Source organism: Suncus etruscus, chromosome 14, assembly GCF_024139225.1.
Source record: "Suncus etruscus isolate mSunEtr1 chromosome 14, mSunEtr1.pri.cur, whole genome shotgun sequence".
Lineage (NCBI taxonomy): Eukaryota > Metazoa > Chordata > Mammalia > Eulipotyphla > Soricidae > Suncus > Suncus etruscus.
In genome coordinates, this window is record NC_064861.1 from 8,931,111 (window position 1) to 9,003,199 (window position 72,089).

A 72,089-nucleotide genomic window follows, 5' to 3' on the forward strand; every position below is an offset into this window, starting at 1 on the left:
TGGCTGAAATCGGCAACTCTGTCACATACTGCAGACTTCCCTACGCTCCCTGGCCCAGGTGGTGTTGCAAAATCGACAAGGCCTGGACAGACTGTTCCTGAAAGAGGGTGGCCTTTTTGCCGCCCTTTGTGAAGAGTGCTGCATCTATACTGACCACACTGGCTGAGGACTGCATTAATAAATTGCAAGCAGGAACTGAACAAAGAAAACTAGAGTGGGAAGCAGGATCGTCTTGGTATCAAAATGGGTTTAATTGGTCCCACTGTCTTACTACCCTTTTATCTGCATTGGCAGGACCATTAATTATTTTTTGATTATCATTACTTTTGGACCTTGCATTTTAAATTATCTGGTGGCCATGATTAAGAGCCGTTTTCACATGGTTGCAATACTTGCTAATGTAGTAAATGAGTTAACAGTACAAACTGGAAACATAGAGGTTGCAGCGTATGTTATGTTAGCAGAAACCCATGACCTATAGGCTGGTTTGGTAGTCAATGACGGGTAAGATTCCGTGATATCTTTTAGGCGTCACGAGGATAACCTAAGATAGACACAAACCCCATAGGCCCCCAACCCCTCCTGCATAACTTACTCAGTTCTTAAAAATTAAAAAGATGGAGATGTGGGGAGAGAAGCCAGGAAATAAGGAGATTTCTGCAAGCCGGCCTTGAATATGAAAGAAAGTCTCTGTTCAGAGATTTGTATCCCTGCTGTTTTGAGTGCAGGAGAAAGTCTCCAGGTCAAACAACCTGTCTAGGCTGATAGGGCCACAAGCATTGCAATCGCTATCTTTACATGTTTCCTAATTTAATGATGCCATGGGCATTACTATGCTATCTTTTTTTTTTTTGGGGGGGCCACACCCGGTAATGCTCAGGGGTTACTCCTGGCTATGCGCTCAGAAGTTGCTCCTGGCTTGGGGGACCATATGGGACGCCGGGGGATCAAACCGCGGTCCGTCCAAGGCTAACGCAGGCAAGGCAGGCACCTTACCTCTAGCGCCACCGCCCGGCCCCTACTATGCTATCTTTACATGCTTTCTGATTTAATGAAGCCATAGGCATTATAACTGCTATCTTTGCATACCATCCAAATCTATGATGCCATATACCTTGTGACTGTTGTCTCTGCATACCATCTTGTTGCTGTAATGTCTAAACTGTGTTGGCCACATTCTGTTTCCCACCTGAAGTTTGCCCTTAAAAGCTTTGTCCCTACCTTCAATAAACGAAGTCCATTGCAATGACAATGCTTCCCTCTCTTTCCCAAGTCTGGCCTAGAGGCCACGGGCTGAAAAAGCCCATGCATCCTTGCATCGGCCTCGTCGGGGGACCTGGCATCAGAGCCCTACACTCCACCAGTGTCAAAATCTCTCTTCTATTGCCTGAGGTTTTCTCCATCTTCTCAACACACCAAGAATGGGCTTTTTAAGAAATGGAGAGTCCCATGCTAAAAGTTGTTGAAAGCAGAACAGATCTCAGTGTTAGCACCCTAAACAGAGTAGCCAGTTTGAAAGCTCAAGACCTGCCTGGGTTCAATTTCCAGCACTCCATATGGTCCCTCAAGATGGGAAAAAGAAAGAAAGGAAGGGAGAAAGGAAGCCCAAGCAGCCAAGAGTCTTCTGGGATCACAGTGGACCAGAGAGGAGAGCTGTGCACATCTGCCCGGCTATGCCCATTCAGGAACAATCTGAGCCAGATGTGGGGCAGACTTGAAAGCATTCCCCTAAACAACAGGCCTCTCACAGCAGCCAGGCTCTAACCTAGCGGCAACTTCTTGGAAGCAAGACTCAATCATCCCAGGCAGTCTTAAGAATTATGCCTGAGACTTCTTCCTTTTTGGAACAGTCAGGGTAGAAAATCCCCCAAGGTACAAAGCCCTGACTGAATGTAGGTCAAAAAGTAAAAACATCAACCCCCAACAACCTCTATATCTGCAACTTACAGATAAAGAATATGGCAATGAGTCAAAATAGAACTGTCTACTGGGACTAAAGCACTTTAAGCAATAAAAAGCCAATGATATACCCATAGAATAGAAGATGAAAACTAGGAACAAACTCTTGAGTAGGAGCATGAAAGTCTGCATTGCCAGGGAAAACATTTTGAACAATTAGTGCAGCCAAGTCTCTAAACAAAGCAAGCAAATAGTAGCAAAAACCTCCCCTGTGAGAGGGGGTTCAGCAGACTATATAAACTGCAAAACTATATAAATCTGGGGCCGGAGAGATAACATGGAGGTAAGGCGTTTGCCTTTCATGCAGAAGGTCATTAGTTCGAATCCTGGCATCCCATATGGTCCCCTGTGCCTGCCAGGAGCAATTTCTGAGCATGGAGCCAGGAGTAACCCCTGAGCACTACCGGGTGTGACCCAAAAACCACACACACGCACACACACACACACACACACACACACACAACTATATAAATCTAATACCTCAAAGGTCTCTCAGCAAGGGAGAGGGAGTTTTTAAAAATTAAGAAACCCAGTTTTTTTTGATAGGTACTATTTTTTTTATTATAAGAATTTATTCAAGAGACAAAATTGTTTAACATATTGAGGTGAACTAGCATAACATAGTAACATAACATATAATATAATTAATATATAATAATACATGTAAATCAAAGAACATTTCTGATTAAAACACAATTTTTTATCATAATGGCTTACATATCTTTTATAGTAGTATTTTAGGTACATATTAACATTGAATCAGGGGAATACCCATCACCAAATATGTCCTCCCCCCATCCCAGTTCCCTTTCTGCAGCCCATATCCCCCACCATCACCCCCGGGCTGCTAGAGTAGGTGGTCCCCTCTTTGTCTAGCTTACTATTAGTGATCATATATCTGTTTGGTCCTGTTACCCTCCCTTGTTTTCCCCTCTATTTTAGAGGCAGAGCTAGATAAGTCAAGTTATGTGGTTTTGTTTGAAGGAAAGAAAAGCAATAGATTAGGGTACAAAATAAGAAGAAAAAAAAAGAAGTCAAATATGCTGAAAATGGGCGGAGTCCTTCTAGAGGCTTTCAACCTCAGTTTGAGAGAGGATGTGAAAAAAGTAATTGAAACACCACAACAATACAGAAAGAAATATCAAATTAAATATCCTGTGAGCACTACAGCAATAAAGACAAGCACCACTCAATAGTCTCAGTTCTGAAATCGAATCATTCTGGAGTACAAGAAGAAAGAGAAAGATAAGATAAAATAAAAATAAAATAATATTGGAGACATCAACTTCAATCTCTAGACCAAAATAAAGACATCAGAAAAAAAATCTATTAATCGATAAATAAATATGTGGAAAAATTATTGTTTTGTGCTTTTTTTTCCTTTTCTTTTTTTCCCCTGTATAGGCACAGTATTGGGGATATTGTAGAGGGAATTCCCTTGGCCTAGGAGATACAGGGTTTCTCCACCCCTGAAGTATACTATTATGGGATTAACTATAGACTCCTTGCATGATCATTTACTCTTCCCTTGGTGCTTTCGTGGAAGACTTCTGCTTCGTCTTGGATGGTAACATCAGACCTCTATCTAGAGATCTTGGTGACTGTGCAGCTCAAGTAATGGAGTTTATGATGAAGTCTTTCTTTGTGGTTCTAGCAGTTATGCTTCTTCAGTGTCATTTTAATCCATCTTCTGTAGTTGGTGGTCTTGGTCATTATGTTGCACCTAGGATAGAGCTGGGATAAGGTCTTTCGTTCTGTTTCCAGAAGACCTGTTCAGTTGTGGTTGTCTCAGACCTCTGGAATTGGAGATCTTGTTTGTTGAACAAATCGTAGACCAAAAGCTAGACTAGAGCTTTTTGTTGCTTTTGTTGTTGTTGGTCCCTGGATGCGTACTGTCCAGTCCTGGTTGTAACAACCAGTCGTCTGTATATAGCAATCTTGGCTTTTACACAGATCAAAGGGTGACATGTTTTCTGATTTTGTCTTATCGTTAGCTGATGAGGAAGGACACCTTGCTCTTAGATCAATTTGTTCCCATTTCCTCATTGTCAGGTTATCAATTTAGAACTGGTGCATGGTGGCATCAGAGCAGCATTGTGAATGCCCTGGAGGGGGTTTGGCTCCTGGAGCTGTTGTGGAGAACTCTGTCATTTCTATGTCTGGGATCCAGGAGTCAAAGCTGGACGGTCGGTGTCTAGTTCCCTGGAGCCTAAGTTGTTTCCCCATGACATACATTCAGGGTGGGAGATTTCCCTGTGTTGTAAACAAGTATGAGTTCTTATCCCTAGTAGATAAGAGCTTATTTTACACATACAATTTCCCTTTGTTTAATATGTCTTTGCAGGAGGAAGTGGTGCTACATTATATTGCTGGTGGATTTGGGGGTGGAGAGAAAAGAAAACAGACACCTGACAAAAACTAAGAATATATATGCTCATGCATATCTAAAGGAATAAAAGTTTCTTTTAAAATAAAAAAGAGAAAAAAGATGATATAAAAGACGTAATTATAAAAAAAAGACATAATTAAAGGAATAAAGTGAGGCTGGGAAAGATAGCATGGAGACAAGGCGTCTGTCCTTCCTGTAAAAGGACGGTGGCTCACATCCCGGCATCCCCCATGGTCTCTTGTGCCCACCCAGGGCGTTCTCCAAGCATAGAGCCAGGAGCACCCTCTGAATGCCGCCAGGAGTGACCCAAAAGAAGCAAAAACAAATCAAATCAAATAACAAAAACTACAACAAAACAATACAAAACAAACAAAAGAAACTAACCAGAATGAAAAAGAAAAGAAAAAAGAAAACAAAACAAAGAAAAAGGGAGAGAGTGACACCGGAGATCACTTTACATTTGGGGAGAAAAAGAATAAGCAGTTGTGTTATATAGGTCTATACTTATGATAAAAGTGGGCCCGGAGAGATAGCACAGCGGTGTTTGCCTTGCAAGCAGCCGATCCAGAACCAAAGGTGGTTGGTTCGAATCCCGGTGTCCCATATGGTCCCCTGTGCCTGCCAGGAGCTATTTCTGAGCAGACAGCCAGGAGTAACCCCTGAGCACCGCCGGGTATGGCCCAAAAACCAAAATAAATAAATAAATAAATAAATAAAGTATAGGCCTCCCCCATTGTCTTTTGAGATTTCCTTGTGAGGTGTGGGGTCCAGGCAGGGAGGTCTTGGGTAGAGTTCTTGCAGTGGGGTCCTTTGGAGCTAGTTCCGATATCAAGCCACAGTCCACATTAGGGAGAGGAGATTAGGAGGGCCACACTGCATGGGTCAGTCGGGGCGTTGGTTGTATTTTCTTGCTGGGAGCGAGGTGAGAATTTGAGTGGGTGTCTCTTCACTTGGGGTAGTGGGTACTGGCTCGTTGGGGTAGGAAGTCGGTCTTGATGCCTACTGGATTAAGAACTGAGGGTGAAGAGTTATAGTGTGGTGGGGATATCGGGGGTGAGATTGAGGGGTGAAGGAATAGTCAGATTTCTGGAGGAGGGAGAGGGAATAGTATATGGAAGGGATTATATAGGGTATAGGTATTGGTTGTTTGTGGTTTAGGTTTGTCCCTATCTCTGTGTGCTCCTGCGCACATATAAACCTATAGAAGTTAGCTTAGGTGTATATTAATGTAGAGAGGTAAAGGGTAAGAGGTGCGCTGAGTACTAAGTATAGTATATGTAAGGAAAGGAAACTAATAGGTCAACTTTTGGGTATGTATAGGTTTCGTGTCTTGAGTACTGACTATTGTGTTAGTGAGGTCTATCTATATAGGTGTTTACCCTTTTCAGTTTTGTTCACAGCACTCTATATGTAGCTTTCCTTTCCTATAGAGGAGGTAACCATGTGGATTTTATTTGACATAGATTGAATTGATGATAGTGAGGAGGAGAAGGTGGAAGAAGAGGGAGACAAGAAGACAGAATAGGAAAAACAAAACAAAACAACAATCAAACACCAACAATAACAACAAAAATACGAAGTAATGAGAAGAGAGAGTATAAGAGCAAGGGCATGTTAGTTTGGTTGAACATGTTCGTTGCTTAGGCCCTGTGGTAAAAATTTGTAGGTCTCGGTTATTGCTTCAGTGATCTAGCTGGTCATGTGCTTCAGGTCCTAAAAGAAGGCATAATCTAGAGATAAAGGGTATGTTAAAGAGTTTTATCCAGCCATTTTCATGATTCAAGCAGAGTATGGTGCCTCGTGTGACTGAGCACCGAGGTACCACCATAGGATGTTCACACTTTTATGGACAGAAAACATAAGGTTATTTTAAATGTGGTAAGGTTAAGGCATTCAAATATAATGTTTTGAAGTGTTTCCTTTGGACTCAGTGATTTCCCGTCATAATCTTTACCTGTACTCCTGTATAAGATCCCTAGAAAATTATTATAGGCCTTTGTAGTAAAAACGATAATTCCATACCTGTTCTCTCTACGCTGTTGTTTCTGTTGTTGCTGGTTTCTTTATGATATAATGTGTAGTCAGGCTTTGTTTTGTTTCTCTCCCCTTTGTTTTGGGCTCTACTCCCCAGTATATGGTGATTATTACAGTGTTTGAGGTTTCTGCCCTGTGTCACCCTGTTATTTAATCGTGGGGTATTGGTTGTATATCTGGTGCATATTCTAGGTACTTCAGAATAGTGCTATCATTCTGTGTTTATCTTTTGTCTTCTGGCTTGCTTCGTTTAACATAATATGTTCTAGGTCCATCCACATTGCTGCAAAGTCTGTGATTGTATCATTTCTGACTGCCATGTAGTATTCCATTGTGTATAGATACCATATCTTAATGATCCACTCATCTGTTGTTGGATATCGAGGTTGGTTCCAAGACTTGCTTATTATACTGAGTGCTGTGATAAATAGTGGGGTGCACATATTCTTTGGGATGAATGTCCTTCCGACTTGGGGGTAGGTACCTAGGAGAGCAATTGATGGGTCAAATGGGAGCTCAATTCTGAGTTCCTTGAGCACTCTCCAGACTGTTTTCCATAGGTGTTGGACTAGGGGGCATTCCCACCAGCAGTGGATGAGAGTGCCTTTCATACCACATCCCTGCCAACACAGATTGTTCCCATCATTTTTAATGTGAGCCATCCTCACTGGTGTAAGATGGTACCTCATTGTTGTCTTGATTTGGATTTCCCTAATGATGAGTGAAGGTGAGCATGTTTTCATGTGTTTGTTGGCCATCTTTCAGTCTTCCTCAGAGAAGTGTCTATTCATTTCATCTCCCCATTTTTCTATGGCTTTATTTGGTTTTGGGGGACTCAGCTTTCTGAGTGCTTTGTATATTCTGGTTAGCAGCCCTTTATCTGATGTGTTGAGTGTGAAAATATTTTCCCTTTCAGTTAGCTGTCTTCTTGTTTTAAGTTGGGTTTTCTTCGCCATGCAGAAGCTTCTTAGTTTGATGTAATCCCATTTGTTTATTTTTGATGCTAAAATCCTTGCCATTGGTGTTCCATCCTCGAAGACTTTTTTAATATATAGGTCTTCGAGTGTTCTGCCTATTTTTTCCTCAATAAACTTTATAGATTCTGATCTAATTTCAAGGTCTTTAATCCATTTTGAGTTGACTTTTGTATAAGGAGTGAGGTATGGGTCAATTTTCAGTTTCTTACAGACGGTTTTCCAGTTGTACCAACATCATTTGTTGAAGAGACTTTTTTTGTTCCATTTCAAGTTCTTGGCTCTATTGTCAAATATTAGTTAACTGTATATCTGGGGATTTATGTCTGGAAATTCTGTTCTAACCCACTGGTCTAAGGCTCTATTTTTGTTCCAATACCATGCTGTTTTGATCACTATGGCTTTATAGTATAGAAGCCCAGTTTTTAACAACAAAATCAATTTTAGGGTGCGTAGATGGAAACATATGGCCATAAATTGGGATGGGGTGATGATGTTCTTAGCAGACAAAAGACAAAGTTCAAAACAGCTATTATCAAGATATTTAAATAACTGAAGGAAGACATGTTTGATGAATAAAAGTAAACTATCAGTAGTTAGATATTACAAGAAAAAGTTTAAGAAACTAAATGTAACTTCTGGAGCTGAATAATACAGTGAAACCCTAGTGAAAGTTCTTTTAGCTGGAAGAAAAAAAAGGTGAACTTAAAGATAGAGTAATAGAGTCTATGCAAGAAAAAGAGAAAGAAAAGAGAAGAAAAAGGAATGGAGAAAAATAAAGAGAGCCCCAGAAATTATGGGAACACAAGGAAACACACAAATATAATGGGAAGGGGAGAGAAAGAATATTCTGATAGCTGAAAAGTTTTCAAATATAATAAAAAACAGTCAAAGCTGTGCATTTAAAAATTTTAATGAAATCAAAGTGAGATAACTACAAAGCAGTTAAAATATAGAAAGAGAACATCATGAAAGCAGCAAGAAGGAAAAAAGTCCCAGATAACACCAGTAAGGGTAATACTTAACTTCTCATCAGAAATATTGGAACTCAGAAGACAGTGAAGCTACACAAAGTGCTGCAAGTAAAAACCTCACATTGGCCATATACCAATCAAAAATATATTTTAAAAATGAATGTGACATACATTACTAGATGGATAGCAATGAATATTGAGAACTATAAAAGGATGAGAAAGTTATAAGGATGAAAGCATGTGATGCAAACAGTATACTGAATTCAAGCCATGTGGGGTAGGAGTGGGAAGCAAGAGTAAAGGCGATCATTAGACATTTACAAAAGAAAATCTAATTATATGTCTTTTGTTTGATTTTAAAAGTGACTGCAGGGCACTTAACCTTGCACATAGGCATTGCCAGCTCAATTCCCTGTACCACACAATACTGATGAGTGTGGTTTGGGAAGAACTAACAGGAGTTACATAGAACAATATGTCCATAACTGTAATTCTGTGACTATATTTGAAATACATATTTGACAATATTGGCACTAAAAAGATCAGTGGAAAACAGTTCTATTAGAAATGACATAAAATAGGGGCCGGAGAGATAGCATGGAGGTAAGGCATTTGCCTTTCATGCAGGAGGTCATCGGTTCGAATCCCGGCGTCCCATATGGTCCCCTGTGCCTGCCAGGAGCAATTTCTGAACATGGAGCCAGGAATAACCCCTGAGCACTGCCGGGTGTGACCCAAAAACCACCAAAAAAAAAAAAAATGACATAAAATAGCACTAAAAACCATAGGAAGGAATGATAAAAAAGAATCTAAAAAGGAGGTGTAGTTGAAAGTAACTAGTCAAGATTGATCTTTGATCTTCTTTGGATATACTTCCTCATAACTGACTAGAAATCAGTTTTTTACACACAAAAGTCTACTTTTAAGGACAAAGTACATGATTTAGGAAGAAAGACCGTGTGTGTGTGTGTGTGTGTGTGTGTGTGTGTGTGTGTCTGTGTCTGTGTGTGTCTGTGTCTGTGTGTCTGTGTGTGTAGTTAGGGAGAATGGAAGATACAAGCTAAAATAAGCCCCTGATTAGTGATAGTTAATGATTTTTGAGGTACTATGATTAATGCAATAATGAAAATATTATTTAGGGATTTTACATTTTAATTGTTTTGTAAAGTATTCATTGTTAGTGTTCTTCACAAGTGATTTCCCTGGAATGCAGTAATTGGGAATTTGCACTACTTTGGGTTTGGTTATATCTTGTCTCATTTCGATTCTAAAACATTAATTACCCATAAATAACTTTTTCTTCTGTTGAAGAGGTCTGTTTACTTGGTCCCAAGTGTTCTATCTTAGCTAAAAATTGAAGTCTTGGCCTTGTTAATATTAAATTCATGACCAAGCTTTATTATCACAGGAGGTTATAAGTGGGTCGGAAGGCTTAACGATGGAAGGGTTAAGGAACATAGCTTGAATCCAATTCATTCTCAGGTGCTGCCTAATCCCACATGTAGACATGGACATCATTCTGGAAGTCCCCCAAGCACTGCCAGGTAGTCCTGGGCACCACAGAGCCCCAATAACAACAAATGTCAGGTTCTTTTTTTTTTTTTCACATTTTCTTTTTTTTTATCTTTATTTAAACACCGTGATTACAAATATGATTATAGTTGTATGATTACAGTCATGTAAAGAACACCCCCCTTCACCAGTGCAACATTCCCACCACCAATTTCCCAGATCTCCCTCCTCCCCACCCCCTACACCTGTACTCGAGACAGGCTTTCTACTTCCCTCATTCATTCACATTGTTATGATAGTTTTCAGTGTAGTCATCTCTCCAACTGCACTCATCACTCTATGTGATGAGCTTCATGTCATGAGCTGCCCCTACCAGCCCTCATCTCCCTTGTCTCTGAGATACTGTTAAAAATGTCTTTCATTGGGGCCGGGTAGGTGGCGCTGGAGGTAAGGTGTCTGCCTTGCAAGCGCTAGCCAAGGAAGGACCGCAGTTCGATCCCCGGCGTCCCATATGGTCCCTCCAAGCCAGGGGCGATTTCTGAGCACATAGCCAGGAGTAACCCCTGAGCGTCAAACGGGTGTGGCCCAAAAACCAAAAAAAAAAAAAATGTCTTTCATTTTTCTTAAAACCCATAGATGAGTGAAACCATTCGGCATCTTTCTCTCCCTCTGACTTACTTCACTCAGCATAATAGATTCCATTTACATCCATATATAGGAAAATTTCATGACTTCATCTCTCCTGACGGCTGCATAGTATTCCATTCTGTATATGTGCCACAGTTTCTTTAGCCACTCATATGTTGAAGGGCATCTTGGTTGTTTCCAGAGTCTGACTATTGTAAATAGCGCTGCAATGAATATAGGTATTAGGAAGGGATTTTTTTAAACAACTTTATTACATACATGATTGTGTTTGGGTTTCAGTCATGTAAAGAACACCACCCATCACCAGTGCAACATTCCCATCACCAATCTCCCAAATCTCCCTCCTCCCCACCCAATCCAGCCTGTACTCTAGACAGGCTTTCTATTTCCCTCGTACATTCTCTTTATTAGGATAGTTCAAAATGTAGTTATTTCTCTAACTAAACTCATCCCTGTTTGTGGTGAGCTTCATGAGGTGAGCTGTAACTTCCAGCTCTTTTCTTTTTTGTGTCTGGAAGTTATTATTGCAAGAACGTCTTTCATTTTTCTTAAAACCCATAGATGAGGGAGACTATTCTGTGTGTCTCTTTTTCCCTCTGACTTATTTCACTCAGCATAATAGATTCCATGTACATCCATGTATAGGAAAATTTCATGACTTCATCTCTCCTGACTGCTGCATAATATTCCATTGTGTATATGTACCACAGTTTCTTTTTTTTCTATTCTTTTTTTCTTTTCTTTTTTTTATTTTTGTGGTTTTTGGGTCATACCCGGCAGTGCTCAGAGGTTATTCCTGGCTCCAAGCTCAGAAATTGCTCCTGGCAGTCAGGGGGACCATATGGGATGCTGGGATTCGAACTGATGACCTCCTGCATGAAAGGCAAACGCCTTACCTCCATGCTATCTCTCCGGCCCCGTACCACAGTTTCTTTAGCCATTCATCTGTTGAAGGGTATCTTGGCTGTTTCCAGAGTCTTGATATGGTAAATAGTGCTGCAATGAATATAGGTGTATGGAAGGGAGTTTTGTATTGTATTTTTGTGTTCCTAGGGTATATTCCTAGGAGTGGTATTGCTAAATCCTATGGAAGCTCAGTTTCCAGTTTGTGAAGGAATCTCCATATTGCTTTCCATAAAGGTTGTACTAGACTGCATTCCTCACCAGCAGTGAAAAAGAGTTCCTTTCTCTCCACATCCCCGCCAGCACTGTTTGTTTTCCTTTTTTGTGATGTGTGCCAATCTCAGTGGCGTGAGGTGGTACCTCATAGTAGTTTTGATTTGCATCTCCCTGATGATTAGTGATGTTGAGCATCTTTTCATGTGCCTTTTGGCCATTTGCCTTTCTTCTTTTTCAAAGTGTGTGTTCATTTCTTCTCCCCATTTTTTGATGGGGTTAGTTGTTTTTTCTTGTATAGTTCTGTCAGTACCTTGTAAATTTTGGATATTAGTCCTTTATCTGATGAGTATTGGGTGAATACTTTCTCCCACTCAGTGGGTGGCCTTTGTATTCTGGGCACTATCTCCTTTGAGATGCAGAAGCTTCTCAGCTTAATATAGTCCCATCTGTTTACCTTCTTCCACTTGTTTGGAAAGTGCTGTCTCCTCCTTAAAGATGCCTTTAGTCTCAATGTCCTGGAGTGTTTCACCTACATGTTGTTCTATATACCTTATAGTTTCAGATCTGATATCAAGGTCTTTAATCCATTTGGATTTTACCTTTGTACATGGTGTTAGCTGGGGGTCTGAGTTTGCTTTTTTGCAAGTGGCTAACCAGTTGTGCAACACCACTTGTTGAATACGCTTTCCTTGCTCCATTTAGGATTTCTTGCTCCTTTATCAAAAACTAGGTGGTTATATGTCTGAGGAACCTTCTCTGAGTACTCAAGCCTATTCCACTGATCTGAAGGTCTGCCTTTATTCCAATACCATGCTGTTTTTGTAACTATTGCTTTGTAATACAGCTTAAAATTGGGGAAAATAATGCCTCCCATATTCCTTTTCCCAAGGAGTGCTTTAGCTATTCGAGGTTGTTTATTGTTCCAAAGAATTTCAGAAGTGTTTGATCCACTTCTTTGCAGAATATCATGGGTATCTTTAGAGGAATCGCGTTAAATCTGTACAATGCTTTTGGAAGTATTGCCATTTTAATGATGTTGATCATGCCAATCCATGAGCAGGGTATGTGTTTCCATTTCCGCGTGTCCTCTCTTATTTGTTGGAGCAGTATTTTATTGTTTTCTTTGTATAGATCCTTCACATCTTTAGTCAGGTTGACTAAAGACTGACTCCAAGATATTTGAGTTTGTGCGGCACTAATGTGAATGGGATTGTTCTCTTAATGTCCATTTCTTCCCTATCATTATTAGTGTATAAAAAGGCCATTGATTTTTGTGTGTTAATTTTGTAGCCTGCCACTTTGCTATATGAATCTATTATTTCTAGAAGCTTTTTGGTAGTCTTTAGGGTTTTCTAAGTAGAATATTATGTCATTTGCAAACAGTGAGAGCTTGACTTCTTCCTTTTTTATCTGGATTCCCTTGATAACTTTTTCTTGCCTAATTGCTATAGCAAGTACTTCCAGTACTATGTTGAATAGGAGTGGTTAGAGAGGACAGCCTTGTCTTGTACCAGATTTAGAGGGAAGGCTTTTAGTTTATCTCCATTGAGGATATTTGTCACTGGCTTGTGGTAGATGGCTTTAACTATATTGAGAAGGGTTCCTTTTATTCCTATCTTGCTGAGAGTTTTCAGCAAGAATGGGTTTTGAACCTTATCAAATGCTTTTTCTGCGTCTATTGATATGACCATGTAATTTTTATTTTTCTTGTTGTTTATGTTGTGTATTATGTTTATAGATTTGTGGATGTTAAACCAGCCTTGCATTCCTGGGATGAAATCTACTTGATCAAAGTGATGAAAATCTTCTTGATGAGGCACTGGATCCTGTTCGCCAGGATCTTGTTGAAGATCTTTGCATCTATGTTCATCAGGGATATTGGTCTGTAATTTTCTTTTTTGGTAGCATCTCTATCTGGTTTTGGTATTAAGGTGATGTTGGCTTCATAAAAGCTATTTGGAAGTGTTTGTTTTTTTGATTTCATAAAAGACCCTGGCCAGGATTGGTAGTAGTTCCTCTTGAAAGGTTTGAAAGAATTCATTCGTGAATCCATCAAGGCCTGGGCTTTTGTTTTTGGGCAAATTTTTGATTACAGTTTTAATTTCCTTAATAGTGATGGTGGTGTTTAGATATGCTACATCTTCTTTATTCCACCGTGGAAGGTTATATGAATTCAAAAATTTATCAATTTCATCCAGGTTCTCATATTCAGTGGCGTAGAGTTTCTCAAAGTATTCTCTGAGTACCCTTTGAATCTCTGCAGTATCTGTAGTGATCTCCCCCTTTATCTCCCCCTTTTCATTTCTAATACGCATTATCAAGTTTCTCTTTTGCTTTGTGAGTTTTGCCAATGGTCTATCAATCTTGTTTATTTTTTCAAAGAACCAACTTCTGCTTTCGTTGATCTTTCGGATTTGGGGGGGGGGGGTTTCCATTTCATTGATTTCTGCTCTCAGCTTTGTTATTTCCTTCTGTCTCCCTATTTTTAGTTTCTTTTGTTGATCATTTTCTAATTCTATAAGCTGCGTCATTAAGCTATTCATGTATGCTCCTTCTTCCTTCCTGATGTGTGCTTGCAAAGCTATAAATTTTCCTCTCAGTACCGCTTTTGCTGTATCCCATAGGTTCTGGTAGTTTGTATTTTCATTGTCATTTGTTTCCAGGAAATTTTTTATTTCTTCTTTGATTTCATCTCGGACCCACTGGTTGTTCAGTAGTAGACTGTTTAATTTCCAGGTGTTAAATTTTTTCTTCTGTGTCCCTTGGTAGTTCACATCTAACTTCAGAACCTTGTGGTTAGCAAAGGTAGCCTGCAAATTTTCTATCTTCTTGATTTTATGGAGATATGTTTTATGTGCCAGCATGTGGTCTATTCTGGAGAATGACCCATGTACGTTGGAAAAGAATGTGTATCCAGGTTTCTGAGGATGGAGTGTCATATATATTTACTAGGCCTCTTTCTTCCATTTCTCTTTCCAGGTCTAGTATATTTTTGTTGGGTTTCCATTTGGTTGACCTATCAAGTGTTGACAAGCCTGTGTTGAGGTTTCCCACAATTATTGTGTTATTGTTGATATCCTTTTTCAGATTTGTCAACAATTGTATTAAATACTTTGCTGGTCCCTCATTGCATGCATATATGTTTAGGAGAGTGATTTCTTCCTGCTGTACATATCCCTTGATTAGTACATAATATCTATCTTTGTCCCTTACAATTTTTCTGAGTATAAAGTTTGTGTCATCTGATATTAATATGGCCACCTCCACTTTTTTAAGGGTGTTGTATGCTTGAATGATTTTCCTCCATCCTATGATTTTGAGTCTATGTTTATTCTGACTATTCAGGTGTGTTTCTTGTAGGCAGAAGAAGGTTGGCTTCAGTTTTTTGATCCATTTCACCACTCTGTGCCTCTTAACGAGTGCATTTAGTTCATTGACATTGAGAGAAATAATTGTCATGGGATTTATTGCCATCTTTGTGTAGAAGTTTGGTGTGTTTTTTGTTCTGTCTTTATAATAGATCTTTCATCTATTTTTCTTTTAAGCCTGGTTTTGAGTCTGTAAAGTTTTTGAGCTGTTGTTTATCTGTGAAGCCATGTATACTTCCTTCAAACCTGAAAGTGAGTTTTGCTGGGTGCAGTATTCTTGGCGAAACATTTATTTCATTGAGTTTTGTCACTATATCCCACCACTGCCTTCTGGCCTTGAGTGTTTCTGGTGACAGGTCTGCTGTAAATTTCAAGGATGCTCCCTGGAATATAATTTCCCTTTTCGATCTTGCTGCTTGCAGTATTCTATCTCTATCTGTGGGATTCATCATTGTGACTAGGATGTGTCTTGGGGTGTTTCTCCTGGGGTCTTTTTTAGCTGGTACTCTTTGGGCATGTAGGATTTGGTCACATGTTTTCTTTAGCTCTGGTAGTTTCTCTGTGATGATGTTCTTGACTGTTAATTCTTCCTGGAGATTTTCTTCTTGGGTCTCTGGGACTCCAATGATTCTAAAGTTGTTTCTGTTGAGCTTATCAAAGACTTCTATTTTTATCTGCTCATATTCTTTGAGTAATTTTTACATTGTCTGATCATTTGATTTTTTTTTTTTTTGGTTTTTGGTTTTTGGGCCACACCCAGCAGTGCTCAGGGGTTACTCCTGGCTGTCTGCTCAGAAATAGCTCCTGGCAGGCACGGGGGACCATATGGGACACCGGGACTTGAACCAACCACCTTTGGTCCTGGATGGGCTGCTTGCAAGGCATACACCGCTGTGCTATCTCTCCGGGCCCCTGATCATTTGATTTAAGGCTTTTTTCCAATCTCTTCTGCTGTGTAAAGTTGTTATGCATCTCATCTTCCATTGCACTAATTCTATCCTCAGCTGCTTTTAACCTGTTGGAAAGCTCATCCATTATGTTCTTCAATTTGTCTACTGAGTTTTTCAGACCTGTTATTTGACCTGATATTTCAGTTTGGAGTTTTCTGATTTCTATTCTCTTGATTTTTATTAGTGTTGTGATCTATACTTTCTTTGAGTTCTGTGAGCATCCTCCATATTTCTTCTCTAAACTCCATTTCTGAAAGACTGCTTAGGTGGTTGGCCATTGTTGGGTCATCAGAGTTTCCATCTTTATTCTCTATGGCTGAAGTTGGTCTGCATAGTTTCCCCATTGTCACGCTTATACTGTGGGTTTTTGTACGTGTTGTGGTGGTATTCATTGGCTAGGTGGAGTGCGTGGCCACGAAGCGCAGCGGAGCGGCCAAGCTCCTCTGCTTCGACCCCTTATAGGTGGGCTTAAGGGGGCCAGCAGAGTCAGATTTATCCGCAACTCCGGCCTGGAAACACTCACCTCAGCTGAGGCAAGCCATCAGGGAATGAATGCCAGAGAAGATCAAAGTTCCCAGGTTGAAGCAAGCCGGGGGAAGCCGAGCTTAAGGGGCCCAGCAAAGTCTGTCTTATCCACAACTCCGGCCCGGAAAGACACCAAATGTCAGGTTCTTGCATTGAACCACCAATAGAATTGACCAAGACTTTCCAGGAATGGGTGTCAGACCCCCTGAGTACCACTTGGTAGGCAAAAAATTATGACAAAAATTAAAACAAAAATAATTAAAAATTGAAATAGTATTACTCAACTCTTGTACAGTGCCAAAGTTGTGGAATTAGTCGTAATGATTCTATCATCAAAAACCAAAATTTCTTCCATAAACTGTTTTGCTTTCTATAAATCCATTTACACAAGCTGTCTCAGATTCACCAAATGCTTTTTTCATAGAGTTATTCTTATTTTGAAATCAGATAATATTGAAAACAACCATTACAGAGTTTTGTTTTCTTTAAAACCTGCCTGTGAATGGAGGATGCAGAATAGGAGACCTAATTAGAATAGAGCTTATTTAGGAGCAGAAACTTGCTTGAATCAGTGAGAGGGTTTCATTGAAACTTCTAGATATGGGCCCGGAGAGATAGCACAGCGGTTTTTGCCTTGCAAGCAGCCGATCCAGGACCTAAGGTGGTTGGTTCAAATCCCGGTGTCCCATGTGGTCCCCCGTGCCTGCCAGGAGCTATTTCTGAGCAGACAGCCAGAAGTAACTCCTGAACACCGCTGGGTGTGACCCCAAAAAAGAAACTTCTAGATAGAAGTGCCTAAAATGGAGCCAGAGTGATAGCATAGAGGTAGGGTGTTTGCCTTGCATGCAGAAGGACGGTGGTTCGAATCCAGGCATCCCATATCTCATCAAATCCTCGATTCCTGGCATCCCTGAGCCTGACGGGCAATTTCTGAGAACAGAGCAAGGAGTAACCCCTGAGCGCTGCCAGGTGGGACCCCAAAACCAAAAAAAAAAAAGTGCCTAAAATGTGGTAAGCAAAGAAAATAAATGTTATGGGGAAAACACACTTTTTTAAACTTACAGGTCAGTAGCAAAGAGAAACATGAATCAAATAATCACATAAGAAAAGCCCAAAATGCAGCTATGTGGTATATTAAGCTCATTTAATATGGAAATTTTCTAGGAGAGATGACAGGATAGGCTTTCTTAAATCTGAAGAACAAATAGAAATTAGATTAAAGATATCTCAAAGGGCTGAAATACATGTATGCAAAAGTCCCAAGCTGGATGCCCTCACATAGTTGGATCTTCAGCACCACATAGACCCCACTCCAAGCACTGCCAGGTCAGGCCAAGTGACTCCTAACTACCACTTGATGTGGTCCTGGTCACCAGTAAGTACCACTGGTCCAAGCTGCAAATCCTCACCCCAGCTCTGGACCATCAAGCCCAGGTTATAATGCCAGAATGACCGGGCCAAGTATGGCTGGGTCCCAGATATTACATTGGGTCAAAGAGAGCAGGTAAATTGAAAGTCAAATTAGGATAAGGACGCTAAAATAGAGAAAGTGAAGGAGTGGACAAAAAGCAAGATGAGGCTAAAAAGGAGGATGAGTGAGATAAAAAGGATTAGATACCAAGCAATATATAGAATGTAGTGTTAAAATCAAAAGAAACATAATCCGTGTGTGCGCGCGCGCGTGTGTGTGTGTGTGTGTGTGTGTGTGTGTGTAGGAAATGGGGGTAAAAGTATTGTCGATTGTTCTTCAGTTTCTGACTTGGAGAAATAAAGATGGATGGATTCTGTTACTGACAATCTGTTTATTGAATGACTACCAGTTTTAAGCAAGAAAATCATTTTGGCTTAGTTATATTGACTATTGAATAATTTCCATAATATGCCAGTATAAATGTAAAAGGGGCACTATGCTTCTAAAGCAGGGAAGAAAGGTCCAAGATGGATATAATGGTGAATAATTTATTGGTAGTAAATGAAGTGTAAAGTTGAGATGAGCTTATTTTGGAAAAGGTAAATATAGAGTGAAAAGAGACGAGGGCATATGCCCTGAGGTTAAGGAATAAATTGTTAATAGCTGTGTCAAAAATGATGAACCCGGGGCCGGAGAGATAGCATGAAGGTAAGGCGTTTGCCTTTCATGCAGAAGGTCATCAGTTCGAATCCGGCTTCCCATATGGTCCCCATGCCTGCCAGGAGCAATTTCTGCGCATGGAGCCAGGAGTTTCCCCTGAGCACTGCCAGGTGTGACCCAAAAAAACCACACACACACACACACACACACAAAAAATGATGAACCCACAGAGGAGATGGAGAAGGTATAGCCAGAAGAATTGAAAAATATAAACAGAAAAACAGAATAAAGTAATACTATAAAACTCAAAAGAGGGGCCCAAAAGATAGCACAGTGATAGGATGTTTGTCTTGCACACTGCCGACCTAGGTTCAATCCCTGCCATCCCATATGCTCTCTCCCCCCCCCCCCCCAGGCCTGAGTACAGAGCCAGGAATAACCCCTGAGCACCACTAGGTGTGGTTCAAAAACAAAACACTCTTTCAAGAGAAAGAGTTGTCATTGTATTTGGGTGTTCATATTTGATTTGACAGGGTAATTACTTATAACCTTTCCAAGAGCTGGTTTGTGGTGAAATTAGGACAAGGGCCAGACAGGAATTGAGTAGGTTGAAATGGGACCAGGAGATTTCTGGAAGCAATCTTAATAGGTCTCTTGTACCAATCTTCATCGGTCTCTCATATCACAACTTTTATAAAGGAGGTTTATTAAGTAAATAAACTTAGTGTCTCCTCTTGAGCAAAAGATAGATTTTTACCCCCTGCAGAGAACAATGAAGATAACATTTCCCTCTATAGTATAGGTCAGCCACCATTATTAAAGATTATTGCTTACTACCATTATTAAAGATTAAAGTTCCACAAGCTCAGAGTTTCTCAACTGTGACACAAACCCACTACAGGAAACACCTCCCCAGGCACTGTATTACTCTTGGGCCAAAAAGGAAAGGTGCAAACACTAGCATTAAACTCATGGACTACAAAGTTCTTTATATCTGATCCAAGCATCTTGTTCTTCTGCCAGCATCCATGAAGCCATAGCAGACTTGTTAAATCTGCTCACAGGACAAAATGCCACTCTGTGTACAGTTCTTTCAAAGGTGAAGAAAGGAAACAGCAGAGTGATTTGTCTCAAAAAGTTGGGTTAGGAAGGAGAAGAAGGAGCCGGAGAGATAGCACAGCGGTGTTTGCCTTGCAAGCAGCCGATCCAGGACCTAAGGTGGTTGGTTCGAATCCTGGAGTCCCATGTGGTTCCCCGTGCCTGCCGGGAGCTATTTCTGAGCAGACAGCCAGGAGTAACCCCTGAGCACCGCCGGGTGTGGCCCCCCAAAAAAATGTTAAAAAAAAAAAAGGAAGGAGAAGAAAGAGCAAGGCAGGCCCAATAAAGAGTGTGACATGTAGGAAGTGTTTTACAAAGGAAAAGGAAGAAAGATCTAAGCAGTTTAAGTATTGATGAGAGGGATAGTAAAGGCTAGGAGAGGGTGGAATTTTAAACATAAGAGAAAAAAGTAAGATCTTGAACTAGAATGCCTCATTTTTTTGTTTGTAATGAAGCAAATCAGAATGCAGGGAAGAAAATTGTAAACTTAAGTAGATGGATGATCTATTTACTAGAACTGTATTAAGCAAACTCTATTCTGACTGTGAAGCAGAGGCCCGGTCATCAACTAGAACAGATGGATAAAGAAAAGAGCAGTATTTTTCTTTTTCTTTCTTTCTTTCTTTCTTTCTTTCTTTCTTTCTTTCTTTCTTTCTTTCTTTCTTTCTTTCTTTCTTTCTTTCTTTCTTTCTTTCTTTCTTTCTTTCTTTTTTTCTTTCTTTCTTTCTTTCTTTCTTTCTTCTTTCTTTCTTTCTCTTTCTTTTTCTTTCTTTCTTCTTTCTTTCTCTCTCTTTCTTTCTTTCTTCTTTCTTCTTTCTTTCTTTCTTTCTTTCTTTCTTTCTTTCTTTCTTTCTTTCTTTCTTTCTTTCTTTCTTTCTTTCTTTCTTCTTCCTTCCTTCCTTCCTTCCTTCCTTCCTTCCTTCCTTCCTTCCTTCTTTCCTTTCTTTCTTTCCTTCTTTCTTTGTTTTAAAATATTTTTATTGTGACCAATGTGAATTACAAAACTTTCACAGTAATATTTAAGATACATCATGACATAGAATCAGGGGTATTCCCACCACCAGTGTTGTCCTCACTCCACCCAGCATCCCCCTCCTTTGTGCCCGGACTGCTATTATAACTGGTCCCCTCTGTTTATAGCTTGTTGAAGATTGGGTATTGATTCTGTTGTTGTTGACTTTGGATTTGGTGTTTAAGTCTGATCCTTTTTTATTTCTACTCAATGTTCATACGGATGTTTGGTTCTGGTACCATCCATTTTTATCCCCTCAATTTATGAGGCAGAACAAGATGATTCAAGTTATGTGGTTCTGTTTGAAGAAAAAAAAAGAAGAAAAAGAAAACAACAAACAAAAAACTGGGAGGAGTCCATTTAGCGGTTATAAGTATCAATTTAAAAAGAAGGGAAGGGCCAGAAGGCACAAGCGGTAGGGCATAGGCTGTTTGCCTTGCACACGCTGACCCAGGATGGACAGCAGCTCTATTCCCAGGGTCCCATATGGTCCCCCAAGCCAGGAGCACATTTCTGAGCACATAGCCAGGAGTAACCCCTGAGCATCACCGGGTATGGACCAAAAACCAAAAAAAGGGGTGTGTGTGTGTGTGTGACATAACAACAACAACAAAAAAAAAAAACCCACACAGAACAAAAACCAACAGCAAAAACAAAATAAAAGAAGCAAAAATCAAACAAAAGAGCAAAATCAGCAACTACAAAAAAGCACCACAGCAACAAATACAACAACCAAACAATGACCACGAGAATGAAAAAAAAGAAAAGAAAAATGGAAGGAGGAATAGTATGGCAAGGTTTTGTTTTTGTTTTTGTTTTTGTTTTTTTGCATACGCACAGTAAATGTTGGAGAAATTAGAAAGGGAATTCTCTTGGCCTAAAAGATACAGGGTTTCTCTGCTCTTGAAACATACTGTCATGGGAATAACTACAGGCTCCTTACACGCTACACGCTCCTTTTCACACCCCAAGGACTTATTATGGTGCGAGGAAACTTTCTGCTCAATTGTGGAAGATAGAATCAGGCCTCTAACTAGAGATCTTGGTATTTGCACAAATCATAGGTTGAAGCCTAGGATAGTGTATTTCTTTACAGCTCTAGTAGTTCTGTTCCATCACTGTTGTTGTAATCAGCCTTCTGTAATTGGTGGTCTTGGTTTTTGCACAGATCCTAGGAAGCCTAGGATAGTCAGAAAGAGGCAGTTTTTAAAAGACTGATCCAGTGGTCTATGCTGGGGGCAAAAGAATAAAGTAGGAAAGTAGGAGTATTTGAAGATGGGCTTGGTGTCATTCATGGGAGCAGGTGAATAAACAGGCAGAAATGAGCATGCTAAAGCAAGATTTAGGAGTTGCTAATGCACTCAGTGATTCATAATACACTTGAATTCATAGACAGGTGCCCTCCAAATAATCTTCCTTGAGATATAATATAAAAATTGTGCATACTGAAATATAAATATATCTTCCTATTTATTATTTCCATAAGCTTAAATTATTGACTCTGGATTTGCTTAATACCTTGGAAAATCAAACAAGTGGCAAAATTGCATCTTTTCATTTTGTGGTATATGAATATTGACATTATCCATCTATCATGGTTATCATGGTTATCACCATCATCAGGCTTGAGTAATTGGAGATCTTGGTGTTCACACATATCCTATGTCAAAGTCAGGGTATCTTGAGGCATCTCCTGATTTAATCTCACTGTTTGATGGCGAAGCAGGGAAATCTACCTTCATAGCAAGTTGTTGCTTATTTCCAAGTGGTGATCAGGGTGGCATGTGATCCTATCCTGAGGCAAGTTAGGTGCCAAGGCAGTTCCAGAGCTTGTCCTGGTAGAAGGTTGATTCTTGGTGTACGTGCAGAAAGTCGTGCCAGATCCAGAGATGAGCCCCAAGGTTCAGGGGTGATCAGCTGATATCCATGCGACTGAAGCCTAAGTCAAATCACTATGGCAAATGTTCAGGATGGAAGGCAAAGGCCCCTGTAACAAAAAAATGTCTGAGTTCTCATCCCTAGTGGATAATAAGTTCTCATTGTATCTAATATTTTTTGGTATATAGTATTTTCTGATTTTAATGTGCTCATGCAAAAAATGGTGCCACAGGATAATATTGAAGCCTAAGGAAAAAGTAATAACAAACCAAACATTACAATAACCTTGTCCTAGCAAAAGCACAAAACTCCATGGGTACTGCTGCAGGCATCTTGCGTCTCAGCAACTCTAGTGAGGAAAAAATCTTTCATGAGAAGAAAACAGGTAACATGAGTAGCCGGGCAGAATATGAAATATGAAATAATGAAACCACACACAAGTATGTGGGGTCAACACATCTTCTGGCAGGAGTGCAACAAGTTTAATCTTTAAGCAGGGGGTTTTATAAAGGGTAAAGCCAGTCATGGTATTGAGAAGAATGTTTACAATCACAAAGCAAAGTTTAACAGTAGACAATACTTAAGCTATGGGTGTGAGCCATAAGAATTCTGAGTTACAAAGGAGAAGGTCACAACCTAACTTCAAAAGCAAAATAAGGGAAATAAGTAGAAAAAATCTAGGAACGTGATCTTCACTGTTTTAGAGATCAAGTAAAGGAAAGAGCTAAATTCCCTAAGATGTAGTTTCCGTCTTCTGAGAAGAGTCAATAGCCCAGGATCTGTATTCTGGCTATGCCCTTGATTACCAGAAACTGAGGCTACAAGGACATATTTGAAAAAGAAAAACAATATTGTCTTTGCTTTTTCATGGTAAATATTATTCAGGAAAGGGGTTCTCAGTAATCTTTGGTGCTGGGGTTGCTGAAAAGAATTTGATTGATGCTATATTTTTGCCTGAGATTTTACAAACGAGAGATAGCCAAATAATGACAGAAAATGTAATTCCAAGCACGGATTTATCTCCTTAGGAATTCCTCAACTATCTACACAGGGTAAGAAGCATCCACAGTGGGCCTTTTGAGGAACCCTGTGGGGTTATTTCAGTTCTCCACACCAAGGAATTCCCTTGATACATCTGGTGTGCCTCCTGAGTTCCCCTAAAATGGAGATGTTTATGCATGTCGTGGCAGGGTACTATCTATACTATTTACTATGAATTCATTCTAGCAAATCTAAAGAGAAGGGGGAAGCTATAACTATAACTATAACTATTAAGAAATACAAAATATATATGGAATAAATACACTTAAGAAATATACAAAGGAGGAATACATATCCCCTATAAGTTTTTTGAAATAGTGTGAGGGTGGGGTAAATTCTGGATCACAACTTCAGCCATCAGTGTGGTATTGTAGAGTCTGAAAACAATGGCTCACAGCAGTCACAGAACAGGAAATGTCCTAGAGCCAGGGATCTCTCAGAAACCAAAACCAGTTGCAGGCAACATACTATGGTGAAGGGAAGTGGTTAAAAAGGTGACCAGACATCAGCAGTAGTGGTGGTGGCATTATTTAATGAAAATAACGTTAAGGATAAAATGTCCATAGTGGCATGCCCCTTTTCCTATTTTTAATAAATTTTTAGGGTATTGAGGGTTTTATGAGCTCTTTCAACTATGGCTTGTCCATGTGGACTGTAGGGGATTCCAATAATGTGTTTGATTTGCCATTCTTTGCAAAATTATTTAAAATTCTTACTGGTGTAGACAGGGCCATTGTCCATCTTTATGGATTGGAGGATGCCCATAACAGAAAAACATTATAGCATGTAGGTGCAAACAGCTTTAGCTCATTCAGAAGTCCTTGGTGTTACCCATATGAAATGCAGATAGGTATCCAACACAACATGGAGATAGACTTTCTTTGGAATTAAGTCAATATATCTAATATCCACTTGCCATGATTTATTTGTCTTTAAACCTCAAGGGTTGGTCCCAACTACGTGTATTCTTTTATTCAAAAGCATGCAAATAGTATATTTACCAATAATCTGTTTGGCTTGTCTTCATAGAATATGATAGTTCATATGCAGGAAGCAGGCATTTGTATGTAGTGCTATATGTTCTTCTGCAGGTGACTTAAATGTTGGCATAGCTAAACAGTCAGCAGATTCATTTCCTTGATCATAGGTCCTGGGAGACCAGGATAGGCTCTTATGTGAGTGATAAAGGTTGGCTCAGAACACTTTGTAGAAGAGATTGATTGATGAAGCAATTCCTGAACCACATGGTTATGGGCATTTATGGAAGCAGTGTCAATTCCAGGGAAAAGGCTGATTACAAAGGTTGAGTCACTTACTACATTGCATGGCTCTGAAACATGTGATAGTAAGTACTTCAAAGTAGCAATTCGTAGGCACTGTTGTGGTCAGTGATGGGCCAGTGATCCCACTTTTTCCTGATGATAACTATCAATGTAAAACACGATGAAGTCAGGTATAAGTGAGGAACGAATAATTGTAGAAATTGCAAAATGTGTCTTTCTAAAAAAAAAAAAAAAAAAAAATCCCAGGCCTTTCCAGCAGGATAATGGAAGGATACTTCTGAAAAATCTGATAGGCCAGTTGAAGAGGTTCACTGATAGGTAATACTTTCTTTTTTGGGATTGGCAAGACTATTATTTCAGGATCAAAATCTAACAAAGAAACCACTATGAGCCTTGTTTTGATGATAAGAACAGCAATTAATTATAAATAGGGAACAAATGTGGGAGGTTACTTGTGTAATTAAACCCATTATAAAGGCCCAGGCAGCTGAGCAATAGTACCCATAGGAAAATGAGGAGATGAAAAAATTAAAAGCCATACCTTTTCTCCAGAGGTTCATCAAAACTGGAGCTACATGTGGTAAAAAAAAAAAAAAAAAAGCCTAGTGCTCTTGTGAATAGAATCTGGAGGCAAAATGCTACTTATTCCTTCCAGGATATAAGGAATTTGCTGCAATGCCCAGTTATGTGACCACTATTTTATTGCAATTATGTCTACTTCTATGCCACAAACATTCCTTTAAACTTCCTGCCCTGAATTTCAAGGATCAACATGGATTTTTCTCTTTAAGCTTAGCAATTTTTCTTTTTTAGCTTAAAAACTATTACTGGGGGGCCGGAGAGATAGCACAGCGGCTATCTTGCCTTGCAAGCAGCCAACCCATGATCTAAGGTGGTTGGTTCGAATCCCGGTGTCCCATATGGTCCCCTGTGCCTGCCAGGAGCTATTTCTGAGCAGTTAGCCAGGAGTAACCCCTGAGCACAGGCGGGTGTGACCCAAAAACATAACAAAACAAAAAAACTATTAGTGGATTAGCAGAAGCCTCAAGATTTGTTCTTCCAAAACCCCCTTCCCTGGTGCATTCTGATTTGCTGGGCATAACATAAGGAAGTAACAAAATTTGAGCTATATTTTCACCATTTTTAAAAGTCAAAATTGTGGTCATGGAAACAAGAACTATTATTTCTACAAGGTGGTCAGAATCTAATTCCCAGGTGATTAAAGATTCCTTTGGACATCAAACTGCTTCTACTTAAAATCAATCCAAACATCCCTGGCAGAATTGGCCCTGTTATGCCAGATCTTATATTGTAAGGGCACTAAACTGGTATTATAGTTAAATCTTCAGGGCTGGGCACAATTTCCTTAACAGGCAGGCTTTAATGAGCATATGCTGCTGAGTTCTCTTTGGCTGGGTTGGGAGGCTGAATTATTGATGATGTGTTTTCCTGATTTTGTGGGACCTGGGCTTGGCCCTGACCCAGTTTCCTGAGACAGGTTGACTAAGTCTTGGCCTTGAGGGAGTGGGTCCGTAAGCTAGAGCAGAAAAAAGATTGCATCCTGCAGTTTCTACATACATGTCCTATTTTTGCCACAGTTAAAGCATGATTTGAACTCGCAGAGTGGGTTTTGGACCTCTCCACCAGTTGCTGGAGATATGATAAGGAGATGAAAGACAGTCTCTTGCCCAATGAAATACTTTGCGACACCTTGGGCAAAGTTCAGGTGGTCTCCTCAGGTGGAAGCCACCGACCTGATTCCCTGGTGTTTGCATCTGAATAGCATATGTTGTTAAAGGCATGGTGGTAGGAGGGATAATTGTAAAATCCAACATTTCTACAGGCATGTAAAATTCCCATGACATTTTCTTTCTCCCGGATTGGATGTGATATACCCTGACAATTTTTATTGGCATTTGTCAAAGACTAAGTTTTCGTCAGAAGTTGTTGAGCACTCCTATCTTTAATCTGCCTTCTAATAGCCTCTGTCAATTTCCCCAGAAAGTCTGCATATGGGTCCGTAGCTCCCTGAAAAATCTTTGTATAACTACCCTTAAATTCGGTTTCTGAGTCAATTTTTTCCCAAGCCTTCAACGTAAGTTCCCTGTTGAGTCCCAGAATAGCACAGGATAGTCTTGCCTGCTTGTTTCTATGAACTCCCCTTCTCCTATCAGCATGTCATAAAGACAACATTACTCCTGCAACCACCCTTCCAGAGTGATCAAGGGTATTAATTTTACTCTTAGCACCTTAAGTGAACACATTTTGTAGTATAAATACCAGGAAGCACTCAGATAGGTCTTAGCCACAGTATTAAAATTCTGATGGGTTCAACACCCACCATCATTTCCTGTACCAAAGAATTCTATACAAAATGGAGATATTGGACTCTGAGCATGCTTTCTTAATTCAATAGAGGTATTACATATATAAACCTTCATAGACTGAAATTTGATTTTTTTTTGATGGAAGGAATTTTTTTCTTATTCTGTGTTAATTTCCCTGTACTAATTCTGTACTAATTTCTCGAGGATTAGCACTTGTGGTTGATCTTTCCTGTTGAGAAGATTTATTTTTGATTCTGTATTAATGCTTATTTCCCTGATAATTAGTCATTGTGGTGGGGGTGGGTCTGTTCCACACTTCCTAAAAAGTTGCAGTGGGGGTGATAATCTTATAGATCCACTTTCTGATTCAGCATCTGATTGGGCTGTCATTATCACATTTTCAGAATTTGTTTTATTTAGCAAGCCAATATCAGTGGGTGAAGCAACTTGTGGCTTTTCTGACCTAGTGCCTCTGTGTGTGTGGGGTGTGTGTAAAGAAATACCAGCCTCAGAGCTTTTGACTTGACCATGTGTGATTACCAGAAATGCTTCTTTATTTTGCAGCATTATAGGCCTTTTAGGAGGCACTTCAGAAACAGTTAAAAGCGTTTCAGAAACAGTTGTACTGGTGTCAGAGTATTGAGCTCACATTTTTCACATTTCACAATACATGCAGAATCTATAACAAGGAGAACTACCAATGCAAAAATTACTACATCGGTATGTTTTATCTTGACTGTTGTAATAAAGAAGGTAGCAATATGCATGAAAAGCCAGGATCCCTCAACCAAAAACTAAGCCATTGTTACAACTTTGAACCAAATACAAACTAACTTAAAAATCCACGTCAAAGAGATCCACTTACACACCCACTGAATTATCATCTCATCAGTCATAGATGGAGTCCCTGTTCAGGGATTAGGTGATTAAATGTAGGGTGTTTGCCTTGCACGCTTCAGACCCAGGATGGACCCAGTTCAATCCTGGTATGCCATATGGTCCTCCAGCCTGCCAGGAGTGATTTCTGAGTGCAGTCAGGAGTAACCATTGAGTGCTGCTAGGTATAGTCCAAAACAAAACAAAGAGATGTGAATCTGCAAGCAAGTCCAACACAGTATATAATTTACACATGGTTAAGGGAATAAAACAGATTCAGGAACTCCCACATGCAAGCCTTCCACTCCTAAGAAGCAGATAGCTCAGTCGTGGAAAATCAGAACCACAAGGATTTTTTCCTTGAGACCCAGGGTCTTCTTTAGCAAGCAGTAGATCATATCTTGGGGTAGAGAACAGGTGGTCTAAGGCACCAATCCAAAGGATGCATCCATCCAAGGTACTTTTGATCAATGAATAAAAAGCATATCCTGAATAGGATGGAACCCAATTAATCCAACAGGTTGCAATTTAGGAAAGCAGTTGAAAGTAGATCTTAACTTTTCATCCACTCAGAAAAAATGTGATTTATAGAATGTTGTTTGCATTTTTCTGAAAGTGAATAAACAGATTCTGCCATAATACAGTTCACAGATTGTTCCATAGGTAAAAAATGTTCCATAAGAAACATCCCACCTCCACTTATTTAATTGTAGTGTCACAACACTAGAAGAAAAATATAACTGAATTTCATTCACATGAGAAAAGATGATCACTAAGGTATTAATTACCACAGGCAACATGTTACAGTAAATAGAAGCAAAATTACAAGATAAGTTCTACTAAAAATAAGTAATAAGATGCCATATATTGAGTGGTTATTTGCATACCCTAAAAATTGTTTTATTTTATTTTATTTTATTTTATTTTGGGAGGCCACTCCTGGCAGTGCTCAGGACTGACTCCTGGCTTTCTGCTCAGGGAGCACTCCTGTTGAGGCTCAGGGGACCATATGGGAATCAAACCCAGGTGAGCTGCATATAATAAGGTAAGCACCCTACCTGCTGTACTATCACTCCAGGCCCTATTCAACAAATATTTGTTATCTCCTTCCACATGCTGATAATTTCAGGACGTTACCCCTGCAATGAACTGATATTAGAGATTACAAGTAAATATATATGTGTGTGTATGAGAATTTATATGTACACACATATAAGCCTACTTTTACTTTTATTTGTTTGTTTGAATTTTGGGCCACACCTAGTGACGCTCAGGGGTTACTCCTGGCTATGTGCTCAGAAATCGCTCCTGGCTTGGGGGACTATATTGGACACTGGGGATTGAACAGCAGTTCATCCTGGGTCAGCCACATGCAAGGCAAACACCCTACTGCTGTGCCATCACTCCGGCCTCCATATATGCCTAGTTTTGAGAGCATCCATAGTAGAGAAATATTATAGCACATATGTGCCCTGCATTAGAAAACCTTGCAGAAGCATTATATGGTGCTTTGAGACTGTGCTCAGGCTTCACTAAGGTGAAGTTAGGAACAGGCATTAACTAGCAGCAAGAGGGGACAAAAGCCCCCCTCCCCCTTTTTGCTAAGCACAGCAAACATCATGCATTATTCTGTGGTAGGCAAGAAAGAGCCTGGCCTGTTCATGAAAAACAGAGGCACATGTGGCTGAAACAAAAAATGGGGGAAGCTAATGGGCAGAAAGAGCACAGAGAAAGATGAAAGCCATACTAAGGAGGGCCACCATGTTAAATAATTTTGGCCTGGGTCCTAAAAACATGGTGGGAGTGGCCCATTTGCAGTTTAAAAGGATTGCTGTAGTTGCAAGGTGTTAAGTCACTTAATGGGGAGCAAGGTGCTTATGCAAGAGCAATGCAGAAGGACTCTTGGAGGGTCTAGGGAGAAGGCTCAAAGGGCTGGAGCATATGCTATGCTCTGCAAAACAAATAAAATAGTTTTAGTTGGCCCTTAAAAGTATCCTGCATGCCAGCCCCCAAGTGCTGTGCAAGAAGAGATTGATAGAGTAGTTCCTGGACACCAGAGCTAAATGCTGGTAAAGGTTTGGCAGCAGGTGTGGCAAGCATGCAGGTGGGAATGTAGATCTCTGCTTTTATAACCTGCCAATTCTGTAAGGTTTTGTAACTTCTAATATTCTCCCTGAGAAAGTACTCACTGTAGCCAATTTCAAGTTTCTTACAAGTATCTTGCAAGGTTACAAGCAATAAAAACTTTATCAGCATCTTTGAGAACTGTGCTGTCTGGAGGGATATCCTAGATGCAGAAAACACTGTCATAAAATTACTTGTAATTTCTCTAGACTCTAAAATAATAATAATCAGCTTGGTATGAAGGACAGCAAGAGCTTTACCTCTCAGAATTAAAGGCTAAGGACCAGCCCAAAGAAAAGTAACCCAATCCAGGATTCTGATTATCTACATTTGTGACTCAGTAAAGAAAAAATGTGAACATTAGATTAATGTTTTAAAAATAGTGCTCGCTTCGGCAGCACATATACTAAAATTGGAACGATACAGATAAGATTAGCATGGCCACTGCACAAGGATGACATGCAAACTCGTGAAGCGTTCCATATTTAAAAAATAAATAAATAAATATAAAAATAACAGATCCCATGGGGCGGTGAGGTTTCTGCCTTGCAAGCGCTAACCAAGGAAGGACCGCACTTCGATACCCCCACATTCCATATGGTCCCCGCAAGCCAGGGGCAATTTCTGAGTGCTTAGCCAGGAGTAACCCCTGAGCATCAAACAGGTGTGGCCCAAAAAAACCAAAAAATAAATAAATAAAATAACAGAGCCCAGACCTCTGTTACCTTTGATAACTTTTTTAGACTGAAGAATAAAATGCATAAACATTTCTAGAAGTGAAGAGAAACAAATTAGGAAGCAAAATATCACAGAATGGTTTTGGTTCTTGTGGGCAATTTGGCTCTGGTTTATATAATTGCTCCATCAATTATTTTATTTTCTTACAAGGGCTACTTTGGAAATTCATCTTCACTGTGCCCAATTTGAAGTTTTTTCTTCCACATGCAGCAAGTGTAAAAAGAAAGTGACTAACATGGCAATTATCTTTTCCATATTCTTAAATTTCTTTCCTTTAGAATCACTTGAACCCCTTTTTATATATTGCTAGAAATCTTGTATATTTCCACAGAATTTCAGTTATGAAGGAATAAGATGCCTCTTCTAGGAATTTTCTCATGATTTTACTCTTTTCCTCTCCCTTGGATTCCCCAGATAACCAAGTTCCCAGAAAGTTGACAAAATTTTAGTCATTTTTGAAGCTAGTTTATTAGTGTAGAAGGTTTGGTTAACTATACTGGTTCCTTATGTCTTGCATATGCTTGAAGTTTTTCACATCAAAAGAATAATAAGCAGTCATAGTGAGCCGTAGGCTGCAGCCCAGACTTGCCCCTACTAGTTCTGTCTGTATCACTCACAGCCAGACTTGCTCCCACGTTCCATTTTCGTGATCTTAGAACTTGTGACCTGGGGCTGCTCCCTACCTAGCCTCAGGACTTAACTAATTCCCTTGTTTTGTTTTTAAAATAGTTCAACACCTATTTCCTCCCCTGAGGAAACCCACAAGAAGTTTGTAGAAGAATTTTCAAGTCAATCTTCAGAGAACATTATATCTGATTAGAGTGCATTCTTTGTAGCAAAACTACAAAAACATCACACACACATCTTAAAGAGATTTTGTAGCAACAGAAAACCCCAAAGTACTCTGAGTGCATAGATTAAAAAGAATTTGAATAAAAATGGAGGAAAGTTTAATTTAAAAAAAAATGAAGGGGAAAAAAAAAAAAAAACAAGTGACCATAGATCCTATGCCTGAGTTTGTTCCCCAGCACTTTATTTCCAATTTCCATTTTTCCCCTAGTCCCACCAGCTATGATCCCCTCCGGTAACTAAAAGTAAGGAAATATTTATAGCTTAAACTATAGGCTTAACTAAGGTACCCAGCATATCCACTTTATTACTGTGCTCTACATAAAGTATTTTCATATGGAAAAAGAACATCTCTAAATACTTAAATCATTTTTCTTGATTATTGCACTAAAAATTAGAATTTTTCATTCTCCCCTTAAATGTACATTCCATGCTACATGTATAGAATATAAAATTAGACTTTTTAATAAAAGAATTTTTTACTGATAACTGAATGATAAAATTCTAGTTTCTTAAAGATATTTTGGGGCCGGTGAGGTAAGGTGTCTGCCTTGCCAGCGATAGCCAAGGAAGGACCCCAGTTCGGTCCCGGTGTCTGATATGGTCCCCCCAAGCCAGAGGCAATTTCTGAGTGCTTAGCCAGGAGTAACCCCTGAGCATCAAATGGGTGTGGCCCGAAAAACCAAACACTTATGAAGTTCATCTGGCTCTAGGATATTTCCTGTTCTGTGACTGCTGTGAGCCATTGTTTTCAGACTCTACAATACCACATTGATAGCTGAAGTTGTGATCCAAAATATACAGGGCACTGACATAACTTTACAAGAAAAAAACATCTAATCCGATCAAAAAATGGGGAGAAGAAATGAACAGACGCTTTGATAAAAAAAGAAATACAAATGGCCAAAAGGCACATGAAAAAATGCTCCTCATCACTAATCATCAGGTAGATGCAAATCAAAACAAAGATGAGATACCACCTCACACCACAGATTGGCGCACATCACAAAGAATGAGAACAATCAGTGCTGGCTGGGATGTGGAGAGAAAGGAACTCTTATCCACTGCTGGTGGGAATGCCGTCTAGTCTAACCTCTATGGAAAGCAATATGGAGATTCCTCCAAAATCTGGAAATTGAGCTCCCATTCAACCCAGCTATTCCACTCCTAGAAATATACCCTAAGAACACAAGAACACAATACAAAAACCCCTTCCTCACACCTATATTTTTTGCAGCACTATTCACAATAGCCAGGCTCTGGAAACAACCAAGATGCCCTTCAACAGACGAATGGCTAAAGAAACTATGGTACATATACACAATGGAATATTATGCAACCGTCAGGAGAGATGAAGTCATGAAATTTTCCTATACATGGATGTACATGGAATCTATCATGCTGAGTGAAATAAGTCAGAGGGAGAGAGAGAGAGACGCAGAATAGTCTCACTCATCTATGGGTTTTAAGAAAAATAAGAGTCATTTTTGCAACAATCCTCAGAGACAATGAGTGGAACTTTCAGCTCACTTCATGAAGCTCACCACAAAGAGTGGTGAGTGCAGTTATAGAAATAACTGCACAGAGAATTTCCATAATCATGTGAATGAATGAGGGAACTGGAAAGCCTGTCTAGAGTAAAGGTGGGGGTGGGGTGGGATGGAAGAAGATTTGGGACATTGGTGGTGGGAATGTTGCACTGGTAAAGGGGGTGTTCTTTACATGACTGAAACCTAATCACAATATTATATGTAGTTAAGATGTTTAAATAAAGAAAAAAGTTTCAAAAAAATTAAAAAAAAATAAAAGATACCTTAAGTTTGGTCCATGTATTTATAGAGGCCTCAAAACTTCTTCAAATTCATGGGTGCTTTAGAGACAGGTGATATTTTCTTTCTATTTTGTTTTTGTTTTTTATTTTTTGGCCACACCCGGTGATGCTCAGGCATTATTCCTGGCTATGCCCTCAGAAATCGCTCCTGGCTTGGGGGAGCATATAGGATGCGGGGGGTGGGGGGTCAAACCGAGGTCCGTCCTAGGCTAGCTCACTCAAGGTAGACACCTTACACCATGCGCCATTGCTCCAGCCCCTTCTTTCTTATTTTTTGATTCGTTGTGGTGTTTTGGGAGCTACACCCAAAAGTGTTCAGGAGTCACCTTTAGCAACACTCAGGAAATCATCTATGGTACTGGGAACCAAACCAAGCTGAAAATAAAAATCTAAACCACTATGCTTCTGCTCTGGGCCCATTTTTTTGAGGGGGGGATCACACCCAGCAGCGCTCAGGGGTTACTCCTGGCTCTATGCTCAGAAATCACTCCTGGCAGTCTCGGGGGACCATATGGGATGCCAGGATTTGAACCACCAGCCTTCTGCATGTAAGACAAACACCTTACCTCCATGCTATCTAACCGGCCCCATGGACCCATTTATTTTTTCCATAAATCTACTTAAAGTTTTTAATGTTATTTAAAATGTTATTATGTAATGCCTTATAGATATATAAAGGCTTTTCTCTTTTACATTTGGGTATTGCTCTATCTTGAACTTATTATGACCAAGTTGGTATTCAGTAAATACTGATTTGAATCATGGCTATTAACAAAATTAGGTTAAATAAATAATACGTCACTGAGTGAAATAAGTCAGAGGGAGAGAGACACAGAATAATCTCCCTCATCTAAGGGTTTTAAGAAATATAAAAGACATTTTTACAATAATTCCCAGAAACAAAAGAGAGGAGGGCTGGAAGGTCCAGCTCACAACATGAAGTTCACCAAAAAAAGTGATGAGTACAGTTAGAGAAATAACTACAATGAGAACTATCATGACAGTATGAATGAATGAGGGAAGTAGAAAACCTGTCCTGAATGCAGGTGGGGGTGTGGTGGAGAGAAGGGAGATTTGGGACATTGGTGATGGAAATGTTGCACTGGTGAAGAAGGTTTCTTTACATGACTGAAACCCAACTACAATCATGTTTGTAATCAAGGTGTTTAAATAAAGATTAAAAAAATATTTAAAAAGAATTAATTCATGGAAGAAAACAAGTATCTTTATTTCTGCTAGAAAGCCATAGAAACTAAATTAAACTTATTATCCCTGTCTATCCTTGGAGGATTAAGTTGAAGACTTCAGTATTATTTGCTGAAATCATAAGTTAACATTTTGTAATGTTTTGAACATAGATTATGTACACATTTTCTTAAGCACTTTATTCAACTACAATAAAGACCTATATATTTTTTGTTCTTTGCTGTTTATCTTTATTTTTAAAATATATTATTTATTTAAGTAACATGATCATAGTTGGGTTACAGTCACAAACAGAACAACCCCCTTCACCAGTGCAACATTCCCCCTTCCCCCTTTTCCATCCCCTTCCTATATTCGAGACAGGCATTGTACTACAGTTATTTGTTTTTAAGTTCAGTAAGTTGTATTTTTTCCTTAAAGGATAAGAGTAAAAAAAATACAGTAAAGGTGTGATATGGCGATAGCCGTTGTTTGCATAGGTCCAGAAAAATATAGGGAAAATGGAAAAAAAGTCCTTGGCCTGATTACAAAAAGGCCTCGCCCCAGAAGTTTATTGGCATAAGACTGACTCTGGGTTCCAAGCATACCAGTCTGTTGAAACCGAGTCATTCTCCGTGATCCCGGTAAAACTTTTTCACACTTTAGCTATTCTTGGTATCAGATTCTTATATTTAAAGATTCTGGATTCTGTGTATTTCTTTCATTGATGTCAGGCTGATGTGGAGCATCCTCTAGTTTCAGCATACCATTAGATGTGGAGCGATCTGTCCTGCAAGCAGGCTGTTGCTGAGTTGTCTGGGTGTTGAGAGCATTCTTTGGAGTAAGGCAATGCCAAAGCAGTGGTAGGTCTTTCCTGCTAGAGGCTTGGATCCTGGTAATATTATAGACGATTGTGGTTGTTTCCACAGATGGTATCTATTGTTCAGGTGTGTATGGGCGATGCCCATTCTTCTGAGGCTTAAGCCAAATCATTATGCCAATGTTCAGGGTATAAGGCCTAATTGCATTACCAAATTTGTGTTCCCATCTCTATTAGATAAGAACTTTTTTGCATATGTATTATTTTCCCATTTTAATGTGCCTATGCAAAAGAGAAACAATGCCACAAGATATTGTTGGTACATCTGGGGGCCGATGAACAAAGTCCAACATTCCCCATACCTTGGTTCAAACATGAAATCTATACAGAGATACTCTTCTACCAGTATCTCAAAGGGGGAAAATCAAACAATCAAATAATAAAACCAGTGGATAAAATTGTCACTATATGAGGATGTTCGAAAAGAGTTATAGATGTTAAGGGAATACATCTGATATATACAAAGGCGATACACGTGTCCTGTTTATGTTTTAGAAATAGTCAAGAGGGAGGGTGTTGTTTCCGAGACACCACTTTGGTCTGTAATTTGGACAAACGAAGGGCACATGGAGCCATGTCCTCCCCGTGTTGACTGCTGAAGCTTCCGACTCCCAGAGAAGCGTTTTCTTTCCTTTTCTTTTTTTTTTTTTTAATTTTTATTGTGACCAAAGTGCATTACAAATCTTTCACTGCATCATTTATGGTACATAGTGACAATGAGTGAGGGGCATTCCCACCACCAGTGCTGTCTCCCTCCACCCCTGTTCCCAGTATGCATCCCATATCTCCCTTCTCAACCCCCCAGTATGCTAGTGCAACTGGTCTCCACTTTACAGCTTGTTGTAGATTGAGCATCTACTCCACCATCATTGGAGATAAAAAGGATAAGAAAAAGGGGAGAAAAAAATTTGGTGACAACTACCAAAAAAAGAAAGAAGAGAAAGAGAAAAAGAAAAGAAAAGAAGAATGGAAGAAACAGAAAGAAAATGGACCCAGCAAATAAAAATAAAAGTAAATCTCTAAATAATAACCACAAGAGTGAAAAAGAATGAGAAAAGTAGAAGAAAAAAGAGAAGGAAAATAAAGTCAAAAACTAACAAAACAAGAAAAAGTATGGGTGCTGGAGTGGTAGGGTTTGGCGTTCCCCACTCTTTTTTTTTTTCTTTCTTTTTTTGCATAGGCACAGTAAGCATTGGGGAAGAAAGGGAATTCCCATGGCCTAAGAGATTCAGGGTTTCTCTGTCCTTGAAGCATACCATCATGGGATCAACCCCTGGCTCCATATATACTCATTACCTCATCCCAAAGGCTTTTTTGTGATGCCAGGAAAGTTTCCTCGGTTGTGTGTGAGAAAATCAAGCCACTGTAGCTAGCGATCTTGGTATTTGCGCAGGTTATAGGTCAGGGTCTAGGATAGAGTCTCTAGGTTCTAGAGGTTCCTATCCAACCTTGTTGTGGTGTTTAGTTTTCTGTAACACTTGCTCCCTGTTTTTGTTCAGTCACTAAGCTGAAGCCTAGGATATTATGGATCCAAAGGTTCTGCTCAGTTGTTGTTGTTGTTTATGTGTCCTGGACTACAGCCTAGGGAGGGTTTTCCTTATTAGTCCCAATGTAGGCTCTGTTCAGTCACAGTTGTCAAAGTCAGTTTTCTGTTGTTAGTGCTCTTATTTTTCACAGTTCAAAGGACGATATCTCTTCTGATTTCCATTTAGTGTTAGGTGATGTAATAGGACAGCCTGGTCTTAGGTCAAGTTTTCCTTTCCTCGTTGTCTTATCAAAACTGGCACAAGTTGGTGCCAGAGTAGTGTTATAAATCTCCCAATGGAGCTTAGTTCCTGGTGGTGTTGCCTGGAGCTGTATTATTTCTACGTCGAGGACCTGGGGTTTCGGATTGGACTAACACTGTCCAATCTCCTGGGGATGATTGTATCCACATGACACATGTTCAGGATGGGAGGCACCCTTCTGCTATAAAAAGTGAGTTCTTATCCCTAGAAGATAAGATCTTGTTTCTGTGTCTATGGTTTCCCCTTTTTCTACTGTGCCCATACAACAACGTATGGTGTAATACTGTGTTGCTGGTGCTATTCTGGGTAAGGATGACAGGCTGCACACACAGTCTCTGTAGTCTGGTTTTGTTCTGAGCTTTTATCCCAGTCAAGGCTTTTTTGTACCAGCAGCACCAAAAATGGTAAGGATAGAGAAAAAATGCATATATTAAAATAGAACAAATAAATAAAACTGAGTTAAAAAGAAAAGGTATTTGAATAAAACAAGTGGTGGAAGAGGCTACTTGTATATTTAGGAATACACCTTAAGATGTATTGTTATACAGGTATTGAGCTTCCATAGGCAATATTAGACTCCCAATTAAGTCTTTTGATATATTCTTGTGGGGAGTAAAAGCCAAGGTACTTTTCGATTCACAGGCCTTGGAATTGAGTTTGAGAGATGCTTTGCTGCAATATGAGACCATATAGTGTCTTTGATCTGGGAGTTTTGCTGAGGCCAATTCCTGTATCGTGCAACAGTCCACAATTTGGTGGGGGTGAGAGGGGCCATCAAGCATGGTTGTAGTTTTTTGCCGATGCATGAGAACGGGGACCCAGAGGGTGTCTTTCACTGAGGAGCTGGAAGATGGTCTGTTTGGGCAGGAGGTCAATCTTGGTGCCTACCTAGTTAGGAACTGAGGGTAAAGAGGGTTAAATTAGGGGAAGATAACAGATCAGGATTGGGAGATGAAGGGATAGAAGAGACACAGGTGTAGGGAGAGGCAATACATGACAGGGGCTATATACAATATATATATATATATATATGAATTGTTTGTGATTTCGGCTTGGAGTCAGTATGGAAAGTCATGTACATAAAGACTGACTTTAAAGATCTATTTGAGTGTTATCATCCAAATCTTTGGTATTTCGTTTTCTTTCCTAGGAACCATCTAGAATGAAGAACATTTTTAGATAATATTTAAAAAGTATATTTGTGGCGCAGGGCCATTTGCGCCCGCGCGGTTATAAAAATGAGTATTGGTAAGAAAAGGCACTGCTGCAGGGCGTCCAGTATGAATATGGGAGGAGTTTCCCTCCTCCCCCCTCCCCCCAGAGACCAGTTGCCAAACCTGGTCCTGAAGATCAGTTTGGCATGGGGGATCTCGGTCTCCTGGACTAAGTGGTCAGCCCAGAAGGCCATTGGCCAGCTGTCTGTCCAGATTCCCAGCTATACCCATAGGAGAGGAGCAGTAATCCTGGCATGTGGGATCATCTGGGTCCAGCTGCAGCCTCCCAGAGAAGCGTTTTCTTATTAATTGCTGGAAGTCGGAATTTCACCAGTCCCCTCCCAGGCCCTTGCAGGAATGAGGAAGCCTGGGGTCTCCTTTAAATTGCTCCTCTCCGAAACCCACTTGCTGGGACCCTGAGCAGGTGTCCAGGAATAACCCTAGGGACCTAGAGAAAGGAGAGAGAAGGCAGTGGGGGAGAGGGGGCAGCCAAGGCTGCGTCTTCCCCTTATCTTGGCCAAAAAGCTTATAGGGTGGAGCCATGCCATCCATATGTTGCCTGCTGAAACTTCAGACTCCACCCAAAAAAATTACTGTGAAAGATATATAATCCACCTTGGCCAAAACAAAAATCATTAGTACAGAAAAATGGTTAAATGTGGGGTGGGAGTGAGCTGAGCGGCTTTCAGATTATGACAAACAGATTAAACACAATGATATCCAAATGGCCCCATACAGTTTCAAAATGCACAGGTTTAGTAAGGAAACTTCCCTGGGACTTCCTGAAGCCAGAACCTATTGTGCTGTTATTCCCACCTCGCTGGCTTGCCCAGGCATGTGGCCCAGGGGAAGCCCTGGAGTTCCAGAGGAAGGAGGTAGAGGGGTGCTGGGGTGACCTATGCCCCACACCCCTTCCTAGGCCTGGTTAAGGAGGCCTTTGGCATGGCAGACGGCTGTCAAATCCCATATTGGCAGTATCTCCCAGCTTCCAGAAAGGAAGGAGATTCTTCCAGAGCTGGAAGGCCGGAAGGTCAAAGCTCCCACCCAGACCCTCCCTCTGGAGCTGGGAGGGAAATGGGGAAAGCCTAGGGTAACCAATAAGTTCCTCCAAGGGACCCACCTCGCTGGCTTGCCCAGGCATGTGGCCCAGGGGAAGCCCTGGAGTTCCAGAGGAAGGAGGTAGAGGGGTGCTGGGGTGACCCATGTCCCGCACCCCTTCCTAGGCCTGGGTAAGGAGGGCTTTGGCATGGCGGAGGGCTGCCAAACCCCATGTTGGCAGCACCTCCCTGCTCCCAGAAAGGAAGGAGATCCTTCCAGAGCTAGAAGGCTGGAAGAAAAGACCTATATTTTATCATTTCCTATCAAAGAGTAAATGATGACAGTAATCAAAAATTAATTACCCAGGAAAAAATAGGAAAAATAAATTATCTGCATTTTTATCAGTAAGTTAGATGCCAGAATGTGTAAATTTGGGAGATTTTATTAAAAAATTTTTCCTACGTAAATAAAATTTATATTTTCTTTTTTAAATAAAATTTGAATTTAGTAAGAATGATTATATATTAAAATCTATTTTATAATATAATTTAAAAAACATTAAGTGGTAGAAAGTGTTGAATCCTTGGCAATAGTTTTCTGTTTTTTGACTGTGCTTATGTAGCAACCCAGGCATACACAATTCAAAATTAAAGCATGAGCTCTCAAAAAATGCTTGTAGAATAAAATGTAAAATAAAATAAAACCACAAATTACAATGTAAAAATAAATAATGTGTCAACTCCTCTTAGGTTGACAAGGCTTTTCTTTTTTATTTGTTTTGTTTTGTTTGGGGGCCACACCCAGGGGTGCTCAGGGCTTACTCCTAGCTCTGTGCTAAGGGACCACTTCTGGTAGTGCTCAAGAGACATATCAGTGATGCCAGGGATCAAACCGGAATGGCTGCATATAAGGCAGGCACCCTATCTCTGTACTATCCCTGGCCCTAAAGAGAGCACTAATTATTTTAACAAAGATAACTTATTATAATTAATTGGTTTAATATAAGTAATTGTTAACTAGGCATAAAGACTGGACAAAGGAGAACAGGAAGTAAATGATTCCAAATCATGGTCACCAACATTATAAGCAAGCATCAAAAATGTGAGAAACTTGGGGCCGGGCAGTGGCGCTAAAGGTAAGGTGCCTGCCTTGCCTGCGCTAGCCTTGGACGGACCGCGGTTCGATCCCCCGGTGTCCCATATGGTCCCCCAAGCCAGGAGCAACTTCTGAGCACATAGCCAGGAGTAACCCCTGAGCATTACCGGGTGTGGCCCAAAAATTAAAAAAAAAAAATGTGAGAAACTTGTGAGGAATGCAGATTCTTGGCTCCAAGCTGGTGGAATCAGACATGCTGGTAGCGGTGAGCTCATCCTCTTGGCAAACTTTTAAAACTGCAGTACCGAACTATCTTAAGTAGTACAGCTATAACCACAATCATTTGAGCAACAAAGGAAAAAGGCTGCATTACTCAAAAGAGAAGACTGAAGAAAGGTTTACAAGCACTGATCTTTGCTGGCCTGCTCCTGTGTCTCTGGGCTCACAGGACGGCTCACATTGACCAGGAAACCAGGTATGGAGTTATATATGGTTATCTCAAGAAGGCCCATTGAGATTGACACATCAAGAAGGGGAAGAAAATCCCACATTTAAGTCAGCAACTGCTACTAAAAGGAACAGCAGAACCTGAGCAGCAAGGCAGAAAAGGTTTGCAGAATTCCAAAGCTAGGGTTTGAATTGGAAAGACAGTAGCATAATCACTGGCAAAAGGCCTTAATTGTATTAAGACAGGGAGAGAGCAGAAATAACAATAACTATTTTTAGCACATGTAATTAGAAACAGGCAGGTACTTTCTGGAAAACTGCTTCTAGCTGGACTTTGTGGCATAGTGGACAAAAGTTTTCTATCTGATACCTGTTTTGCCTGAAGAGATCAATTTGAGGCATTTAGGACATTTGTAAACTTTGGACAGGAACCTATTCCAGGGCTTATACCGAAGTCATCTCTTTTTTTTTTTTTCCTGAATAATGTTAGCCTTTATTTTTTATATTAATATATTTAAACACTTTGATTACAAATATGATTGTAGTTGGGTTTCAGTCATATAAAGAACACCCCCCTTCACCGGTGCAACAAATCTTCCTCTTCCCCACCCTACCCCCACCTGTACTCTAGACAGGCTTTCCACTTCCCTCATTCATTCACATTGTTATGATAGTTCTCAGTGTAGTTATTTCTCTAACTGTACTCACCACTCTTTGTGGTGAGCTTTATGTCATGAGCTGGACCTTCCGGCCCTCCTTTCTTAGTCTCTGAGGATTATTGCAAAAATGTCTTTTTTTTTTTTTTAAACCCAGGGCCGGTGAGGTGGCGCTAGAGGTAAGGTGTTTGCCTTGCAAGTGCTAGCCAAGGAAAGGACCGCGGTTCGATCCCCTGGCGTCCCATATGGTCCCCCCAAGTCAGGGGCAATTTCTGAGCGCTTAGCCAGGAGTAACCCCTGAGCATCAAAATGGGTGTGGCCCAAAAACAAACAAACAAACCCATAGATGAGTGAGACTATTCTGTGTCTATCTCTCTCCCTCTGACTTATTTCACTCAGTATAATAGATTTCATGTACATCCATGTATAGGAAAATTTCATGACTTCATCTCTCCTGACGACTGCATAATATTCCATTGCGTTTATGTACCACGGTTACCGAAGTCATCTTGGCTGGACCACAGACCAAACATAGTAATAATGGTTGAGGATTGCCTGACCTTAAGTAGCGGCCCATGTTCTAGCCAATTGAGGGGAGGTTCTTGGAAGTCTTAATTTATGGTGGGGGGGGGGGGTGATGAAAAAGGAGCCATCACTCACTGTTAGTGGGAATGATGTTGGGTTTATCCTCTATGGAAACAGTATGAATGCTTCTCATAAAATAGTAAAATAGATTCTACTTCTTGGCACCTACTCCAAGAACTCAAAACCATTAACTTAAAAAATTACAAGGTGTTCAAATAAAAAAAAGATAAAAAAAATTACATATATATATATATATATATACACACACAGAGACATACCTATCATGATCTCAATATAAAGTACAATAGTCAAGATCTAGAAACAATATAAATGTCCAATATATAAAATATATTTTAATATATAGATATATATATGTATTTGTGTATATGTAACACATATAATACATATATTGTATACTATACAAAATATATTTTATATATACTATACAAAAATATATACATTCAAAAATATAAAATCTTGCCTTTTGACAGTTGTGGAGCTAGGAAGTATCATGTTAGGCAAAAATAAGTCAGAAGATGGACAAATACCAGATGAGCTAACTCATATGTGATATATAGAGGGGGGAAAGGCAAAGGAATGAACAGTATCCAATAATAGCAAACCTCTGAGTACAGAATTGAAGTGAAAGGAAGAAACTTGTTGGGGAAAGGAAGAGGAGGATACAAAGACAGTGGTGGAGTGTCTCTGACACTTTAGTGATAGTGAGGTGCAGTACCTACACAAAAAGCATAACTTTGCTTTTTACCCAAATGAAAGAATTACCTAACTAAAAAAAGAAACTAGCATGTGTGCAGATAGGTGGAGGGAGATGGGTAAGAATAAAGTCTCAGTATCAAAGGATTAGACTATAATGTAGCTTGACTAACAGGACAGAAAACTTCCTCAATATGGGCCTTCTACATTACCTCAGTATAGGAGGTTATAAACAACAACAATAACAAAATGTTCTCTTCTAAACATCATGTAAAGTCGAGATGGAGCACTGATAATACATTACAGTTGCTATTGTGGTTATTGTGTGGATGCCTGAGGACATCAGAGGCACTGAAAAACTAGGAAAACCTGTCCATCTGAAGATACTTTGAAATTTAGAATCTACAGTTCTTGTTGCTCTCATCAGAATCCCAACTTACTCCCAATTTAATTTTCTTCCCTCTTTATTTTTAAATCAAAGATTAAACACACTACTGATATACCCTCAGGAATATGGGACTGGGTCTATGAAATAATTGGCCAAAATAGCTGAGATTTGGAACTCAAGTTCCAAAAGCAGCATAGTAAAGCCCCAAACCTAAGTAGGTCTTGGGTAAAAGGTTACTCTCATTGGAGAGAACCTGAAACTACAACATAGCTTACCTCTGTTAGGGTTATTTTTTTTTAGTATGTTCTGTTCCACACAAACCCACAACCCCAAGCAATGGGAGGTAACTACCTCTGAGTCCTCAGTTGACTCTCTTGTTTCCAACAAAATTGTGGAAATCAATGACTGATAGTGTGTGGGGACTGGAAACCATTCAAAGGATATTGGGAGCCACAAACAAGCACTAAACAAGCACTCTGGGTCATGCCTGTAGCCTTCCCACAGAAATCAGAAGATAAGAGAACAGTGTTTCTCATTTTGCCCAGACTTCGTTCATGTGTGCAGGTCAGATGGATGTGTGCCTCAGGAGACCATCTCATGAAGGAATTCACTGTTCTGGAGCCCATCAGTCTGCTAGCCCACCCTGATCTTCCTGCTTGCTCTTTCCTAGAACTTCCCCTTGAAAGTGATGACAAGGGAAGTCTAGCAGGAGGGGGTTTGGCAGGCCCCCGCCATGCCGGAGGCCTTCTTAACCAGGCCTAGTGGGGGTGCGGGACTTGGGTAACCCCAGCACCCCTCTACCACCTTGCTCCAGATCTCCAGGGCTTCCCCGGGCCACATGCCTGGGCATGCCGGTGAGTTGGGCCCCTTGGTGGAGCTTGAAGGTACCCTAGGCTTTCCCCCATTATCCATTCAGCTCCATAGGGAGGATCTGGGTGGGGCCCTGAACTTCTGGCCTCCCAGCTTCTTGAAGTCACTGGTAGTCTCTGTCCAGTCTATATTTTCAAAATACAAGAAACATTAATAGTACTCACTATCATTGAATTATGTTTTTATGTATGCAGAATGTCCATTTTGTACTCTGCCCTTTTGCATACCCCTTCATAAGATCATATTTCTCTTTAACTTTCTTAACTCCTATCATCATTACTCCTCATTTACCCTTTCTAACTTAAGTACTGTAGAGTCCTAAGTCACAGATCAAAGTGATGCCTTGGAGTTAACACCCACCCAACTATTTTAAAAGGCATAAAAAGGACACTTATGTCTCTTCAACATTTTATGGGTGTTTTCTTTGACGGCTATAACTTTTGCTGAATATTTTCTTTTACAGTGACGATCCCCCCCCCCATGTTTTTTATCTTCTCTTTGTGAACTGCTCAATATGAAATTTGGTGTGAAAGAATCCCTCAGTTTAATGCTTATGTTTGAACCAAGTCATGGGTATTGTTGGAAATGTTCTTACGCCCCCATATATCTGATAGCACCACGTGGCTTTATTTCTTGTTTGCTTAGGCACACTAAAATGGGAAAATACTATACATACCAATAAGTTCTTATCTAATAGAGATGGGAACACACAAATCTTGTAGTGCAATGAGACCTTACACCCTGAACTTTGACATAAAGACCTGGTATAGGCCTCAGAAGAATGGGCATTCTCCATTCACCCCTGATCTAGAGAAGACATCTACAAAACATCCAAGGTTGTATATAACATCACCTGGAGGCATTCCTCTACCAGGGAAGACCCTACAGCTGCTCTGACATCGATCTACTCAAAAAAGACTTCCCTTAACACTAAGAAGACTTAACAAAAACAATGACCTGCTTACTGGACAGAGCTTGCTGTATTGCCCCTTAATTGTGAGGTTTGTCTATAACATCACCTGGAAGCAATCCTCTACCACTGAAGACCCTACCACTGCTCAGACATCGTCCTGCTGAAAAGAGACTTCCCTTAACAATGAGAAGACTTAACAACGACCTGCTTACAGGACAGGGCTTCCTGCATTGCCCTTTCATGGTGAGGTGAAACGAGAAGACACTCCACATCATGACTTCAATTTAGGATATGCAGATTCCAGAATCTTTAATACAGAAACATGATACCAACAACAGAGACTGTGTGAAAAGTGTGTTGGCACTAAGGACAATGTCTTGGATCGGACGATGACTTGCCTGAAGCCTAGAATTGGTCTTATGCCAGGAAACTTCAGGGGTAGGATCTCTTTGTATTTAGGCCAAGGCTATTCCTTTCCATGCCTCTCATATTTTGGTGGGCCTATGCAAACAACAATTGCCACTCTAACACCGTTTTTACTGTGCTCCTTTGACTCTAATCCTTAAAATGCACCCACTTAAAATTTGAGGTTAACTTAAGCTAATATGCATGTACATGGAAATGTAAAAAATACTATGCCTCTAATGTTTAAGGAGTTGCATAAGTTTTATGGCTTTAGATTGCCTTGTGTGCTGTTAAGAAATATTATAATGTGCTACAATCTGGGGACTTGAGGGACAAAGTAATTGTACATGGATTCTGTTTGATTTATCTTAACGTTCTTTGGCTGAAAGTTCAAAGTTAAGATATCAGCAAGGGGACTTCTTCTGAGAATTATGTTATGGGTGATTGTCCTTCCACTGTAACTTTACCTTGTCCTCTTCCTTTGCATCTTTTGTTCTCATAATTCAAAATAAAAAAATTAAAAAAAGGAAAAAAAAAAGTGATGACAAGATGGTTGCTTTGAGAACATAAGTCAGCCATCTTCTAAACTGCCCATTGGTTGCCAATAAAACTCTTCTTGGCCCATTTACAAAAAGGCAAACCCAGACGGAAAACCCCAGAAAGCTAGAAGGAAGAGGTTGTTCTGAAAGCCTGATCAATAGAAGCAATATATACATGAGTCTCATTGAAACTACTGTCTGCTGTAACTCCAGGAAAACAGAAAATGAATGGAAATGATCTGCCCCTGCTCTCATCAATTTTCAGCAATGAGGGTTGTTGGGACTTAGGTCAGGTGTCCTAAAAAGTTCCAGCATGGCTGATTATCTTGAATCAAGGTAACTTTGACTAAAGAAACTTAGCCAGTGCATGAGTAAGACCAATCCCCTGTTTTCCTTAAAATAGGACATAAATCTCCACGGGAAAAATACTGTCCCCACACCAGGAAATGAAAAGCCCTCCTCCCACAGACAAGTCTCATTTCCTCCTTAAATTATAGTTGTTCAAAACTGAAGGTTACTTGACCTGTTACTTCCTTTCCATGTATCATTACTTTGTCCAAAAGCTATACTACTCCTAAGGATATACCGTAGGAACACAAGAATACAATACAAAAATCCCTTTTTCACACCTATATTTACTGCAGCACTATTCACAATAGCCAGACTCTGGAAACAACCAAGATGCCCTTCAACAGATGAATGGCTAAAGAAACTGGTACATATACACAATGGAATATTATGCAGCCGTCAGGAGAGATGAAGTCATGAAATTTTTCTATACATGGATGTACATGGAATCTATCATGCTGAGTGAAATAAGTCAGAAGGAGAGAGATAGATGCAGAATAGTCTCACTCATCTATAGGTTTTAAAAAAAAATAAAAGATATTTTTGCAAAAATCCTCAAAGGCAAAGAGAGGAGGGCTGGAACTTCCAGCTCACTTCATGAAGCTCACTACAAAGAATAGTGAGTGCAGTTAGAGAAATAACTACACCGAGAACTACCATAACCATGTGAATGAATGAGGGAACTGGAAAGCCTTTCTATTTCTAGAGTACAGGTGTGGGGGGGGGGGGTGGGATGGAGGGAGATTTGGGACATTGGAGGTGGAAATGTTGCACTGGTGAAGGGGGGTGTTCTTTACATGACTGAAACCTAATCACAATCATGTTGTAATCAAGGTGTTTAAAGATATTATTAAAAAAATAAATTAAAAAAAACTACCCTTGGGTTATTTCAGAGAATCTCACATTCATGTACTTCTTCTATGTAAAATTAAGCATTCCCTTTTGTCTAGTTAAATTTGCCTGGTGTCTTTTTCATGATAAGACCATCCAAAAGAACTTTATGGGATAAGGAGGGAAATTCCGTTCCCAACAGTATTTAAGGCACTGTTGAATTCACAAAACTCAGTAAAGATGTGTTTTTCATATTCTCAACAAGTGGCCACAGACACGGTTGTTCTGTTGAATCCCAAGTGTGCACTGTATACTTATCAGCACATTCAAAAATAAAAAAAAAAAACCCTAAAAGATAGTCATTTTCCTTAAAATATATATGGTAAGAATATCCGAAGACAATAGAGATGGAGGCTAGTCCGTGGTAGGAAGTTTGCCACAGAGTAGTGAATGTAGTTAGGCAGAGAAGGGACCACTGGGAGTTTCAATGAGAGTTGGGAATGTTCACTGGACAAGAACTGGGAGCTGGGCCTGGAGAGATAGCACAGCGGCATTTGCCTTGCAAGCAGCCAATCCAGGACCAAAGGTGGTTGGTTCGAATCCCGGTGTCCCATATGGTCCCCCGTGCCTGCCAGGAGCTCTTTCTGAGCAGACAGCCAGGAGTAACCCCTGAGCACCGCCGGGTGTGGCCAAAAACAAACAAACAAACAAAAAAAAAAACTGGGAGCTGAAAGGGGATAAAGTGATAACATGGTACTCCTTTATTAACAAAAGTGCAAACCACAGTGGAAAGCCAGAGAGAGAAGCAAAATGCAGAGCAGAGGAGGAGGGGGAACTGGGGACATTGGTGGTGTGGAAATGTGCACTTGTGAAAGGTGGTGTACATTCTATAACAGAAACTCAATCATGAACAATTTTTAACCACAGTGCTTAAAGTAATTTTTAAAAAATAATCACCTATTTCTCATTTCATGTTCATATTTTGCTTTGTTTTGTCCTTTCTTTTTATTGAAGGATATTGAAGAATCACAAAACCATCCTGGTGAGCCAGTCATCGATGACTACAAAAAGATGGGAACACTCTTTGGCGAATTGAATAAAAACCTACTCAGCATGGGCTTCACACGGATGTACTTTGGAGAAAGAATTGTGGAACCAGTAATAATCATTTTCTTTTGGCTTATGCTGTGGTTCCTTGGCCTGCAAGCCTTTGGACTGGTTGCTGTTCTTTGCCTTGTTATTATTTATGTTCAGCAGTAAGATATGTTTGACATTTAGCGACCACCAGTGAGGTTAATATATTTCACTACAAGAGAGCAGAAATGTTTGCCTTGTTTCAGATTGTGAACTATTTTGTAATTAAATTTTAAGTGGCTGTTGTTTAAAATGAACTCAACTCTTGATTATAAGAGGGTTGAAGACACGTTTGTAGATTATTCAAAAACACTCTTTTTTTCTGGTGGTGATCTTTGCCCACTTTTATACATGCCTGTCCCCATGCCAAATCTTAAAGAACTTCATGCAGAAGTGATAAGGAAAAAGGAAGGGTATGGAGAAATTTAGATTGGGAAATATAGATCTTGTAAAGAGCCCAACAACATTTTAGAAGAAAAAGAATGAAGCAATGAGCAAAATAAGACTGACTTGCTAGCCCACCAAATAATCCTGTATTATATGGGATATATTTAAGTATTGATTTTGCTCAACTCAAACCATTGCTAATGAGAAGTCACTATTCACTGTCTTAATATTTTCATGGAAATTAGTCCAACTAGCACATTTTTCTAATGTTAAATATATATGTATGTATACATATATATTATTGCTGAGGAAATTACCCAAGTTAAATGTAACTTTTTTATAATGTAACACTTGGGTTTAGAATCACTGAAGTATATCATTTGAAATTTTAGACAATTTTGGTGCTAATTACTTTTGTGATTTTTTTTTTTAAGTCTTATAAGCCAGGCTGACTATACCCTATGGTAATGGTATATTTTCTTGAATCTAATAAGTTGCATATTTTTTCCAAGAAAGACATTTTCAATGTATTTCTTTTTTTCAGAAATTTACATTTTATAGTTTTTGTAGCAATTTTTCTAAGATATAAGAAAACCCATTTTCTATCTTGACGGATTTTTGTTTCTTTGTTTGTTGTTCGTTTTGGGTGCCAGAGATGGAACCAAAGGCCTCAAACCTGTGAAACTGTATTCTAGGTCAGCAGGATTTTTTTTCCCTCCTGTAAAGGTGATTTGTATTATGACTATAAGAACTTATTCTTTATGGGATAAAAATGGCTAATTTTCTTTAATAACTGTTTTTGGAAAGTTCAGTATTACAATATAAAGCCAAATGCTTAAATTTGGAATCTGTCAGACAGTTGTAATAGTATTCCACTCAGTGAACACCAGGTCAGTAATTGGCCAACATTGTTATTAAAATTTTTAAATTTAGACTTAAATTCAGACTTTGGGATATAGTAATGAAAGCATTTCTCTTAAATATGCTTTGAAGATGGAAACAGCTTAAGGATCTTAAAGATCTGATCTTTACACTTTTGCTCAAAGACTTTCTATACAAAACCAAGTGAGTAGTTAAGATAATTACCTAGAAATTTAAGTTAAATAATATGTAAATGGGATAATGAAATATTTTTATCTTTGGCAGGACAATAATCAAAGTATGTAATGTGTTTATTATTCTACTTTATAAACTTTTTCCAAGTTCTGTTTTTAAAGTTTTTACTCTTAAATTTTATTCTCAGTGTCTTCCATTCAGAAGTAGGAAATTAAGAAAAATGTTCAAATCATATTTCTAAAATTAAATCATCCAAGTAAAACTACCAGACAGTAGAAAAGATTTGTGCATTTGTATAAATATGAACCTTTTAAAGTTTGATTTTTAAAAAGAAACTTCGTAATATATTGTGTTTTATTGTGTTTGCAATATCTGTAGTAACTATTATAAATTCAAGAAATTCAAAAAGAGGTCTTTTTCTGTGAACAGAATTGTGATGTTTTTAATGGACGTAATGAGATTTTATATATATGCATTGAATATTTTAAATGCATTATTTCCTAATGCTACAGGGAATATTAGTTTTCCTTTAAAATGAAAAGAGGATCGTATGCATAATAGATCTTGCTCCACCAGTGCCTAATGTTGAAATATTTTAAAAATAAATTGCAATAGTTATTTAATATACTTTTATTATTGTGCATTTGCACACTACTGTTAAGAGCTACAAATTAAATTATATTTTAAAAATGAGATACTTCGCTACTGTTCTTTCTAAATATATTATTGGTTACAACAGTATATAGTTCATTGTTTTTGTTTCCATAAGGAAGACTTTGCTAATTTGATGGAAACAAATTATTCTCATGAAATATATTAAAATTCAGATTATACTGATGAAAAAGAAACTAAGCTATTTTTTTGGTTTCAGTTTCTTTGGCTCTCTGGTATAATCAAGAAAACATTTTCAGTCTCTTTAAGCACAAAAGCAGGCCAATTTTAGAAATAGTCTCATTTACGAATAAGGTATGAAATGTATATTAACATATACATTATTCATCCCAGCAGACCCTCAACTCCAAGGAAAAAGATAGAAACTTATGAATAAACAGACAAGAGAGGCATAAATCAATTGTTTTGGAAGTAAAAACTCACTATAAGGCAGAATTCAAACCTCTTAGCTGTCTGAGCCAATACATTTTCCAATTCCTGGCCACCATTCAGATCACTTGATACAGAAATATGTTAGAACCAGCTTGTACTCACTTTCAAGAAAACCCAATTAAAAGGTATCTTTATTAACTACAATCATGAAGTGCACATAGACATACAGCTCTATACTCCCAAGAGCCTCCTACAACTGAATTAAAAAAAAATTTTTTTTCTTTTTGGTTTTTTGCGTCATACCCAGCAGCGTTCAGGGGTTACTCCTGGCTCTATGCTCAGAAACCGCTTCTGGCAGGCTCGGGGGACCGTATGGGATGCTGGGATTTGAACCACCGTCCCTCTGCATGCAAGGCAAACGCCTTACCTCCATGCTATCCCACAACCGAATTAATTTTAGCTTATCTATAGTAGTTCATTACACACAGCCAATAAATGTTCATTGTTAGGAGCACGAGGCTTGTTTAAAACTAATTTTTTTCTTTTTTTTATTTGTTTTTGGGTTTTTTTTGGTTTGGGGCCACACCCGGTGATGTTCGGGAGTTACTCCTCACTATGCGCTCAGAAATTGTTCCTGGCTCGGGGTACCATATGGGACGCCAGGGATTGAACCCAGGTCCATCTTGGGTCAGCCACATGCAAGGCAAACACCCTACTGCTGTGCTATCCATCGGCCCCAAAGCCCTAGTTTCTATCCACTACACTGAATTACTCCCAGCACACTGCCAAAAAATGGTCCCACAACAAAGAAAAAACATTATGTAAGTGTTTGTCATTATTATTAAATAGAAACTGACACATTTCAGAAACATTATTTATGGAAAACTCATACTAAGAATCATAAAGAGTGCCCTAAAAGGATAATAACAGAGGATTGCAAAAATACTAGGGATTGTTGTTCTAATGCTGTGGTCCCCTGTTTCTCATGATTGAGATTTTCATGAATTGATCTCATTTATGTCAACCATTAGTGCCTTGTGAATCAAAATGATTATAAGAATAAGAAATGAAGAACAAATAATTGATAAAAAAGAAATGAAATAGCTCTTGGCAACCATACCACATTTCACAAGATACCGTATATAATAGTGATTTATAATAAACTTACACTTGTTTTCATCTCTTTTCTGATAATAGCTTCTAAAATCCTAGAAATGGCCTAAATGAGAGGAATCATTTTTTTTTAAGTTCTTTTTAAGTTAATAGGTGACTTTGATCCTCATGAGAATTGAGGTTAGTTCTTAGGAGAATCAACTAGTGCTGAAAGGGGTGGGGGGAAAACTGGTGGATGAGGGGAATAACACACCCACAAGTGAAAAATATCTAGAGGGCTATAACTTTTCATATCAGTTCCTGACCTCAGGGGTGCAAAGAGGGATTGAAATTTTAACCAATCTTCATCACACAGCTCAACAGATGTGCCCTGAAATAAAGCCTGCAATTAAAAGGACTAGAAAAGGTTCCAGAGCTTTCTCTCTTATACAATCCAAGAGGGGTGGAAGGATGCTCACTTGGGCATGAGAGCCCATACCCTTTCCCTGTTCCTTGCCTCTGACCTTCATTTGCCTCTTCCTCTGTCCTTTTTTTTTTTCTTTATTTTTTTTCTTTTTGGGCCACACCCAGCGACGCTCAGGGGTTACTCCTGGCTATGTGCACAGAAATCGCTCCTGGGTTGGGGGACCATATGGGACGCCGGGGTATAGAACCATGGTTCGTCCTAGGTTAGCACGTGCCAGGCAAATGCCCTACCACTTGCACCACTGCTCCGGTCCCCAATCTTCCTCTGTCCTTTTAAAATAAATCAGTGGTCTATTAAGGAAAATGTTTCAGTTCTCTGAGTTGCACTGGTGGATTAATTGAGCTGGATGAAAAAGTCCTGGGAGTGAGATCAAGCCCTTATGGAATCTGATGAGAACCTCAGAAGATTGGGGTGATTGAGATCAACTTTAGATGCCTTAGGGCCAGAACCAGCAGCGCTGCTCAGTAGTGACTCCTGATGCTGCTCAGAGACCATGTGGTGCTGGGATTTGGGGGGTGGGCATGGATATTGGGGTCATCATAAATATTCAAGGCAACAGCCTTAACACCCTGTCTTTCTTCCCAGACCCATCATGATGTTTTCTTGTAACTCTTGCTTACCACAATACCCTACTATTTTCTTTTGTCTTTGTTTTGGGGCCACAGCCAGAGGCACTCAGGGATTACTCCTGCAGGCTTGGGAGCATATGGGATGCTGAGGACTGAACAAGACCTGCTGTGTGCAAGGCAAATGCCCTACCCACTATTCCCCTCTGTTGCTTCTTTAAATTTAGATGCAGAGTCCTTCTGCAAATTTAAGTTTACATACAGAATCCTTCTGTAAATTTAGATGAAAAATCTCCAAGAGTATGCATAGATGTGAGCATTTATGAATTGAAATCAATTCCAGAAATACTCTTAGATTTGAAAATATGTTGCTTTGATTTTGATTTGGGGGGGGGGGGAATCACACCTGGCAGCACTCAGGGGTTACTCCTGGCTCTATGCTCAAAAATCACCCCTGACAGGCACAGGGGACCATATGGGATGCCGGGATTCAAACCTCCGTCTTTCTACATGCCAGGCAAATGCCTTACCTCCATGCTATCTCTCCGCCCCAATTTTTTTTTAATTTTTAAGATATAACCGAAGTAACATTGAGTTAGATAAATGAGTTGTCATTTATGTTCATTTGATGTAATGGAACTGTTGTAACAGTTAAGTAACAAATATGCTAAATACATTAAATATAACAGATCTAACAGACATACAGAGAGTTAAACAATAATAGCAAAGTTTTCATGTGCATATATGTAGACACATTCTGTATACAAGTAGTTAACTTACACACATACATGTGTGCTTTGCATGTGACATCTAAGATGTAAAAGTGAGTTAAGTGCATTAAATCTGTAACTGGATTAATGTAACTGCATTAAGTAATGTTCACTGGATGTAACAGAACTAACCAATGTAACATGAGTTGAATAGGATAAGCATGATAGACATACAGATCTAACAGATAAAGTTGAGTGAGAAGTTACATTCAGTTGATTTAATAGATTTAAGAGATGTAACTGAGTGATTTAAGCAAGTTAAAAGTGTTAGATGTAACAGGACTAAGATGTGACAGTGATTTAAGTGAGTCTTTAGTTCAGTAAGTGAAAACAGAAGTAACATATCTAATATGTAACAGTGAAGTTAGTAATGGGATTCTGTAAATGAAGTGCCTTAGACGAAAAATGTCCAACAGCTGTAACTGGGACTTAAGAGACTGGCATCAAGTGCATTAGATGTAGCATGTCCTAGTGAGTTAAGCGAGTTAAGTAAGTTACGTGTATTAGTTGTGACAGTTCAGTTAAGTACCCTTTGATGAAGCACAACTAACAGAAGTAACTGTGAGTTAAGTGAGTCAAGTAAGTTAACTGCATTAGAAGTCACAGGTCAACAGATGTAACTGAGTTGCGTGAGTTAAATTCAGTAAGTTAAGTGAGAGATAACAGATCTAAAAGAGGAAAATGTGGGGGCCGGGCGGTGGCGCTAGAGGTAAGGTGCCTGCCTTACCTGCGCTAGCCTAGGAGACGGACCGCGGTTCGATCCCCCGGCGCCCCATATGGTCCCCCAAGCCAGGAGCGACTTCTGAGCGCATAGCCAGGAGTAACCCCTGAGCGTCACCGGGTGTGGCCCAAAAACCAAAAAAAAAAAAAAAAAAAAGAAAAAAAAGAAAAAAAAAGAGGAAAATGTATGTTAAGAAAGGTCATTGTTTTAGACGGAACAGATCTAGCTGATAGAACAGTGAATAAAGTAAGATAAATTAAGTAGGTTAAATGTAACATCTGGCAGATGTAACACTGGGTTCTTGAGTTATGTTAAGTGCATTAAATATAACAGACCTAACTGATGTACCAGTGAGTTGAGTGAGTTAGCAAGATCAGTGCATTTGATTTAACAGGTTTTACAGGTGTAACAGTGAGTTATATGCAATAATTTAGTGCATTCGATTGAATAGCTATAGCAGAATTAACCGTGAAGTAAGTTAATAAGCTTTTAAGGAAGTTATGTAATGACTTATGGGATAGAGTTTAGCAAGTTAAGTGCATTGGATGAAACGTGTTCCACAGATTTGAAACAATAACTTAAGTGAGTTAAGGAATTAAGTATGTAAGGTATAATAGATCTAACTGATGTAATAGTGAGTTCAGCAAGTTAAGTTAAGCGTGCTACATGGAATAGAGTCAACATATCGAATTCAGTAAGTGAAGTGCATTAGATGTAACGTATCTCACAGATGTGACTTTGAGTAAAGTGCACTAAGGAAGTTAAGAGAGAGAGATGCAAAAGATCTCACAGATGTAACCGTTAGATGAGTGAGATAAGTTAAGAGCCTTAGATAAGTTAGATTAGTGAGGTAAGTTAAGAGCCTTAGATGTAACAGATCTAACTAACTAATGGTGAGTTAAGAAGTGAGCAACTTCAGTAAGTTAAGTGCATTCGATTTAATGATATAACTGAAGTAACCGTGAGTTAAGTGCATTAGAGAAACACATCTAACATGTAACAGTTAGTTATCTAAGTTAGATAAGTGTGTTAAGTTGTTAGATGTGAGTGTTAGAAGTAACAGGTCTGACAGTGTAATTGTGAATTGTTATGTAAGTCAACAGTGTTAGATGTAACAGAACTAAAAGTGAATAAAATATGTTAGGTAAGTGAAGTGGGTTAGGTATAAACAGTTCTAACAGATGCAACAGTTAAATAAGTGAGGTAAGTAAGGTGTGCATTAAATGTAACAGATCTAAAGATGTACAGTTAAATTATATCTATTGTATGTTACAGATTTAAAAGAATTCAATCACTTAAGTACAGTATGTATGTGACAGAGCTAATGTAACTGAGTGAAATAAGTGCCTTCGATATCATCTTACAGAATTGACATAAGTAATTACGTTAAATGGAATAGATATAACAATGTTAAGTTTGCTATTGTAAGGAAGTTAGTGTGTTATATATAACAGATCTGACAGATGTAACAGTGAGTTAAGTAAGTTCAATGCATTACATGTAACCTTAAATACTGGCTACAAGTTGGTTGTTCATAATGCAGTTTTTTTCACAGATAAAGTTATTTATGATTGAACTACAGTCATACAATGTCCAACAATCTTTACCAGTGTGCATTTCCTGCTACCAATGTCCCCAGCTTCTTGTTTGATTTCTTTTTTTTTTTTTTTTTTTTTTTTTGGTTTTTGGGTCACACCTGGCAATGCTCAGGGGTTATTCCTGGCTTTATGCTCAGAAATCACCCCTGGCAGGCTCGGGGGACCATATGGGATGCCGGGATTTGAACCAGCGACCTTCCACATGTAAGGCAAACGCCTTACCGCTGTGCTATCTCTCCGGCCCCTCTTGTTTGATTTCTAAGTGAAATTTTATACTTCTTGGTCGATGTTTTTTATTTTGGTACTAAAATATATAATAGAGATGTACATCAGTACTCATATATTAAAAAAGACCGTGTGCCAGGGCCATAGTGTAGGGTGCCTGCCTTGATTGTGACAACCTAGGTTCAATCCCCAGCACTCATATAGTCCCCCAAGTTTGCCAGGAGTGATCTCTGAGCACAGGGCCAGGAGTAAGCCCTGAGCACTGCTAGATGTGGCCCCCAAACAATAATAATAAAGTATTCATATGCATACATGTAGACACATTCTGTATACAAGTAGAAAACATTAGCCTACTGGTTATACAATAAAGGTAGTGTTTAGGAGAGTATTAATTTGCTCATAAAATCTTATCTTTATGGAGCCTATTAAAGCATGTAAAAAATCAATGATCTTTCTCTTTTTCAACAAATCCTCAATTGTTCCATTCGTCCTGTGTTCCTCTTTCATATTTCCCTTTCTTTCAAGCAATTCTCCATTGATAGAACATGGAAGTTTCTAAAATCAAAGGTTTCCAAATATGAATATTTTGTAACATGCTGTGATATAATCTTTAGCTCCATCTCCTCATGTCTTGCAAAACTGGTTCTCCCACAGTTTCCTTAACTCTCAGTTTATAATTTTAGATATTTTTACTAGATACTAAGGCAGAGCTGATGTTGGCCAAGTACAGCTCTCTCTGGTCATTTCTCTGTGTTCCAAGTTATAAAAATAAGCATTTCTTGAGAGTTCAGAACCTGGAAGGATGATCATCTAATTGCTTCTCTGTCTTGGAAATATACTCTGCTACTCTGCTTTTCCCTTCCTGAGCCACTGACACCAAATCCATGATATAGACTTGTTTACCACTAACCTAACTCAAAAATAAATTTTAGGTTAAAAAAGAAGATTATTGGGGCCGGGTAGGTGGCGCTGGAGGTAAGGTGACTGCCTTGCAAGCGCTAGCCAAGGAAGGACCGCGGTTCGATCCCCCGGCGTCCCATATGGTCCCCCCAAGCCAGGGGCGATTTCTGAGCACATAGCCAGGAGTAACCCCTGAGCGTCAAACGGGTGTGGCCCAAAAACCAAAAAAAAATAAATAAATAAATAAATAAAAAAAAAAAAAGAAGATTATTATTTTTGCAATACTGAAAATTTTAGAAACAACAAAAACCTGCACCTTGGGATCAGAATGATAGTACTGTGGGTAGGACACTTTCCTTCCACACAGCCAACCCAGGTTAGATCCCCAGCATCCCACATATTCCCCCAAGCCTGCCAGAAGTAATTTCTGAGTGCAGAGCCAAGAGTAACGCCTCAGTGCCACCAGATGTAGTCCAAAAATAAAAACAAAGCCAAAAAAGACATGTAATACCTGTTTATATAGGCACTTGAATAATGGTAACAGCTGCCTCATTTCTACCAAAGCAAGTAAGAGACATTTTTTTAATTTTATTTTGACCAAAGTAGATTACAAATCTTTTACAGTAATATTTTAGGTACATAGTGACATTGAATCGGGGGCATTCCCACCACCAATGTTGTCCTCCCTCCACCCTTTTTCCCAGCATGCATCCCATATTCCCCTTCTTTGCCCCCCGGGCTGCTAGTATAAGTGGTCCCCTCTGTGTCTAGCTTGTTGTAGATTGGGTATCGATTCTGTTGTCATTGACTTTGGATTTGTTGTTTAAGTCTGATCATTTTTTTTTATTTCAACTCAATGTTCATACAAGTATTTGGTCTTGGTATCATCCATTACTTCCCCCTCAATTTATGAGGCAGAACAAGATGATTCAAGTTATATGGTTCTGTTTGAAGAAAAAAAGGGGGGCAAAATACCGGGTGAAGTCCTTCTAGAGGCTATAAATGTCAATTTAAGAGAAGAAAGGGGAAAAGGAAGAAAAACAGCAACAGTACAAAAAATATCGAACAAAAAAAAATAACGAAAAGCACCACAGCAATAAAAGACAACAACCAAACAATAACCACAATCCCGAAATAAAAACAAAACAAAGCAAAAAAAGAACAAAAACAAAAACGATAACAAAATAAAAGATTTGTGCTTTTTTTTCTGCATAGGCACAGTAAATATTGGGTAGATTAGAAAGGGAATTTCCTTGGCTTAAGAGATACAGGATTTCTCTGCCCTTGAAGAATACTGTCTTGGGAATAACTGCAAACTCTTTTACTCTCCCCTAGGTCTTTGTGGTGTCTGGGAACCTTCCACTCAGTCATGGATAATAAAATCAGGCCTCTGTAACTAGAGTTCTTGGTATTTGCACAGGTTCTAGGATGGAGCCTAGGACAGAAGAGACTTTTACCAAAACTTTACCAGGTGTAAAGGTTCTTCTTTACAGAAGACGGTATCAGTCACTTCTTTTCATCAATATCTATTAAAACTACACTGACAAGAACGAAAATAAAAAACTACACTGACAACTAATGTGACAATGTCAATGAGTGAGAGAATACAGGCAGAGGAGGGAAGAGGGAGATTGGGGACATTGGTGATGGAAATGTTGCACTGGTGAAAGGGAGACCTTTTTATGACTGAAACCCAAGTACAATCATGTTTGCAATCAAGGTGCTTAAATAAAGATAAAAATAATTATAAAAAATCTATTAGTAATGTCCCTATAATAACCAAAGAGATGGCTCTACGGGCTAGAGTGTGCTCTGCATGCAGGAGCCCCAGTTTTAATCCCCAGTACTGTGTGGGTTTCCTCACCCCTGTGCACCACTGAGAATAACACCTGAACACTAAGCCAGGTGTGATCTACTGGGTGTGGCCAAAGCAAACAAATAATTTTTTTATGTTCCTATCAGGAAAAAATGGACAGATCCTCAAAATAAATTGTACATTATTCTATCCAGAGAGTGAGGTTCTTTACATCACTGTTCAAACAAGTAGAAGCAAATAAACAAATAGGACTATATTAAGCTGAGAAGCTTCTGCACCTCAAAGGAAATCGTGCCTAAGATACAAAAGCCACCCACAGAATGGGAGAAACTATTCACCTAATACCCATCAGGTAAGTGGCTAATATCTAAGATATACAAGGTACTAACTGACAGAACTTAACTGTTGCATAAAAGCCCTTTGGATGGGCTGGATGGTGGTGGATGGTGATGGAGGGATGAGAGGCCTTTCTTCTCCAGCCTATGCAACTCCCTTCAGCCGGCAGGTCTGCAGCTCTCATGATAGTGGCGGGGAGAAAACTCACAGGCAGTCAGGCTTCTGGAGATATATTTATTCAGCCCTGGCCAACATGTGTGGCCTATCATAACCATTTATGCTGGATTCCTATTCAGCCCTGCATTGTACCTTGTCCCTCAGCCATCTCCTCTCCATCCATCTTCCTTGATCAATCTCTCTCCAAACTCCTCTTCTAAATAAATCTCCCAAACCTTTTGTAACCCACCAAAGACAAAAACCAATTGTGCGCTGCCTGACACACAGCTGATCCAGGCTCCATCTCTTACAGTCCCCTGAGCTCCACAAGAAGTGATCCCTGAGCACAGAGCCAGAAGTAAGCCCTGAGTACCACTGGGTGTGGCCCTCTTCAAAATCTAAAAAAAAATCTTTCCAGTTTGATAGTAATGTGATCCTATGACCCCAGGCCACTGGTGAGGAAGAACATAGGGAGGGTCTTGCAGCCTGGCAACCTCCAATTGTGCTTTTGCCTAGTCAGGGACACCCCCAGTATTTTTGCATGTCACTGGAAGGTCCTGGGGAAAAAGAACAGGTGTTGTGTTGTCTCTAGAGTGAAAAGTTCAGTAGAGCTTCTGACAGCAGCACCTGTTCTCATTAGGCCACCTCTGGTTTGTGATCATTAGAAAATATTTCTGCACAAGTAGCTCCAGTCTACACTAGCATTGTTTCAAGGGCCGTATTAAGTTATTGGTTTTCCTTTTTGTAAAGGACAATTTAATTCTCAAGTAAAATTATCAGATAGGGTTCTAAAATTTGGGCAGCTGGGGACAGAGAGACAATAAGGCATTTGCCTTATGGATCCCCACCCCATTGAGATTAATCCCTGAACACAAAGCCAGGAGTAAGCCCAGGTTTGGGGAGAAAAAACATTGATTAAATATTACATATTAATGAATGTGGTTATAGTCACATAAAAATTTATTTTTAGCAACAGTATTTTATATACAGTTCCAGGACATAATAAGGTAATAGTGGTGATCTCTGGATAGTGGGCATGTCTCTATTTCATCTTTGCTGCTTAATTTTTATATTGCTTCAGTATATGTGCAATGTCATAATAAAAAGCTATTTTCATATTTTCATAATTTATATATTTAGCATATTAAATTTCTGTACCTGTTTTTTGTCTGACTAAAAAGTATGTGTTGTTTCTCTTTAAAAGATAATCTATTTAAGAAATAGAAAAAACAGCTGAAAAATACATGATAAAGTATTAATAAACTAAATTTCTATTTAAAAAAAATAACACATTTCTCAAATTTTTCCATGAAGTGTTTGTCTTCTTGATGGAAACTTCCAAACTATTTTCACTTGCTATATTTTCACTTGTATAAAACTTGCCTGAGCAGTCAGGTCTGAACACAGATGAGAGGTGATACCTGGATGACACAAATCCAGGCCAAGTGCTGGGCTGTTTTCTTTAAATCACACCTATGAGGTCTTTTGAGGTTGTGTTTTCTTTATACTATATGCGATCTATGAGACAAAGTCAGAACTAGTTGTAGGGGAAATGAGCTTAATGTCATGGAAAGATCACTCAGAGCACTGAAAAATCTTTTACACTGAGAACTCCTCAGTGCTGACAATTTGAAACTATTTGTTGAGGGGAAAAGCTCCCTCGAAGTGCTCAGGAAGCTCAGTGACCACTCCCAGCAATCCTTAGCAAACCAGGCGAGCAGTTCCATGCCAGGACACAAGCAGGCAATGTTGCTCAGGTGATGTGGTGCCAAGGGCCTCCTGAGCCACACAACGGTGTTGGGGAGGTGGCTCAGATCCACACTATGTGACGCATCAGGTAATGTGAGGCTGAGATTGAACCCTCGTTTAGTGCATTCATACATGTCCCTTAGACTCTGTACCATCTCTCTGGCCATAAAACTAATTTTTGTTCAACAATTTGCATGTTTAGGTTCAATCTAGTGGAATTTTACATTCTGGAATCATTGAGGACATTGTTCCAAAAGATCCTAATACCAGGAATGGGAAGAATCCAAGGCTAAGGGTTATTCCTTTGGAAACCTTGAGCCTCAGATTGACCAGATGCCTCTTTAATTCGATGAATGAAGCCAGTGGCAGGTCAAGCTTGTTCGTGGCCATAGCTTCATACAAGGCAAGTTCCCTGCCTCCTGTCCTACCTCTCTAGCCCAAGTTAAGATTCTTAATTTTTTTTTTTTTTTGGTTCACACCCGGCAGTGCTCAGGGGTTACTCCTGGCTCCATGCTCAGAAATCGCTCCTGACAGGCTTAGGGGACCAGACGGGGTGCCAGGATTTGAACCACCGACCTTCTGTATGAAAGGCAAACGCCTCACCTCCATACTATCTCTCCAGCCTCAGATTCTTATTATTTTTAAATCTCACTTTTTCCCTCAGCTTGTATGCCTGGCAGTCCTGCTCACCTAGATTTTGCCACATTCCACAGCCCAGAATTTAGAAGTAGCCAATGAAACTACGTAAACTGACTTAGCTCTCAAGTGATTTGCTCAAGTCTAAGGACTAACCAAAACCCACCAAACCCTAACTCTTTCTTCCTTTAATAGAAAGTTTATAGAACTTACTTACATGCTGCAAAAGTAATAAACAGAGTTTTAAAAACTAATTACTATTTTTTTATTTTGTATTTTTTAAATACAGTGGCCAAAGTAAAAATCTCTCATGGGCCTGAGCTTTTGTTTTGGGGAAGACTTTCAATCACCATTTTAATTTCCTCAATAGTGATGGGGCTGTTTAGATATGTTACATCATCCTTATTCAATCATGGAAGGTTATAAGAGTCCTAGAATTTATCCATTTCTTCCAGGTTCTCATGTTTCATGGCATAAAGTTTCTCAAAGTAGTCTCTGATTACCCTTTTTATCTCTGCAATATCTGTAGTGATCTCCCCCTTTTTATTTTTAATCTGGTTTATCAAGTTTCTCTTTCTCCCTTTCTTTGTGAGTTTTACCAGTGGTTTATCAATCTTGTTTATTTTTTCAAAGAACCAACCAAGATGCCCTTCAACAGATGAATAGCTAAAGAAACTGTGGTACATATACACAATGCAGTCATCAGGAGAAATGAAATTTTGCTATACATGGATGTACATGGAATCTATTATGCTGAGTAAAATAAGTCAGAGGGGGAGTGATAGACACAAAATAGTCTCACTCATCTAAGGGTTTTAAGAAAAATTAAAGACATTATTGTAATAAGGCCCAAAGACAATAGAGTTAAGGGCTGGAATGGCTGGAAGGACTGGCTCACAATTTGAAGCTCACCACAAAGAGTAGTGAATGCTGTTAGGGAAATAACTACACTAACAACAGCATGACAATGTTAAAAAATGAGAGAAGTAGAATGCCTGTCTCAAATACAAGCAGGGGTGGGGGAGGACAGGGGTATTGGTGGTGGGAATGTTGCACTGGAGAAGGGGGGGGGTATTCTGTTTATGACTGAAACTCAACTACAATCATGCTTGTAATCATGGTGCTTAAATAAAGATTTTATATATTTAAAAAAAATCTCTCTTGGGAAGAAGTTTGTTACTCACTTGGCATTTGCTTTCTGTTCTAAGGTTTGTTTGTTTTGTGGGAAGGGTGGCAGCAGGGGTGGTGGGCCACATTTAACTGTGCTTAGCACTTACTCCTGACAGTATTCAAGGATCATTCTTAGAAGGGCTCAGGGGATTATATAGGGTATCAAGGATTTAGCTCTGGTTGGTCACATGCAAGACAAATGCCTTCCCCCTGTACTGTCTCTCCAGTCCCAATTTTGGTTTTTTTATTTGGCAGATTTTATAGTTCAGTCTTTTTTTATGTTGAAACCACTTAATATGAAAACTTAATGAATACCTACTTACTATTCACCACTCTAAGAAATACAAAGTATAAGTATAAGGCCTGATTATCATCTGACTGAAGGAATCAGAAGTAAACAAAAAATAACAATAGCAAGAGATAAAAAAAAAAAGTTATAAATCCAATTCTGGGTTGTATCTTATACTCTAACAATGAAATTAGAATACTATTATATTGGGAAGCGACATCAGCAAAATGACTTTCTAGCATTCTTTTCATTCATTTTTCTTGGAGCACCCCAACAGTCAATAAAACAACTCTATATTAACAGCCCCATATAAACCAGAGCTCGTTTCAGATGAAGGCTTTTAGTATCTGGGAGAAGCCCAAGTGTAAGCAATGATCAGCACAAGACCTACATCATTTTAATATTGACATTCCAGTAGGAATGCACCAAATTAGATGTGATATTTTCAGAGAAGCCCCATAAGCCCAACAAACCAAATCAGTAACTCAAAAGATTCAACTAGCAGTTTAGTAAATCTTCAGACATTGACATAATGACCTATTGCAAGGAGTGATCGTTTTCATAATTTTTTCTTTAATTAAGTTATTTTTTCAATAATTCCATTACCAGTTAGTTGTACTAAGAAATATGGTTACGGGGAGGTTGGAAAACTGGAGACAGTAGTGGAGGGAATGTTAAATTGTTGGTGGCATTGGTGTTGAAATATTGAATGCCAGAAATAACCATTACGAGCTACCCTACAAATCAGTGTTTAAAACAAAGAAATTTAATATTAAAGAAGAACAGAGAGAAGCACAGAAAAGACATCTTGAAATAATGGGGCCCAGTTCTCCTCTAGATGCGTGTGGTATCCTCTCCATGCCATCATAGAGTGAAGAGAGCATCCAGCTTCACGGAGGACCCTTGCAGTCAACCCACCCTGCATCAGGCTGGCTCCTACAAGTCCAATAAGGCTCCCTGGGGGCTCCTATAAACTCTGACCTGGTATCACCCCAGCTCCTACCAGCCCTAAGAGGCCCCTGACATGAGATTCCCTGCCTAGTCCTGAGAAGCCAAACTCCTTACCAGCCCAGTTGCAACTCAAAATAAATAGATTTTTGATGCATATATATGATGTCTAAATGGGTTCATACAAATGTTACTAAGGGCTATTCTGAATGGTGAGAGATCAGCTGTTTTTCTTTTTTGTGTTTGACAGTTTTCAGGTTTTCTGCAATAAACATATAGTTGAATTATAATTACAAAATACTTCAAGTTTTCTTCAAAAACAAGGAGAAGGGAGCTCAAGGACACTACCTGATCCCTTACTGCTGCAAATCATTTCACAAACTCAACAAGACCATAGTGTGTGATGAAACTGTGCCCTAGATTTCAACACACACACACACACACACATACACACACACACACACACACACGAATACAGATACTGTATACAGTAGTACAGTATATGCATAGTACTTGACAATACAGTATTCTGAATAAGTAAAATAACGAGAAAGATCAAACTGAAAACTTCCATTTGTTTTAATTTGCATAGGTTGTGTAATTTACACACAGTACTGCAATGTATTACAGAACATAAAGTTAGTAAACTGGTACATTAACGCACCAAAAACCACAGTACTATACTGTAGAGTGTACAAGATGGAAAAAGGATATTTAAAATAAAATAAAATAACGGTGAAGAGATGGTCGTAAGTGCGAGCAGTCCCTAAACAGGTAGGTCATTAAGTGAGGAGTATCTGTATCTCAATAGACTTAATGGGGGGTCCTGCACCTGGAACCTGTGGACCTGTGGTGAGCTTTGGACTGCCCCCATCCCCCAACCATGAGTGCGCACTTTTGCACCTGGGACCTGTGGTGAGCTTGGGACTGCCCCCCCTCACCACCACCCCCGCAGACCATGAGTGTGCACCCCTGTGCCTGGGACCTTCGGGCAAGCTAGAGACAGCCTCCCCCCTTCGCCAGACCACAAACCGTGTGAATGCACTAGATAGTCTAATTTACACCACATAGGCCCAATCAGCCCAGACCTAACACTCAATTTCCCAGATAATCCACACCCATAAAACAGAATAACAAAACACTGAAGCAGCTTGTAATATCCCTATCATACTTAGACAAACCACTTGGCTAAAGAAAAATAAACTAAATCGAATATATCCTCAAGTAACTAAAACAATCAGTACAGCAGACAACTTTATTAAACAATCAGAAAACTCAACATTGAAAACCATCAGATGCAAAGAAATATGAGTAAACTAAGGAAGACACTAGCATCTGGGGAAATGAAGATAAATCCTATTAAGTTTCCAAGTTCACCAAAATGCACAAGCCCAATAGATGCGAATCTAAAAGCAACAGTGAATGCCCTAGCAATGGAAATTCAAGAATCACTAACCTGCAAGATTAAGAAATCTAGATGAGGGCCCGGAGAGATAGCACAGTGGTGTTTGCCTTGCAAGCAGCCAATCCAGGACCAAAGGTGGCTGGTTCGAATCCCGGTGTCCCATATGGTCCCCTGTGCCTGCCAGGAGCTATTTCTGAGCAGACAGCCAGGAGTAACCCCTGTGCACTGCCGGGTGTGGCCCAAAAACCAAAAAAAAAAAAAAAAAAGAAATCTAGATGAACAATTCAGCCAACTCAAAGAAGAACTTTTACAACAGATGAAAGAATCCATACAATTGGAGCTAGAGGAAATAACAACATGTTAGCAAGCCATAATAGCAGAATTACACAGTTAGAAGGAAGCATAGAGGAACTTGAGGAAAAACTACAAAATAACAATGACAAAGAAGTCAATAAGAAAGCAAGATACAGAACATTAAAAGAAAAAGTTAAATACCTAATGAACAAAGATAAAGAAAATAACCTATAAATTGTAGGAATAACAGAAGGGAAGGGAAAGGGAAAGGAGAAGAGCAAGTAGTGAGGAAATTAATAGCAGAGAATTTTCCCACCCTCTGGAAAGAGATACAAGTACAAATCCAGGAGGCAAAAAGAATCCCTAATAAAATAGACCCTAACAGATCAACACCAAGACATATAGTAATCCAAGTGGCAAAAAAACAAAGAGAAAGATGAATTTTAAAGAAATAAGGGAAAGAACAACCCTCAAATACAAGGGAAGGGACATAAGAATAAAACCAGACCTCCCAATTGACACAATTCAAGCAAGAAGACAGTGGAGTGACATATTTAGACTATTGAATGAAATAAACTTCCAACCTAGAATACAATACCCAGCAAAACTCTCATTCATATGGGAAGAAGAACTAAAAAACATTCTTAGACAAAAAGAACTCACACTATTCGTGCTACACAAACCAACTCTAACTGAACTTCTTAAAGATGTCCTACACAATCCAAACCCCCATTGTAACAACAACCACTCTACTCAGTACAATAGTACAACAACCCTCTCTGGCAGTAATCTCCTTAAATGTCAACAGGCTAAATTTCCCAATTAAAAGACACAGAGTAAAGGGATGGATCAGAAAGCAAAAACCTCCAAGAAACACACCTAAAAGAAGAGGACAGGCACAGGCTTAGAATTAAAGGATGAAAATCAATTATTCAAGCCAATAGAAAACAAAAAAAGTTGGGACAGCCACTCTTATATCAGACCAAATTGCATTCAACCTCAAGAGAGTGCTCAGAGACCAAGAGGGTCACTACCTATTGATCATGGGAACGTTAGACCAAAAAGTACAAACTCTGATCAATATTTATGTGCCAACTGCAGAGCCAGCAAAATATGTAAGGAATTTGCTCACAAATCTAGAGAAACATATGGAAGGAAATGTGACAGTAGTAGGAGATTTCAATTCTCCACTTTCACCACCAGACAGATCCACCAGGCAGATAACTAGCAAAGACATAAGAGACTTTAATGAGAAATTAAAGGAAATAGGACAAACGGACCTATACAGGGCTCTCCACCCCAAGAAAGCAGAATATATTCTTCTCACGTGCTCATGGAACCTTCTCTAGAATAGACCATATCTTAGGATATAAATCTAACTTGCACAAAGTCACAAACATAAGGATTATTAGAAGCTCCCCATCAGACCATTATGCAACAGAGATCAAGATTGATTGTAAAAAGAAAATGTGGAGAAAATCCAACACCGGGGATTAAATAACATGCTATTCAACAACAGCTGGATCAAAGAGGAAATAAAGGAAGAAATTAAAAAGATTCCTTGAGATGAATATAATAAAGAGGCAAACTGTCAAAAATCTGTGGGACACAGCAAAAGCAGTAATTAGGGAGAAACTCATTGCAATACAGGCCTATGTCAGGAAAGAGGAAAATGACAAAATCAACAGTTTACAAAGATACCTTAAGGATCTGGAAAAGCAACAACAAAGAAACCCAAACACAACCAGAAGAAAAGAAATAATAAAAATCAGGGCAGAAATAATATAGAAACAAAAAAAAAAAACAATACAAGAAATCAATGAGACCAAGAGCTGGTTTTTCGAAAGAATAAACAAGATAGATTAACTGCTGGCAAGACTCACCAAAAAGAGGTGGTGGGAAAACACCTAAATAAATAGAATCACAAATGAAAAAGTGGAGAGATTACAACAGAACCCCAAGAAATCAAAGACATTATGAGGGTATACTATGAACAACCATACTCAAGCTAGAGAACCCTGAAGAAACAGACAGATTTCTGGAAAAATATCACCTTCCAAGACTGAATAAAGAGGATGTAGAAAGCCTAAACAGTCCAATCACATCTGAAAAAATCGAAACTCCCCAAGAACAAAGTCCAGGTCCAGATGGTTTCACAGGTAAATTCTATCAAACATTCCGAGAAAAATTACAGCCACTGATTGAAAACATTGAAAAGACAGGAATCCTTTCAAACTCCTTTTACGATGCAAATATCACACTCATTCCCAAAGACAGCAAAGACACTGTCAAGAAAGAGGACTACAGACCAATCTCATTAATGCACATAGATGCAAAATTCCTCAACAAAATCTTAGCAAACCAAATCTAACAATACATCAAAGAGATTATACAGAGGCCGGAGAAATAGCATGAAGGTTAGGCGTTTGCCTTTCATCCAGAAGGTCATCAGTTTGAATCCTGGCATCCCATATGATCCTCCATGCCTGCAGGTGTAACCCCTGAGCACTGCTGGGTGTGATTCAAAAAAAGAAAATATTATACAGCATGACCAAGTAGGTTTCATCTCAGGGATGCAAGGATGGTTCAACACATGCAAATCAATCAACATCATACATTACATCAACAAGAAGAAAGACAAAAACCACATAATCATATCAAATCGATGCAGAGAAGGCATTTGACAAAATTCAACACCCATTTATGCTGAAAACACTCAGCAAAATAGGTTAAAAAGAACCTTCCTCAAGATAGTTACAGCTATCTATAAAAAGCCCACAGCCAACATTATTCTTAATGGAGAAAAACTGAAAACATTTCCACTAAGGTCAGGAACTAGGCAATGCTATCACTTTCTCCACTCTTATTCAACATAGTTTTAGAAGTACTAGCAATCGATATCAGACAAGAGAAGGGAATTTAAGGAATCCAGATAGGGGGAAGAAGTCAAACTATTTCTTTTTGCAGATGATATGATGATATACATAGAAAACCCTAAAGAGTCCACATAAAACTCTTAGAAACAATAAACCAATACAGCAAAGTGGCTGGCTAAAAAATCAATACGCAAAAACAATAGCATTCCTCTATACAAATATCAAAGTAGAGGAGAAAGACATTAAAGAGTCAATCCCATTTAAAATAGTATCTAAAAATATCAAGTACCTAGGAATTCAACCTGACAAGAGAAGTGAAAGACTTCTACCATGAAAACTTCAAAACACCCCAGAAAGAAATTGAAGAGGACCTAAGGAAATAGAAGAACATCCCCTGCTCATGGACAGGAAAAATCAACATAATTAAAATGACTATTTTACCTAAATTACTATATAGATTTAATGCAATACCTATCCAAATTCAGACATTTTTTAAAGAACTAGAACAATCAATTATAAAGTTTATCTGGAACCACAAAAGACCCAAGTTAGCCAAATCCTTACTGAAAAACAAGAAACCGTGTGGCATTTCTTTTCCTAACCTGAAGCTTTATTATAAAGCCATAGTCATCAAAACAGCATGGTACTGGAACAAAGACAGAGTATAAGACCAGTTGGTTAGAACAGAATATCCAGAGATATATCCACAACTATACAGTCAACTGATATTTGACAAAGGATCCAAGAACCTGAAATGGAACAAAGACAGTCTCTTCAACAAATGGTGTTGGAACAGCTAGATAACCACCTGTAAGAAGTAAAGATTGATCCATACTTTACATCCTACACAAAAATCAACTCAAAATGGATTAAAGACCTGGAAATCAAACCTGAACCTATAAAATTCATTGAAGGAAAAATAGACAGAACACTACAAGACTTATACCTCAAAAAAGTCTTTAATAATGGAATGTCAATGGCAAGAGTAATAGCATCAAACTTAAACAAATAGGACTACATGAAAGTAAAGAGTTCTGTATGGCAAAAGAAACACTGGCTAAATCTAAAAATCAGCTAACAGAATGGGAAAAATTTTTCATACTCTTAATGCAATAATAATTTTCAGACACAAAAGAGAAAAGAGCTGGAAGTTCCAGCTCACCTCAGGAAGCTCACCACAAAGAGTGATGAGTTTAGTTAGAGAAATAACTACATTTTGAACTGTCCTAATATTGAGAATGTATGATGGAAATGGAGAGCCTGTTTAGAGTACATGCGGGGGTCGGGTGGGGAGGAGGGAGATGTGGGACATTGGTGATGGGAATGTTGCACTGGTGATGGGTGGTGTTCTTTACATGACTGAAACCCAAACACAATCATGTATGTAATCAAGGTGTTCAAATAAAAAAAAATTTTTTCATACTTGACACATCAGACAAAGGATTGATATCTAGGATATACAAATTACTCAGAAAGGTGAGTCCCACAAAACCCAATAAAGCCATAGAAAAATAGGAAGAAGAAATTAATAGAAACTTTTTTTTGTGTGTGGTTTTTGGGTCACACCGGGCAGTGCTCAGGGGTTATTCCTGGCTCCAGGCTCAGAAATTGCTCCTGGCAGGCATGGGGGACCATATGGGGTGCCGGGATTTGAACCGATGACCTCCTGCATGAAAGGCAAACGCCTTACCTCCATGCTATCTCTCCAGCCCCTAGAAACTTTTTCAAGGAAGACCAATAAATGGCCAGCCAAGAGACACATGAAAACATGTTCACCATCACTCATCATTAGAGAAACCCAAATCAAGACAATGAGGTACCACATAACACCAGTGAGGATGGCACACATCAAAAATAATGGGACCAATCTCTGTTGGTGGGGTGTGGTAAGAAAGGAACTCTCATCCACTGCTGGTGAGAATGCTGCCTGGTCCAACCTCTATGAAAATCAGCTTGGAGGATGCTTAGTAAACTCAGAATTAAGCTACCATATGATTCTGCAATTGCACTCCTGGGTTTCTACCCCCAAGATGGAAGAACATTCATCCCAAAGTATGTGTGCACCCCACTATTCATCGTAGCACTCAGCACAATAGCCAAGAATTGGAACCAACCTTGATGCCCAACTACAGATCATGAAGATGTGGTATTTATACACAATGGAATACTACACAGCAGTTAGAAATGATACAACCATGGATTTTTGCAGCAACATGGATGGATCTTCAAAATATTACGTTAAGTAAAGTAAGCCAGAAGGAGAAGAATAAATACAGAATGATAGCACTTCTTTGAGGTATTTAGAACACATACCACATTGACATACAGTAATTCATGAACAAATACAAGGGTCAAAAGGTAAAAACCCCAAATACCATAGGTGCCTGCATATAACGAGAAGAAGTGTTCAAATGAAGTAAAAGGGGTGCAACGCAAAGAAGTGAATACCCATTACAACCTAAAGAAATCAGCAACGATGAAAACAGCAGTTTTGAGTGAACAGATATGTAATGAACTTCTAACCACAAAGGTCTATTATAATATGCTAGTGTACTTATCCACAGATCCAGGTTCAGAATATAATGGGAAGCCTGGACTCCCACTGCAGTGATTACTAACAATATGCTTTAATGCCTTAATTTTACCAATTATAAAATAACCCTTCAGCTTCTTTTGTCCACAGGGGGCCTTGAAACAAAGGGTGAACACCCTAATTTTAAACCATGATGTTCAATCATATCGGTTACCATATACAGTGCCTGCCCATTATGTCATTATCTTGATAAAATACTTTAATTTACCCAGTTACTTTTGTTTATGTCTTATATTAGGACCCAAAGCATATGATCATTCAGACAACTGGGACAGTCAATGGTGCACCAAAGACCTATGTTACAGGTCCCACTCACCAACACGTTTTGGGAAACATTACTTCCCTTTTTCTTGATGATAGATAGAT

At 39.2% G+C, this 72,089-nt stretch overlaps 1 protein-coding gene and 1 non-coding gene across 2 annotated transcripts; both read left to right on the forward strand.

Moving 5' to 3' along the window:
* Positions 1-30,544: 30,544 nt before the first annotated feature.
* Positions 30,545-30,651, forward strand: LOC126029091 (U6 spliceosomal RNA). The gene has a single exon (XR_007502747.1). It is a non-coding gene; the product is annotated as a U6 spliceosomal RNA (small nuclear RNA).
* Positions 30,652-48,477: 17,826 nt separating this feature from the next.
* On the forward strand, positions 48,478-49,233 carry FAM241A (family with sequence similarity 241 member A; the record flags this gene model as incomplete). The annotated part of the gene is made up of 1 exon (XM_049786976.1): positions 48,478-49,233. A coding segment is annotated over one exon (258 nt), but the record flags the coding sequence as incomplete, so codon positions are not given.
* Between the last annotated feature and the right edge of the window lie 22,856 nt (positions 49,234-72,089).